The following is a 72,089-nucleotide window of genomic DNA, read 5'->3' as shown; positions in this document are numbered from 1 at the left end:
GAGAACAGCAAAGCACACCCACTCCCACAATCCTTAGAGCATTAGGTACACAGATACTGTGATTGTGTAGGATGCAGCTGGAACATCAGAGGAACAGAAACTGCAGAAACTTAGACTATGTCTTCACTAGAAATGCTGCAGCTGCACCACTGTCTGTCCCAAAAAGCTTGCATTATAAAATGATGTACAATATACTTGGAGTGCAGTGGTTGGAGATAGGGCCTTAGGTTTTTCTTTGATCTAGAAGAGTATTTAGAACTGTAGGTAGATGAGGAATGAAGAATCTATAGTAATTCAATAATCCTAGAAAGGAACTAAATATATTCATAATTTTCAAGAACGGGAACATCCACCATGGTTTTAACCTTTGTGGGTACCTTGTGAAAACCATTAGAATCACCCATATGGCCTACATATTAGGGAATGCTGGAAAACTTTGCATTTGCCATTATGAACTTTCAGACTATAATGCTCAGCAAGATTATGTACAGATTCTTGGCATGTTAACTTTCATTCTGACCAATAACTAGCCAGCTAGTAGTGTATCCCCAACTTTCCTCTCCAAAGCCCTCTGAAACAAAGCTGGTTCCAGAAGATAAACAATAGTGCCAGGGTATCACTGTAAACCCTGAGATTGTCCCATCATTTGCATTTATAAGTAAGTTTGGCACAGGCCAGTTATGCTAAGCTTTTCACCTACTGCAAAAGAAGCAGAGATCAGAGGAAGTGGATTTTAGTCTGAACAAAATACTAGCTTTGTTGTCACAATGGTGTCACCACAGATCGGAATGGTGGCATAGTGGGGAGTTGCCCATTTTCTCAGCGAGTAAAGAATTCATGCCTTGATCAGATGTTTAAGATCTGTTTCAACATTTGGTCTGATGACCTATGGGTCTATTCTCACCTTGCATCACCTGGTTAGTTGTCTGACTTAATGTTCAGCTCTACAGAGATGCCTTTCATGTTTCCCAATTCCCTCTTAAAAATAGCAGATGTTTCTGCAGCACTGTGGTTGGACCTTGTAACTGACTCACTGTCCTGAAGCGCCCCCTTCTGGCATTATGCAGCATTTCCACAACTCTGCCTCAGCTCTCCGTTGAGATTTCAGTTGGCCAGCATTGAGATGACTTGGCCCCCTGGCCATGGCCCACTCTAGTCCCAACCTTCTGGGATACCACTGTCCTTCAAGTCTCAGGTAATGTCCATCATGATACCCTTCACATGTAATCTCTTCCAACATCTTCTGTCCCTCCTGGGTCTCTTTTCAATCCAGGTCTCATTGCCAAATGGTGTCATACAAGAAGTACGCTTAAACCTCACCCCTTCAGGACTTGAAATTTCAGTCACTCTTCCTTTCCCCCCTGAATCCTCTGTCCTGTTCTCGGGATGTTGACTCACTGGGCCTCCTTGCTGAAGTTTGATCCCTTCCCAGGGCCACCACAGTAGCTAATCCTCTCCTACAGCTTTTCCATAGCCCCTTATCCATGGCTCTTGCCCATCCTCTCCTCTCAGGAGGGGATCCAAGACTGCCTCTCCCCTTGGCCTCATGCAACGGCCCTGGGAATCTTCCCTTGAGTCTACTACACTCTCTCCAGGTGTAGCCAGGCTCTCTCACTCTAATTAACCGGTTCTTCTCCTGTAAAAAGAAGAACAGGAGTACTTGTGGCACCTTAGAGACTAACAAATTTATTAGAGCATAAGCTTTCGTGGACTACAGCCCACTTCTTCGGATGCATATCTGAAGAAGTGGGCTGTAGTCCACGAAAGCTTATGCTCTAATAAATGTGTTAGTCTCTAAGGTGCCACAAGTACTCCTGTTCTTCTTTTTGCGGATACAGACTAACACGGCTGCTACTCTGAAACTTCTTCTCCTGTGTGCAGTTTAGCCACCCCGTCACAGACCTGTTTTACCTTTCATCATTTTCATGCAATGTTCTAGCCAATTGGTATGGTTCTTTTGGACCAGGAAGGATGGATCACCCTTCATTACAAAGAATGGCAATCTAGTTGTTTGTGACTGTTGAACATGAGAGGCAATTTGTTTTGCAAATGATGTAGATCACAGAGGAAGGTGATTGACTTTGCTATAACCACTGCATCGGATAATAGAATTACCCACTGCCAGCCCATCAGATCTTTGCATCATGCCAGGTCCCTGATTCTGAGTGACCCATCTTGTCACATCAATAACATTCTGAAGTAGTTATATGTGACGTGAAAATTCTGCTAACTTGTGGACTTTGTTAGATACATTCACCACTTGGGATTCTCTTGCAGGAATGTCCCTGACCTTGTGGCATGACACACCACGCTCACACAATAGGCACTTGTTTCTGTATTGCTTAACTATATAGCCCAGCCTGTCATGAAGGGCATCAGTTAACACTGCATCCACCATGTTTAAGACTGCAATAAACTGTGAAATTTTTCCTTCCTTTTCTTGGTTTCTTTTATGTAACCAGAATCCCTCAGCAATCACCAGTGGCTCCGGAGCTTTATAGGATCTCTGCATGTGCTTTTGTTCCTGATGTGTCTGTCTGCATCAGACTCCATAATAGAGTGAAAGTTTTTATTTCCTATGCTGTTCAGCACAGTGAATACAATCTGGTCCTTCAGTAAAGCATGTGCAGCTACATAATATTCAAAAATATAGGCGTTCCACATTCTCATCAACAGATACCTGCCACTATGGTGACTTATGTTCAAATCAATACACTTTATGGGGCCAAAGAGCATGTACCAAACATCTCTCTGTCTCATGATCTGCTCAGTTGCACCTAAATGAAAGGTTTCCTTCCTTCTGGAAATTTAATCTTTCGCTTTAAATATGCCTCTCTCTCTCTGTCTTTCTCTCTCTGTGCCTCCTTCCCTCTTCTTCAAGTACTTTGTTTTCCATCAAGGAGCACGTCTTATTTCTTACTTGGAGTCTGAGAGGCTGGAGAAACAGAGAGCTTTGCAGTACTAACTCTCCTGCAGGTAGATTTGCCCAGGTAGTGATGTAACAAATTGTTGTTCTCCTTAGTAGAGCTGGGTGAATAATGTATTTTTCAGTTTTCTTGCAATTCTGAAGAATCAAGAACAGTCTCCTTTCAGGTTGTCCTGAAAATGAAAAATTTCCAATTTTTGGCAAACCTAAAAATAAATTCATTTTGGGTTGAACGAAAAGTTTTGTTCAAATCAAAATGAAATGTTTCAGGTTCAATTTTGACCATTTAAAAACAGTTTTGATTTTTTTTTAATAAAATTAAAGAAAATATGAAAATGTCAATGAAATGTTCTTTTTCAGATTATTGTTTAACTAACGGTTCAATGAAACCAGCACAATTCATGAAACAGGTCAGTGTTGCCAAATCTGCATTTTTCAATGAAAAATGTCTCAGCCAAAAAATTTCATCTTCCTTCTTAACACTGTTAACTTTGGAAAGGAAACGTTCTCCAATAAATGAATACACCAGCTGTGAGTTATCAATGCATTCGTCTAATAGTCTATTGAGCAACAGACATTAGATGGTTGCTGCCATCCCACAGTTTTAAGGTAGACTGTTAGGGTGGACTATCCATGTTGTGACTACCAATACATAATGAAACCTCAATCAAAAGTGGGGCTTGGCTATCTACCCCAAGAGATCAGAGTAAGGGTGTGGGTGTAGATGTATGTAACTCTCTGATCAGTGCATATTATGCAGTCTGACCCAGAGTGCCCAGGTGCAGTGCCAGGCTGTTTAGCTCAAGCTGTAGAGATTCATGCTTTTAGCTCTGGATGTTTCTGGTTCAGTCTTCAGTGTGTTGGTCAAAGAGGTTAGAGCCCAGGTGAAGGGGCCATGGCTGCATCTTAAAGCACTATGCCTGATGATTTTCACCCACCCGCCATGTGGCATTCTGAAAAGGTGAAATTCACCTCTGTGCAGAGGGCCATCATAAAGTTTGTGCAGCACTTACATCCATCTCTAACATTGTAATAGGCTATATATGTCTAAACTGCAGCCATCTTGAGATAAAGCTCCTACGTGAGCAATGAGGGGGTCATCATAGTGGACTATGGAAGACAAGAAGCCCAGAGGATTAAAAAATTGTTCCAAAGATTCTTAGTAATGTATTTTTAAAATAATAATCCCAGAGCTTGTTTTTGCTAAAAATTGAAATTGATGGAAAATTTCCATTGAGTTCAGTAGAAGCAAAATCTGGCTACATTTAAGACTTCACAACAGAAAAATAAGTTTTTATGCTAACTTTTTATTTGTGTAACTGCACACGCCATGTTTGTTTAAGACCTTTATGACATGGCCTTGAATTTTAGTCAATTAAGAAAAAAAGAATGAATACTTTAACACTCCCAGTTTAAAAAATGTAACTAATTGTCCTTGATCCGCAGAAGACTTTTTTCTTTTTGTTCTTGTAAAACAAGTTTAAAAAATTACACTTGGCGTTTAGTTTCTGTGCTACCATTTTGTTGCTATTGAGGGAAAGTAGCTAAGTATTAGTTTACATAATAATGTTTCCACATGCCCATATTTAATGTCCAGTTGTAAATCCATGTTCCACTAAATCCCACACTCATGCTGGTACATGTCCTTGTGAAACAGATACAGGGGATATTTCATGTTATAAATTGGGTATAGAATTCCCACCACAGTTGCCCATGAGGAAATTGCAAAAAGGTTTCAACTGCCCTCCCTGAATTTTTGTTTCTAAAGGGGGCCCTGAGTAATGCTCCTCAGACTATATTTAATGTAGTGATTTATTTATAGTAGTTTGCACAGCAAATGCTTTTATTTTAAGTTGCTTTGGTTAAGATAGCATTTGTGGAAATGTATTTTTATAAGGAACAGGTTTGTTTTTTATATAAAAGGGGGTAGAGTGCATATAAATATATATCTAACATTGTACCATGCTACACATTTCAAACAAAGTGACAAACACTTTGACCATTTTCAGTAAGAGCATAACTTAGATATAGTTATATGGATCTTCCTATGCCAAAGAGCCAGCCTTGTTCAATCTTCTCTGATTAAAGTCTTTACACTACTCATTCACAGACAACCTACTAAGCTGATATCTGTTCCAAGAATATAGCCAATGATTTATAAAACTTTGACATTTCCAAGTTTTTCTTTACAGGATATTTTAAAAGGTTTTGGTCACTTTCAACCATGTTTTCTGAATTGACAGTTTATGTTGGTTTCACTACCAATAAAATATTGCAACAAAACTATGGCCACCTAGAACTTTATGGGTACCATTTTGCTGCTCACCATGACCATTCAGAAATTCACATACTAATTTGGTGGTGGTGGTTAGCATTTTAAATGCAGGCAATACCCACCTCTTTGATCTGTTGTCTTGTGCTTTCTCCTGCTTCCTCCTTTGCTCAAAGTGATCTTGACCCTTACCTTCCAGTCTGGAAGGAGAAATGCATGATCTCCTGGCATTAAACAACAAGCCCTATAGTTAAGGATGGGCAGTATTAGAGACTTCTGTGCTTGCCTTCTTCATCTTCAAGCTAATCATGCCTACTTTTCATGAATCCAGGGAGCAGCAGGAGCCCTGAGTTTGCTCCCAAACCCTTGTCTCTCTGAAGGCAGCGCAACAGTGCTACAAAGCTACCAGTCAACTCTAGTAACATTGTGCTTGGTGAATTTGTTAAACACAAAAACCTAAGTTTTTGAAAAATAGGTGTGCAAAGTTAGGCTCCCAAGTGCACATTTTGGCATCTAAATAGGTGGCCTGGTTTTAAAAAATACTGAACAACTAGAAGGTCCCAGTGACAACAGTGCAAGCTGTGGAGTATTCAGGACTTTCAAAAATCAGACCATTTATTTAGATGTCAAGTTGTGTGTCACAGTTGAGGGCAACTGCACCTGTATTGCCCTTGTATAGTCCAGAAAAGGCACCCACCCTTAGGCTTCCAGTTGCCCAGCCATCCCCTCTCTTGGGAGGGGACACATGTCTCTCTCCCTCCTGACCAGGGTATTGCCAGGCTGCACAGCTCCCTGCCTTCATGGTGAATTCTCTAACAAAGTCAGACTGTCTAAAAAGGATTACCTTACTTTTTTCCACAGAAAGGGCACAATAGGCATAGTTTGACTTGTATATTGGGTGGAGGGGCAGCTCCAGCCAAGTCAACAGGGCCACGCATGGGGGACAAATTCCACACCTGCCCAAGGCTGGCAGGGCTGGGCCTGCCATGGGGGTCACCGTTGGCCTATGAGGCTGGGCACCTGCCCTGGTGTTTGTTTGGGTCTCACACAGGTATCCTGGGGGGGATTTAACCAGGACCACAGGGTGGCTAATGTGCAGGAGCCCCAGCCAGGCAGGGGGGGGGATAGGGAAAGGAGGTGCGTGTGTACTGGGAGGAGTATTTGGGGGGTGCTGGAGGGGATACTTGTGGGGTACTGGAGGGGGTACCTGCGGCCTCACACTCAAGGCAAGGTGGCAGTGTTGTGCTCCCTGTTATAGTGGCAGGATGGCTGGTGGAGGCCCCGGATGCAGCACCAGTCCATCAGTCAGCACCTCCCTGCAGGTCTCTCCCCCTCCCCCGGGGGAGGCAGAGACCTAGCCCCGTCATCCCTCCTGGCCAGGCTCTGAGGCCCTGCATTGGTGCAGGCGTCCTGGTCGAGAGGCACTTGCTGTCTCCACTTACCTGGCAGGCTGGGCCAGGCCAAGGTAGGCAGGATCCGACATCTGCGGTTGCGGGAGGTGGGGGTGGGGGAATCAGCTGCGGCTGCAAAGGTGGGACCAATCAGGCAAGGAGACAGCTCTTTCTGAGTTGCAACATCTGCTCTCAAGGAAAAATCCCAGACATTGCCTCTTATTTGAAAAGTTTGGACGCACAGAGAGCGGACTACCAAAAAAGAGGTAATGCTCGGGAAAACCCTAATTGCCACAGTTAAGTTACCACATGGCTCTTTCTAAGTGAGCACATTCTTTAGGGATTATAGAGAAAACATATTGACACATGCTAACAAGCTTCCCAGAGATCACCCCTACTCCAATTAGGGCTCTGGATGGTGAATAGTCCTTCAAACCCCACCAGGGCTTGGCCTGTGGTTAGGCGTTCATAACCCCTTTTGCTCAGAACAAGAACCCTTGTGACTGTGAGTTATCCCTTTATGCTGTTTGGGCCTTTTGATCCTGGGAATAGATTACTGGTGGCCAAAGGTCCCTTCTTAAAGGCAAAGTTTCAAAAAGAGCAGGGCTGGAGGTGGGCATTTGCATTTCCCGCCTCTCAAGGGATCTAGGGGTTATAGTGGACCACAAGCTAAATATGAGCTAACAGTGTGATGCTGTTGCAAAAAAAGCAAACATGATTCTGGGATGCATTAACAGGTGTGTTGTGAGCAAGACACAAGAAGTCATTCTTCCACTCTACTTTGCTGGTTAGGCCTCAACTGGAGTATTGAGTCCAGTTCTGGGCACCGTATTTCAAGAAAGATGTGGAGAAATTGGAGAGGGTCCAGAGAAGAGCAACAAGAATGATTAACCGTCTTGAGAACATGACCTATGAAGGAAGGCTGAAAGAATTGGGTTTGTTTAGTTTGGAAAAGAGAAGACTGAGAGGGGACATGATAGCAGTTTTCAGGTATTTAAAAGGGTGTCATAAGGAGGAGGGAGAAAACTTGTTCACCTTAGCCTCTAAGGATAGAACAAGAAGCAATGAGCTTAAACTGCAGCAAGGGAGGTTTAGGTTGGACATTAGGAAAAAGTTCCTAACCGTCAGGGTGGTTAAACACTGGAATAAATTGCCTCGGGAGGTTGTGGAATCGCCATCTCTGGAGCTATTTTAAGGGTAGGTTAGATAAATGTTTGTCAGGGATGGTCTAGACAGTATTTGGTCCTGCCATGAGGGCAGGGGACTGGACTCGATGACCTCTCGAGGTCCCTTCCAGTCCTAGAATCTATGAATCTATGAAAGTATTTCCTAGGTTACCTACTCAACTAACTGTACATTCTTTTCTTGGCCCACTGTTTAAAAGAGTCATATGAAGCTCATAACACTTCCCAAGGGTTACAGCAATCATGTCTCCTAGACAATTTACATACAATAACACACAAACATTTGCATTTTTAATACAATGCATTCCTACAATACTTAAACTTATTTCAGCAAGGTTTGGCCAGGAAATTGCCTTAGCTGTCACACTACGCACTTAGGAGACTAACTTTAGGCACCTATATTTTAAATATTGGACAAAAAAACTTAACTAAACTATTTTATTTGGGTAATGGCCCTCATCAGCAATCACCTTCATCTCACCAACAACCAGTGGACCAAATTCTGAACCACTGTTTTGCTGCCTCCAGGCTCAGCAGTCATGAAAGGGAAATGTAATCTTGAGGGGGAACCCACAAGGACAATGCAGTCTCTCTGCTCCACAGATTGGGGCATCTATGAATCTGCTTTCCATGGCTATATATGTTGTTCCTCATCTATCATCCCAGCGCAGGGTAAGGGTTATCTCTGGCTGAGTGACATCTGGATAGCTCATGAATGTGCCATATGCACCCCATAATTTACAAACCTACAAACAATTCCTATATGAGGCTGCCAAGTAGGGAGAACAGGATCATTAAGGATGAAGATTCCCTCCCTCAGGGCAACTGGGAAGCGGGGAGGAGATAATACAGCTTCCCTAGACTCCCCAAGTGACTCACACACAAAGCATAATTTCGTCCCATCTTCAGGCTCCTCTCTCACCTCCACAGCAGCTTTGTGAATCCCAGGATTGCAACAGACTTCAGAGAGAAAATGGAAAGATCCATAAGGGCTGATTGGCAGGGGCAGGCAGTTCAAGTGCATGAGCTCCTCACCCGCTTCACCTGCTGTGTGTCCCCCAACTGCAGAATGATATCACACCTGTGGCAGACATTAAGGTCAGAGTGCTCCCTAGCTAATGCAATATATGAGGGGTCTTTTTGAGCTGTAAGTCCCAGCTTCTCAGGAACCAACATTCCCCCCCTTCAGTGTTAAAACTTCTTCTTTATTTACTAAGTGTACAAGGAAAACCTGGTTTCCAGAATCAGCTTCGTCTCTCATACTTTTCTTCATGGCTGATGTGAATATATTAATGCAGTTACTTACCAAGCTATAACTTTCCCCAAGCAAACACAGACAAGCACAGATAACAGAAAAGACAGCAGAAGAGGGAAAAGGACAAAAAGCTCAGCTGTGGTTGAACTAAAATAGTGTTATCATGTCAAAGATGGCACCTGTCTTGGATTGGCAGGAAGTCTGGTCCATGGACATTCGGGTCATCCTGGAGTTGGAGTGAAGTCCTGTTGTCAGGAGAAATTGCCACCTCTCTCCCAATAACAGGAACCAGTGGAGCAGGCAATGACCAAATTCAGGACAGGCTAGGTCATATTGAGAAACAACGTGGTCTGGTGAGTCTCAGGGTCCGTAGGTCCTTCTAGAGCAGGGGTTCTTAGGACAAATTTTTTGGTGGTCTCAGAATACAGCCACCAACTCTTGCTGGTGGCCGCACTCACACTTTTTCATAAAATACTTAAATAGCTTTAGGAAAACCAAATAAATATGCACAAATTACGCTTTGGACATGTATATATTTATTGCTAGCTAGTAGGTCTGTTGTGAAAAGTGATATTAACAAACATACAAGTATCACTTTTAACAGCAGTCTTACTCAGCCCTGGCAAGCCTGGAGACAAATTAAGTCCTGGATGGAGGGTTGGGGGAGGCATTGGGAGCCAGCGGAGATGGGGGTTGGAGGAGGTAGCAGGGGACCGGAGCCTGAAGCCCTGCTACCAGAGCCTGAAGCCTCGCAGCTGGAGGACGGCGCCCAGGGCTGGAGCCCGAAGCCATGTGGCTGGAGCCTGGGACCTGCTGTCGCACAGCCAGAGTCCAGGGCTGGAGCCCAAAGCCCCATGTCCAGAGCCTGCCACCCCACTACCCCAGGGCTGAAGCCCAAAGCCTGAGCCCCACCACCCCTGGGAAGGCAGGGAACTCACTGGCTGCCTGGTCCTCCAGCATTGTGCCCCAGGTGACTCCAGAGGGGGGCAGAACCCAATCCCTGCTAGTAGCCCCAGCAACCAACATCAAGGCAGTGCATCCAGGTGCAACAGGGAGGAGGCCATCCGCCCCCCCCATCACAGCCCAGGAGGCTGTGGCCGCGAGAAAAGCCCCTGGTGGCTGCATGCAGCCACGGTGGCTCATCCGAGAAATGCTGTATAGAGGCCCTCAGGATGCTTCTGGCATATGCCAATCTGCTGCTTCACAACGCCTGGCAGACTTCCTTAATTCCATGGTGTGGAGGGCTACACAATACATATCTTTCTCAATGGACAACAGACAACCAGAAAACATTCAGGGACCCCACAAGATAGCTGACTTTCCATCACAGCAAAGCATGATGGAAGGCACACACATGCCCCTAAATGGTCTTAGTGTGGGACATGCTCCCTAAAAAAGCAGAAAGCACACACTCGTGAATATGGTTTTTGTGTTCAAACATCAGCTGCAGTTTACAGAGGTTGTGGCCATAGTCCCCACTTTATGCTATGACTCCTGGGTGTTAAATAAAGTATCCCTTTCTGCACTGTTTGAGAGTTGAGCCAGCAAGTCTATGGTCATCCTGAATGAGCAAGCAAATACTATGCACACCACACAGACTCCCACGAGAACACACTGATGGAAAAGTCATTGTGTGTGCTACTTTAGCTCCTTCCTTCCCTCAGGAGACTGAGAGTTTTCCTTGAGAACATGGCTCCTGAACCCCATAGTGAATTTCCAACAGGGTCAACACAAAGAAGTGCAGTGTTCCCAGCTCCACCTAAGTGGCCATAGAGAGGTCACTTGACCTTGTCAAAATGAGAACCAGGCATCGGCATCAGACTGGTACCCCATTAAAATAACCCCTTGCAAATGTTAACAGGGTTTTCCTGATCTGTTCTATGATACATAATACTCCTGTGAGACCTGGACTACCCTGGCCTGGGGTGGGGGCAGACATAAATGACTTAATGACCTCTGCTGAACAAGGAACAATACGAGAGAAGCTACAGTACTTACAGCACCCTCACCTTTTGTGGGAGAATATGCAACAGTTGCCCCTAGCCTCATGAACGTGCCATTTCTCCGGCATGTATTCTAGACAGCTATTACTGATGTGAATTTTCCATACACACCTGCCCATTATACACATTTCTGATGTCTTGTATGTTTCCAAGTTCTGTGTTTGTTCTTTTCGTTACCCAGTGCTCACTGCATAGCCCCTGGTTGGCTGCCAGCTGGGGTCCAAGAGTAGACGAGGAACACTTTTGCATTTTGCAGCTTGCAGGCCCAATAGGACAGATGATCCCCTACTGCATACCCTATTATGATAGTGGCATTTTGAAAACCCATTAGGCTGTGAGAGCTCACCTAGATTCAGAGCATCCGGGCAGTGTGGGCAGCCAGAGCAAGGGCTACATTTTCAGAACTTCTGGATCATTCTGGACTACAGCTTTGAAAATTCTTGTTTTTAAAAGCATCCATAACAGAGAGCTCAAGTCCCCTGATGTTTACCCCATGGCTTCTTTTGGAACTCATGCTACATAGGCCTTACTCAAATTCACACAGGAAGGCTGTGATAGACCTGGGAATAGACTCCAGGTCTTCACCTGCAAACCATCTTTCTGCCTCTCAAGATAATGTGCCTTTACCGTAAAGGAAAGAAATGCCCCTAATTTGTGGTTATTTACAGCACTGTAAATCAAGCATTTGCCATGAAGTACCAATAAAAATTGTTTAATATCAGACTTAAATAACTAAACTCTCAACAGCAGCTCATAAAATGAGACTTGGCAGTTCTTATGCAGTTATGGTTAAATTGACAGTCCTTTAGGGAGTTAAGATAGCCAAAAGCAGTAATAGTTAAGAACAAAGTGATAGATAGTGCAGTTTGTTGGTTGGACAGTCTTTATAGCACACTGTTGAGCCCTTCACATGTTGAGAACTGTTAATTAGCACTGGGATGGGAGAATGAAGATATCAGTTAATGGGAGACTTTGTCATTCAGTACTATCCTACTGAACTCATATAGCCTTCACCCATATGGGCCTAGACAGAAGAAGGAGCTTTGCCATAAAGGGTCCAGTTGCCATCTGTATGTAATAGGATACTTTTCAAACAGGAAGAAAGATGAAAGGAGAAGCAAGTCCAAAAGAGCTGAAAGGGAAAGTCAAAATCTGAAGACCCAGAGCACAAATGTAAAAAGAACATCCATTAAGAATCCACATCTCAATTCCCTTTAAAAAGTCAGGTGTGAGAGTTAAATTAGCCTTGAGCAAGGTCCAAGTTCCACTGCCAATAACCACTTCCATTGCCAATAGCCCAAGCTGACATAACAGAAGCATTTGGGGACTTTTCTGTAGCATTAGGCATTCATGTCTCTTTTCCATTTATTTTTAAAAAAATGTATTTGTATTGTGGCCAACTATTTCGCTCTTTGTTAAACAAGGTGAGTTTAGAAATGGGGCCCGAATCAGATCCTACATTTTGGGGGACTTTAAACTCTGTCCCCAGACCTGGATCTGAATTTTGCAATCTCTCATATCCTGGAGCAAAACACGCTGAAACTTTGCATGTTCAAAATCGGGATCCAAATTTTTTGCAGCATGATCCCACCTCTGGGCTACATTTCTGTTACAGTTGTGAAAGCAAGGCAATGCTGCAGTGCAGTACAGGCCTGTGATCCACACCTAGTCACACTCCCCACCCCTACAAGAACGCTGAAGCAACTTTCAAAACTAAATGCCAGAGGGCACTAGGAGTGCTCAGTGTTTTTCAGTCTGTCAGGTGATTAAATCGATTTTCCTGATATTAACTTGTGCAACTCAAGATTGTGTCCTTCATGCCCGTGCATGAGTGTGTCCAGTGGCACAGAATGGCATCAGCCCAGAACAGCTCAGGCTTTATGCCACAAAAAACTGGCATATATGCTGGGGGTGGAAAGTCTGCAATGGTGAAAGTCAGCCACAAACTTCCTTTTGCCACGTGATTCAGAGGCATTCTGGGCAGCCCAAAAAAGTGGCAGCACTGGCTGGGGACGGTGTCTTGTCAGTGTGGCCAAAGAAATGTGCTGATTCAGTACATCTCTGCTACAACCTTCACAAGCTGGACCTCCAGACAGAGTTAGTACTAGCTACCCTCCCACAGGGGGACTCCTCCACCAGGCACAGTTACTTTCACTGACACATAGAGGTTAGAATTGCCTTCCTGTGCCAGCTTTGGAGAATAAGGCCTAGCATCTGTCAGAGCATAAGAAATGGCAGCATCAGAGCCATCAGCATGAGCATGAGACTGTTCAGGGGAAATTCCCATGTGAGACTCTGAAATCAGATTCTGTGTACTCTCCTCTCTCTAGCCCAGCACACTATGCCAGGAGGATCAGTCAGTAGCCATGACCTCGCTAAGCAGCCACTGTCACCTGGGATGCAGTGAGTTGCTACATTCAGTCACTCATCAAGGTGGCTACTAACAGACAGGCTACAATTCCTCTCCTCCCTCTGCTTATCACATGCTGCCCCCATTCTAACAACCCCATAGTACTACATGAAAACAGAGAGAACATGGAAAGAGAAATGACCATTTATTTCAAAAACAGCAAGATGTGGTTTGCAGTTATTTATTTTATTAAAATGGTTACAATATGTTGAAACAAAAAAGAGCAATACTAATAATGTTTGTTTTTCCTACATCATAAATAATTATTGAGTCTCCATTAGCTGTTGGCTCAGCATTGATCATGATCCTTGTTATTTAAAAAAAAAAAACACACACACACATACAACCTATTAGCATTTATGTTTTTAGAAAACATTTAAGCAGCAACAGAAAAAAATAAATTAAAGAAAATTGTAACAAGAAATGATGCAAGTATTTGTTAATTGTAAAACCTACTTGATATGTTTTTTGCAGGCTATTCTTTGTGCTTTGATCGTTTAAAAAAAGACAGACATGTTTCTAAAATGGCTTGTCTTCTCCAGTTTATCCTGGAGAAGTCACTGAAAGTACTTTTCATTTTTAACAATATGACAAATATTGTTGTCATTTACTCAAATAAAACACTGAGAATATATCTAACAGAATAGTTTGACAAGACAATCAATTTATTGTCACAAAATATTTAATACCAGAATAACTTATAATAGTATGAACAAGAGTGAAGTATTTACTTTCTGTTCTTAGTTACAAACTCACATTATTATGACAAAAATCCAAAAATTCAGGTATCAAAAATTATTGTCATGGAATTCTAAACACATAATGATGCAAGTTAATAAGAGGTATACTTCAACTGTTCATACAGTCATGACATATGTTTCCTGCTTGGCACTTTATGTCAATGCAAATCAGCAATTTAGAAAACAAAGTAAAAATATATATGTACAAAATATTTCCATATCAATCATTTCCACTGTACCCTAAATAAACCCAACATAATAGTATGTTACATCAGGAAGTGTCCTAGAAGTCACAAAAAGGATATTTGCTATATATCTTGACTATTTTAGTGCAACTGGAACAGACTATGCTTGTAGGGGAGTTTCATTATTGGCCCAATCCTGCTTCCGCTGAAGTATACGGGAGTTTTGCTGTCAACATCAACATTGCAGGATCAAAGAGCTAGCAATAACCACTGATAGGTTACCCACAGGAAAAAATATCCAAACCCTAGGAACAATCAGCTCTTTTCCAGTTTTCTGTAACTGATTCAGTACAAATTATATTTGGCTTCACCACTGTTTATTCAAGCACTGGTTAGGATATTGTTGTATGATTCAAGAAAACCTAGCACACCAAACACAAATTTCTGCTTTTACATTGATTATATCACTCAATAGCAGTCAAGTTTAGAGACTTAAAATGTTATTTTTAATGCATGATTTAGCATTGACTTTAAACCCTCCTAAGATACATGCTGATATTTTTCAATGTTTCGTGTCCCAGATGTTTTTAATTTGGGGTTTAACTTGGAGTATATATAGTTTTGATTATGTCTTTTTTTCCATTGAAATGTGAATTGTCAATCAACTGTCCTTATTTGATACAGTATGTACAAAATAAAAGCATTTGGACATATTAAAGTAATAAGAGTTTCCATTGTGGAAAGTTATTGAGCTCCAGTACAAATAACAAACTGTACTATAGATTTAGTTTGGTACCAGAAGAGATTGGTTTTGTTTATGTATATAATTACTTCAATAAGTCAATAGCAAAGCTTTAGAAGGATGAAACCCAAATTGACTGAACAGACGGCCTTGTTGCAACCTTCACTATAAATCTCTAATTATCACAATGTCTGTGTGTACGTGTGCATTCAGATTAATTTGAATGACTGAAATATTCCTAAACCTGTATGTTTTCTACAGTATTGCACTTTTCAAAGAAGTTATTTTGGTATTTTAACACACTGCAGATACAGGTAAGAAACATGCACAACAACCTCATGGTCACTTTGACAAAACACACTGTACAATTTTTAATAATACTGTGGATTTTTTAAAAAAAGATTTAACATTTTCATTAAGATTCACCAGTCATCAATTTGTATAAGTCAAATACACAACAAGTCTCTCAAGGGCTTCCAGCATAATATGTTCAGCCCATGACTGCTAGGCTCACTTGAAATAATATACAAAGATTAAGGTTAATGGCATTGTCATCTTGAGGCATAACTGTGTTGTACTATGCCCACGTTATAGCTTATTTTTTGAAAGCAAGGCACTTATTGTTATAGCAATGCAGACATTTTATGCGCACATTGATTAACATAAAATAAGTTAATATTTTGATAAAAATGGACTTTATTTTATAATTTACATGCCTTTTATAGAAGCAATTGAACATTTTATTTAATACAATGAAAAAGTCTGGGTCTGAGAGTGTATTTTAATTTTTTAACTGACCATAGTGTAAAAAGGATCTATTTTCAATATTTGCTTCATACCTGTAGATAGGATTTTAGTGAAAACCAATGCTGTGAGGAATGTCCATTTGACCAAAAAATGTAACAATTTCTCAAAACTGCTGAACTAATGGCACTTTAACAGTCTTTATTTCTGATATATGTGATGACTTTTGAATGATGCAGCTGGTAGTTCCCTGCAGTTTATCTTTTCCTTGGGCAAGGTTTGTTAGGGCCATCGCTGCATTGATCTCCTTCCAGTATGTTTCATCTTTGCTTGTTCCTTTTCTGTTAGCTGCGCTAGATTCAAGCAACAACAAACATTTACATGTACAGATTACATTTCTACCATGACATGTGACCAGGGTACAAATTGCACAGAAAAATTCAAATGGCAAAGACAGCCCCTCACTCACCTTTCACACTTGTTGGGTCCGTTTTCCAAAGTTTCTGAAAGCAGAGAGAAAATCCTATTATTGTCCATTTTGTGCACAGGATTTCCCAAAACATACCCCAGACCCAGCATTAACTTGGCTCAGGTGGAAATAAGACTACTTTTGAAATGGAGATTAGTCTTTGATGAAAGTAGTTGTATAGATATCTAACGAAAGAGCCTGAAATACTGTGGACCAGATTCACTCAAGGGTCTTAGCCAGGAGGAACTAGCATAGACCCTGAGCAAGGCACCAGATGACAAAAAGTCCACCTTGAGAGGCTGTGGCCAGGTAAAGACACAGGGGTATCATAACTAGCAAGTCCCCCAAAGTAGGTAACTTTAATGGGGAGGGATCTGCTCTCGAGGGATGAATTCCTCCTGGAGCACAGTGTACCAGGCTTGGGCGGTAGATGTAATTCTCCCAGCTTCAACAAAGGTGACTCTGGCCCTGGAAACTTACTTATAGGTTCTGGTGGGATGGAGCTAGATGTTAAAAAAAATAATCCGGAGGACATCAGGAATGATAAGAAACATGAAAAAGCAGAATCACAGTCCTGTACGAATCTAAGGGTAAATTTTCTACAAAACAAAATTTCCACTGACAAGACAGTATGTGGTTTTAAATGTGACCCTGACCCAGTCTGCAACTAAACCACAAACAGGGATTTAAGAAGGATACATATTTACATAACTAACAAACACACATGATCAGTAGCATTTAGTGATTTTGTTGCATCACAGGCATTTTCTCCTTCGCCCCATCCAGAGGATTCTTTTCAGAAAAATTCTGAGAGGGGAGGGGAAAGTTGCATCAGCATATTGAACATTATATGTGATTATGCTATATCCTGCAAAATTTCCAGGGTGCAACAAGTGGCACATATAGACCTATGAAACATCTGCCAGGCAAACCAAGCTTTGGGGGGCAACTTGCCCCTTAGCAAATGACACCCTTGCCCACTCAAGAATGATAATTGTTCATTCAAGGAAGTTCTCCACAGTAACAAACAGAGGTGGATTTCCAATTAGGCACAGTAGGCACATGCCTAACAGTGCTGGTGTTCCCTGTCTGTATGTCTGGATTCCACAGAAGACATAATGTGACCCTGACCCAGTCTGCAACTAAACCACAAACAGGGATTTATATATTTGGGAATCAGGCTGATCACTGGTTGCCAGCCACCATGATAATTCCAAGGATGATCTTTTCTTTAAATAGAGCTTCCATCTGAAGGGATCCCAAAACACTTTACAAACTTTACTAGGTAATTGTGCAAACTATATATAAAGGATCACTTCATCCGCCAGTGGAATGCAACCACTTCTGTCATGAAACCTGGCATATGTTTATCAGCATAACACAGCACATAGCAATATTCCATAACAGTTCAGGGTGGGAAGTGAAGAATACGATATCTAGCTGACATTGCAGGAGAAAAGTAAGCTGTCAGGAAATAATTAAATGAGTTAGAATTTGGCTAGTGTGCCAAACTTAACAAATACCCTCTCCTCTTCCAAAGTGCTATGAGTTTCATAAATCTTCCCAAGTGGTCAGGGACCTGAGTTTTCTATGTCTTTTCAAGATGAAATGTCCAAAAGCACAGTGCCCCCTAGCAGTATTTTAGGGTATTGCTTCAGTACTGGACTCAGCAGGGAAAATGTGTGATCTGTACAGAGGGAGGGAGTCACAGAGAGAAGAAGAAACATTTGATTTGGTGGGATGTATTGAATCATCCCAGTATAACAAAGGCAACCTTCTTAACCCTTTTCAGAGTGGTAGCCGTGTTAGTCTGTATCGGCAAAAACAACGAGGAGTCCTTGTGGCACCTTAGAGACTAACAAATTTATTTGGGCATAAGCTTTCGTGGGCTAGAACCCACTTCATCAGATGCATGAAGTGAAAAATACAGGAGCAGGTATAAATACATGAAAGGATGAGGATGCTTTACCAAGTGGGAGGTCAGTCTAATGAGATAAATCAATTAACAGCAGGATACCAAGGGAGAAAAAATAACTTTTGAAGTGGTAAGAGAGTGGCCCATTACAGACAGTTGACAAAAAGGTGTGAGTAACAGTAAGGGGGAATTAGTATTGGGGAAATTAAGTTTAGGTTCTGTAATGACCCAACCACTCCCAGTCTTTATTCAGGCCTAATCTGATGGTGTCCAGTTTGCAAATTAATTCCAGTTCTGCAGCTTCATGTTGGAGTCTGTTTTTGATTTTATTTTTTTTTGAAGAATTGCCACTTTTAGGTCTGTTATTGAGTGACCAGAGAGATTAAAGTGTTCTCCTACTGGTGTTTGAATGTTATGATTCCTGATGTCAGCTTTGTGTCCATTTATTCTTTTGCGTAGAGACTGTCTGGTTTGGCCAATGTGCATGGCAGAGGGGCATTGCTGGCACATGATGGCATATATCACACTGGTAGATGTGCAGGTGACCGAGCCCTGGATTATGTGGCTGATGCGGTTAGATCCTATGATGGTGTCCCTTGAATAGATATGTGGACAGTAATTCTTTTCTTCTTATTCATTTATTTTCTTTCATTTTAAGAGAATAGGATGGGGGTGAATATGCCCCGCCTTGTAATAAAGAAACCTATGTGGGTAGGTGTACAAATAGAAATGGGAAAAAATAATGAATGTCACTGTCATAAGAACACACACTCACTCAAGCATCTGTGAGACTTTTACTTTAGGAAAACATTCTTGTGAACAAAAAAATTGCTTGTACAAACATTTGAGGAACGTGGCCATGAATAGTGATCAGTATTCCAATTCCACTGTTGATTTCAATGAGTATTTGCAAATCTTTTTTAGGAGTGTTCATCTAGATATAAATGAAAGTGAATTGCCCAAGGTCATACCAAAACAGTACCACAGCCAAAAAATATAATCTAAAGGCTTGTCTACATGAGAAGTTTAAATTGCACTAATTTTAGCTAGAATACACTCAAATAACCTGAGTATATACAATGCAATTCTAGTCCTCACTCACCGACACTTACCATTATATGATGCTATTGTTTTAAATAAAAATAACTTTTTAACTCAGTCAGGGTTTGTTTTCAAAAATAAATAGATTTATTTAAAATATTTGCCTCTAAAATTGGACTCTAATAGAAATATCATTGATTATTTTGCAAAGTTCTTGCTAAAAATTGATAAAAGAGAAAGATTGTATAACGAACTCCGAAAGCCTTTAATTTCTAGTGTTGTGGCCCTTTTTACTGCCAAAATTCCTTTGCTTCTACTCCAAGTTTCTACTGCACTTCTTGTCTTGCACTTCTATAGTAGCCAAGAATCTCAAAGCACTTTACAAAAAGTATTAATTAAGCCTCACAACAATCCATTGAGGTTGGTAAACACTGTCTCCATTTTATAGATGGGAACAATGCAGCACCAAAAGGCTAATGAGCCCATTCAGCCAGGTGATGAGTGCATTTACCTCCCTCTGATGTCAAGGGGAATTGAGGGTCTCTAGGACTGCTCAGCACCTTGGAAGATCAAGTCTTTAAAATGACTGGACCAAATTCACAAAGCAAAGTTACATTTTGTTTGTTGTTCACCTCGTAATTTGTCCCACTCTGTCTCTCTGAGTATTGGACATGTCTTTTGACATTCTATGTATCTGAATACCAACTAATCAGAATATTTTAACTGCAAAGACAACACATGGGTGAAAACAACTTCTGAATGTAAAAAAATACCCACAGAACGCTGTATTTCTGAACAACAAAGGAGATGGTGATCTTGAATGCTGAAAGCCAGAATATATAATGTATTCCTGAAACTGGTGCCTTTTCCAAAGAGACAGATCCTTTTCAGTCGCAATGGTAAAAATGGCATGACACTGGCACGGAATACTATCCTTGACAATGGTATTTCAAGGAATGAATTAATAATGCCAAACATACGAAATCCCATTGACCATACTGAGGTGAGCACTTGGTCACCAGCAATGTACAGACTGAGCATTTTAATCTTGACCCATAACTACTATAAAATAGATTTGAACTGCAGATCCCAAATATGACCAGTACTTTATTCAGAATAGCAGGGATACCCCAGATTTACCCTATTTAGTAGCCATAAGCATAGGAGCTATCTTAATTTGCATAAAGTAGATCTGATTGCAGACATCTTTCTCTTTACTATAGAGGCATGACTCTCCTTTTGGTTTGATCAGGATGGAGCAATACATACTGGGATCTTAAGCCTCAATGAGCCAAGCTTATTTACTAAAAAATAATACAACTACAGGCTGCATTGTAAAGGTCTCTGGTCCACATTTGGCTTTGGTATAATATTTTGGTTACCGACCCTGTGTAGCTTGATGAAAGAACAAGCCAATATCATGTCATGCACTATGTACAGTATTACCAAATTATAGGACCTCCATAGCACTTTACATATGAAAAGCACTGTATAAACAACTATGTCTTGAAGAAGAACTCCAAAGTTTGTCTCTCTCACCAACAGAAGTTGGTCCCATAAAAGACATTACCTTACCTATCAGGTCTCTCTAATATCCTGGGACCAACACGGCTATAACAACACTGCATATGTAAAGATAAATGTATAGTAATACATACTACATGACAGGCACCTGCAGTCATTATCAACTGCATAACACTTTCTATTGAATTCCAAATATCACATTTTCTAAATGTCCTCCCATTTCAACTGCATACAATATTCTTCTTCTGTGTGCTACTGAAAAGGTACTGGGTTAAGTCTCAAAGAGTGATACACTTCAGTGATGGGAGGAGTGATTTCTGTGTACACTTTGAAAAATACTTCAGGGTCCTTGGGGTGAAAGACAATTAAACAGCAACAGTCAGAAATGCCTTTTTATTCTGTGTTTGTATTGTGTCTAGTACAGGGTACGCTGACCTACAACTGGGGTCTCTAAGAGCTACCACAACATAAATAATAAATAATTATGAATGTTGTTGTTGTTGTACCTTCCTTTCTGCTGTTCCTGTCTGCTCCCAACTGCATAAGCACTCAAGAGGGTTAGATTCTGATTGGCCAGGAATGCTTCATTGTGTTCCCACCATGTACCCAAAGACACTAGCTAGGCTGAATATTTGTTCCCTGTTGTTTATAGCAGGAAGTACCAATAAATCTCCTACCAATGGGATCCTATATACCTTTCCATTAATAGAAGTGTTCAGTATAGAGTAAGCATTAAAACTCATAGCATTCAGTGCCAAGATTATAGTTACTGGACAATAATAGCTCTGTAATGCAGTATGGTGTTTTTCAGGAGTCACATAATTATCATTATTAATATATCACACATATAGTCTATTCTGTTTTTTATATTAAAAGTTCTGTAAAAGTATTAACTCATTAATAATCCTGACAACACTCTCGTGAGGTAACTGTTATTAACTTCATTTGAACAGATGGGGAAAATGAGACACAACGTACTGAAAGTGACACTATTCACTTGAAACCTCGTCAACTGCAAAAGAAAAGTTAAAAGTCATTTATTTTGGTTACTGTGCCTGTCCTGAGCCCTCCTAACAGTTTTAGTACTTTCATCAGCACAGTTGCCTATTTTAAAAATATTTTTTCTCTCCCTTGCTACAGTGTGAAAGACCTACACAAACTGAATAACTCACTACACAAGAGATACAGGGAAACTGGCTAGACAGAACAGGCTGTCAGGTGCACTAAGTCAAACTGAGGAAAGAGCAAGGTTTTTTTTCTCCAGTGTCTTTCCATTACATTTATCTTAGCTTTTACTTGTAACAATAACAGGCAAAACTTTTACAAACAGAAATGTGGTTTTTTAAGTTGACAGTGTCCCTTTACATGACTTGTCCAATGCCCCAGAAGGAATTGGTGTAAAAGCCAGGACAGGCATACAGGAGCAGTCCGTGCAACTAGGACAGACCCCAGCAAACTAAGGTCTCATTATTTTGACATGCTTGCAGCAGTTTCAGTTATTTTAGAAACACTCATAGGCCTGTCTAGTTATTTCAGTCTAGCCCCAGTATGGAAAGAGGCTGGAATTTAAGAACAATGCTTTCAATAATATAAATTACAGCTACAGCTTAGTCTTCATTTTGATCTGACAATATTATTCTTACAGCACGCACTTGTGAAATTATGAACAGCTTCACCAAAGTTCCCTCTAGTGAGCAACTAAAGAAAAAACTATCAATTATGCTGCGTCCTGCTTAAGAGACGCACATCCACCTTCCATCCTATTTTATGTGCCTTTGTGTGCCAAACCCTGCTTTTTTGTTATCATTTAGAATATGCAGAGCAAATAGAGCTTGCAATTCAAAGGGGAAGGGGCGTGTATTAGAGGATGGAAGAGAGAAAAAGAGAAGGTTACAGATTATTATATAGTGAAAACAAACCAACATGGAAATTGAGACACAGGAAGTCAATCTCATGTGACTGAAACATATTTAGAATGTATAGATTCCTTATGAATTATACATTCTCTATTCCAGAAATAAAGACATCTCTGATCAAAAGGGTCTCTTTGGCCCTAAATCGTGAATACTGTAAAATATTTGCTGGGTTGACAAAAGGCCATGTATAACAATCTTCATTTTAAAATTGGCAGCAGCACTCAACTGTTTCTCTTTCCTCCTCTTGTGCACTGTCTTTTGTTGGTTTGGGAGACCCTGGTTTCACGTGTGTTGACCAGCATTTTCAAAACAAGCAAAAGAAAGAAACAGAAGGAGGAAGAGGGATGAGGAATAATAGGAGTCAGCTGAATGAAAAATAAAGTTGACATGTGTATGTAAATTAGTGGTGATGTGATATAATTCTCTGGGTTACAGACATACCTTGATTGTATAATGCTTTTCAAACCACAGTTTAATGGTACATGACTTAAACAGCAGTGTGAGAAAGCAGAGGGGAAAGCTGGGTTCAGTGGAGTTAATATTATTATATTAATTTACATTGATATAGCTCCTTTCCTCCCAGTGGATCCCAAAGTAAACCATAAACCATTCAACATCACTAAAATTGAGCCACCTTTGGAGCACGAAGGTAGCAAGCAATCAGCGTAGAGCATGCTACGCCACAGAATGGAGAGACAATTGTAATCATGAACACTAGGCCATTCTCCTACTCTTACAAAGAGTGTCATTTAATATCCATGCAGAGCAGGTAGTACCTTCTGAAAGACCCAAACTCAGTAAACAGCAGTTCATCTGGCATGAATGGAGGAAATGTGAGTTGACCCGTCTCTGTACTCAATCAATGGAGACTAGGTGTTACTGTTCTGATCCTTCAGAACAATATACTTTTTTCTGGAGGACTAATTCTGTTCAGCTAATGGGCCATTTTATCAAACTGCTTTGTAGAGCATTTATGATCATCTTCTGACCCCAGAAACTGGTGCAAAGGCTTCAAAAAGCCTTTTCCCTTTGTGCTCCCCTGCTCCATGTCTCGCTGTTCTACAGAAGCCCCATGACAGATAAATTACAGAGGGAGGAGGGTAGAATGGAAATCTCACTCTGAATCTGACTGCTTGTATATAGTTTGTTTTTGTTTTTTGCAGTGAAGAAAGTCCCCCCTCCCCATCTCCCCATCATTAGCATCTGCAAATTTGTAATCAGCAGAACTACAAGGAACAAGGAGTAATGGTCTCAGGTTGCAGTGGGGGAGGTTTAGGTTGGATATTAGGAAAAACTTTTTCACTAGGAGGGTGGTGAAGCACTGGAATGGGTTACCTAGGGATGTGGTGGAATCTCCTTCCTTAGAGGTTTTTAAGGTCAGGCTTGACAAAGCCTTGGCTGGGATGATTAGTTGGGAATTGGTCTTGCTTTGAGCAGGGGATTGGACTAGATGACCTCCTGAGGTCCCTTCTAACCCTGATATTCTATGATTCTATGACTGCTCAAGGCAGTTTACAGCCTAGAGAATCTGGCCTGTCTCCACCTGGAATCAGAATTAAATGTTTCTCCCATGGGGAATTTTCTATCTGCTTTGTGGACAGGGTTGATCAGATTTTGAACAGACCGGCTGCCACTGACAGAATTATTTATGTTAGGTCAGGGGAGAAGCGCTGGTTGATTTACAGCCAATTTGCACTGCCAGAGGAATATCAGGCTATGACCTGTGAACTGGACCCACGTCCATCATACTGGTATAATCTCCTAAGCATATACTGGGTTCACACTTGGCAGAAATTTGTCAATGCCTTATTTTGTGGAGCTGGAGGAGGAAAGATGCCAGAAACTCTCAAATGAATGATCTCTAGCCCCATGCTCAGGAGACCAATTCCTTAAATTGATGTTTTCACTGATGATTACCCTCTCTGTATGCTAGAGAGTTATTGAGAAGGCTGTGATGAAGTAGCTCCAGCAACACCTTGCCTCAACCCCCTTTCAATCTGATTTTAGATCTGGCTACAATATAGAGACTGAACTGGTCTTCCTGGCTAATAATCTCTTTCTGTCACCAGATAAAGATGCAGATATCTGTACTGTCCTTCTTAAATCTGTCAGCTGCTCTCAGATTTATCTTTGGACACGGGCAGGTGGAAGAGAGTTGTGTTTGAATGGCCCCATTACCGCTTTATGGAGAGATTCCAGAGAGTGGTATTGGGACATTTAAACATAGATTTGTATTTATTTATAGAGATTTTTTTGCTGTGAGGAGTTGCTCATCTGCTCTGATGGTTCTCTCATGTAGGGTACCACAGTATCGAAATCTAGCAGTCCCCTTTCTTGATTCAAATGTATATGAGGCCACTGGAAGAGAGTGAGATAGTGTGGGCTGCAGTGCCACCAATATGGTGATGACAGTGGGTATGGAGATTATTGGATATAGGCCTTACTAATTATTCATATATTTGCCAGCTCAAGACTGAATAACTGCAATGTTCTGTGCATGGGAGTACCTTTGTAGACCACTTAAACTTCAGCTAGTGCAGAAACATTTTTTCACATGGATCATATTATACCTATTCTCCACAGACTGCATAAGCTACCAGTTTGTTTCAGGGTGCAAACCCAGGTGTTGGTATTGATCGATTCTATAAAGCCCTATATGGTTCGAGTCTTGCCTGTTTCAGAAATCACCTCCTTTTGTGCACCCAATTGACAGCTGGAAATAGTGCTGCTCTAGATTATCATCCCTAGATTTGAATGGCTGGGACAAGGCATTCTCTGAAACCTTCACCTCTGGAATTCGCTTCCGGCTCTGGAACATCAGACCCAAGTATGTTAACCTTCAGGGACTGGTACAAGGCCTATCTACTCACTCAAGTCTCTGGAGACACAAGAGCACGAAGTTTTCTCTGTCGAGTTTATAACAGAGAATGGGAAGTGTTGATCTTGGTGGGGAGCTGTCAGCAAACTGAGGGTTGTAAGGAGATTTTAAAATGGGGGAGTGGGGAGAGAGTGAGAGTCCATGAGGAGAAAGGGAGTAAGAGGTAAGAAGAGAGGATATTTTCTGGATGTATTTATTTTCTTTATTTTTAATATTAAAATATCCCCTTCCCAGCCAAGATCCTCATAGTACTGCAGACAGACATGTTCAGATTTTCACTCTATTTGAAAACTATAACTAGGAGTTCTTAAAGATTAAAATAAAGCTTTTAAAATAAAAAAGTTAAAGTTAAATGCAGCCAGGGTAAGCTCTATTATATTCCATGGCAAGCCCCAATTGTTTTTCATTAAAAGTGAGGGATAAAGGAGTGGGTTTCAAAGTCATTTTTCAACACTATGTTGACACTACGGCAGTAAAATATGATTTTGTTATGCTAGTTGGCTGTGGGTTTGGGAGCAGACCCTATATACACGGTATAATATTATGATATAAATGCATACACACAGGATGTTTTCAGACTCCTGCCACAGAATTCACAAAAATGTTGCACAGAATTCCAGGGCCCCTGCTCATAACCATTCCCCTGAGCTGTTCAGTTCTCCCACATCCCCAGTCAGCCCTCCCCAACAACAACAAAACATGCTTATACAATGTACAAAAGTCATGTAAGTTGCAAGACACCCTATTATCAGTCCATGCATCAGAATTTCTAACCCAGTGCCAGAACTGATTCCACAGTGTACTTATCCAGCATCACAGAGTGAAACATGCAAGTCAGAAGAGGGAAAGGAGTTAATTGTTTCTCTCTCTTGCATACACCTGATTGAAGAAAAGGTAAAGGAGCACTTGACATGATCTTTCTAAATATAAATCCACAAAAAATGTCCATTTCAAAGGACAATGGATGTCAGTAATAGTTTTTACAGCCAAATGTTCAAAACAGTCACCTAAGTTGTGCCTAGACATATATGCTACCTATGCAATCACATAGGAAAGGCTTAAAATAGGGCTTCAATGGTGCATAAACAGTGCAAGGGCAAATTTCACCCATATACAGAGAACCTTCACATGCACACATTGACCCACTCATCACAGCACTTTTGAACCAGTTTCAAGAGGGGAAAGAGCTTAATGGGGCCCCAACAACTTGTTTCAGATCAGAGAAGGTCAAACAACAGATTTCTCAATTCATTGGGAGTCCCAAAACACAAGAAATAATTGTTTTGAGTTGACCTGAAAGGAAATTTTTTTGAACCAAAAAGTTGGAAAAAATCTGTTTTGCGCTGAACTAAATGGTTCATTTGGTCCAAAACAAAAGGTTTCAGTTTGACAGAAATTCATACATGAAAAGACATTTTGAATTAAAAAAAATCAAAATGCTTCATTGCATACATTTCACAACAAAATGTTTTGATTTTTTCAGAATTTTGTTTTGTTTTGTTTTTAGCAGAGACAATTTGGGAAATTCAAGGAGGTAGTTCGGTGCCTTAGTCCCCCTGGGATCTAACTCAGAGTTGCTTTGTGACGCTGGGCAAGTCACTTAAACCAACATCTCACAGGGGGTCACTGATTGTGTGTTCCTCATTTTCTGAGCACCTGACTTGGGACCCTGGGGTCTGATTTACAGAAGTGCTGAGCACTCACTGCTGCAACTAAAGTCAATGAGAGCTGTGCTTTGAGCATATAAAATGCTATATAATGCTAAGTACTCTGAAAAATCAGGTCCTGGGCATCTCAAACAGGGCACCCAATATTAGGAGATCTCTCTATGCCTCAGATCCCCATCTGTAAAATGGGGATAATACCACACCCATTGCCTCACAGGGGTGTGGTGAAAATAAATTCATTAGTGTTTGTGAAGCACTCAGATACTATAGCAATAGGCACCATAGAAAACCCATGAGGAAACCAATCATTCTGTTTTCAGAGCAGGGTTTGAATAGCATGCAATAAATAAGGCCTAGGGCCACACACGATGAGGAGAAACAAAATATTGAACAGCTCTTCATTAAATGAGCACCATCCATCCTATGCACTAAACGAGGCAGGACTCCTGTGGAAAAAAACGGTATGGTCTAGTCTCTTCCCATCCCAACTTCCAGTCCCAGTTTCCACACACACACATCCCAGCTCCTTGACCCAATCTACTCTTCTCCTCCCCTTGTCTGGCTCTCAGAGAGACAGTCTCTCTGCTCTCAGTTCAGCCGCCTGCACCCCAATCCAACACAGCCCACAGCAGCCTAGAGATGCAATTGCAGGGAAAGTCCTGCTCAGTCCTAGGGTGCACAAAGAATCTTTGGAGTATTTAGCTTCTAAAATCCAGGCAGTCTCTACTTAGAATGTGCAAACCACAATTTTCAAAAGGCTTATAACTTTGCCAAATTTGGATGGATTTTCACAGTGATGGGAAAAGGCACATCCCTGATACAAAGGCTACGCTCATACCAAATTTCAAGTCCTTTCTCCAAAGCATGAGGGCACTAGAACATTTCCAAGAAATATTTTAACATAGGCAAAGCAATGTATTTTCCCTCACCTCATTCTCAGAAATGGCTCAACCATTTTGGCTCAAATTTTCCTAAAGCTTTAAACATGAGGCAGACTCCTAGCACAGGAAATCTCTGGGCAAGTGAAAACAAGGTCTTATGTTGGGAAGTGTCAGGGACCTGTAGGGACCAAGTGTGGCTGCCCTCCGAACCTGAGGGTAAAGGGCCGCTCTCTCAGCCTGAAAGGGCAGGGCCAGGCCAAGCTCACTCCAACACCCGGAAGGGGAGGGGTGGAACAGGAAGTATAAAGGGCGGGGCCCTTAGCTCAGTCAGGGCAGCACCAGGGAGGGAGGCAGACGCAGACTGCTCCTTTCAGACTCTGCTGCCACGCCAGGGGAGGCCCTGGACCAGTGGAAACCTCACCTGGAGGAAGGACTGAGGCTGCCAGGACTGCCCGCTGCCGAGTACCCCGAGGGACTGGAGGAGCCGGAGGGGAAGCTGGAGCTGAGGGGCACCCTACGGACCTTTGCCGGTGCTCCCCTGCCTGAGAGGCGCTACGGACCTTTGCCAGTGCTCCCCTGCCTGAGAGGCGCGCCCCTGACCTTTGCCGGTGCTCCCCTGCCTGAGAGGCGCGCCCCTGACCTTTGCCGGCGCTCCCCTGCCTGAGGGGCGCGCTACGGACCTTTGCCAGCGCTCCCCTGCCTGAGGGGCACGCTACTGACCATTGCCGGCGCTCCCCTGCCTGAGGGGCGCGCTACGGACCTTTGCCGGCGCTCCCCTGCCTGAGGAGCACGCTACGGACCTTTGCCAGCGCTCCCCTGCCTGAGGGGCGCGCTACTGACCATTGCCAGCGCTCCCCTGCCTGAGGGGCATGCTACAGACCTTTGTTGGTGCTCCCCTGCCTGAGGGGCGCGCTATGGACCTTTGCTGGCACTCCCCTGCCTGAGGGGCGCGCTATGGACCTTTGCTGGCACTCCCCTGCCCGAGGGGCGCGTGCCGGACGCTGGCTGGCGCTCTTCCCACCGCTAATTCCCCAGTGGCAGAGGTGTAACCCAGGCCGACCAGTGACATTGTAACTCTCCACCGCACCGACATCAATCACAGGACCCTTACTAACAGGCAGTGCTACCAGCCCCGCCTATAAGTCTCCGGTACATTATATTTTCTGGGTATGTTTTTAACCTAGGAGAGAGCCTAGAATACAATATAACCAGCTAATACAATTTAGAAGATCCTAAGTTGTGTTTTATCTTCTTTGTCTCCTCCGCTCACCACAACTCAGTTTACCTTTATCTTTTCTATTAGACGTTTCTTATCCAAATATTCCCAGACACCTTCCAAATAACAGGTCCTTGGAGACTTCCACAAACTGGAATGTTTGTCGATGTAGATGCTATGCTTTCGGAGGAGCCCATTCTTCCCATTAAATGAGTGAATGAAAAAGAATACAACAAACAAGGTAAACGAGAGAAGGATATTGCAGCAAAAAGGAGTTCACAAATTTTGTCCAGAGTTCACGAGAAGCAGAAATACCTCTGCTCCTCAAGGTCTCCAACCACTTGCTTGTATGCAAAGGAAGGTTTGGGTCTGTCTTTGTACCAGGAGATTCCCTCCCTTCAGATGTGAGAAGATGGAATCCCCATATGGAGTCTAGCATGATGCAATTTCAGTGTGCCATCAAGAAAGTGATCTTTGAAAGAGCTCTCAAACTCAGCTATGGTGGTGGGTGTGGTATCAGGAGATAGATAGCTTAGCTTGTGTTCTTGAGGAGCAGAGGAATCTTTACATTTTAAATGTTAACTTATTGGAAGTTGTAAAACAGATGAGGCCATTTTACTCCAGAATAGTGTCTAATGTGTGGGAGGCCTTAAAACAGTAGTAGATAGATTTGTATATGACACTGTGAAGGCTTTGGATCCGAAGAGCTCTAAGGAGAACTGAATGGTTCTTTCGGCAAAACATTTGAAACTGTCTGTGGTGAGGTGAATGAGAGTAAGGAGGACTAAACAAATATTTGTACTGAATGCCTTGTCAGAACTATGGGAATTCCTTCTGATAGGATCTATACTTCTAATGTTATTGTTTCTGACAGGCTTACAGACTTTGCAGATGTTTGTTGGCTACTAAATCATTCTTTAAGAATGTTGGCACCATTCCTAAGCCTGACTGGTCTAAATGAGAAGAGGTTTGTTTCACAGTAGATACTACTGCTTTGAGAGAAAGTGATCTTGAAGAAACTAGCTTTCAGAGGAGGGTGGAGGGTGTGAGCTAGCAGTAAGAGCACTGGTCTGGGAGTCAGGATTCCTGGGTTCAGGTCTGAATTATGCTACTGACTGTGACCTGGGTAGCCTCCCAGTGGCTCAACTGACCTATTTGTACAACGGGTATAGTAACTGCGGATATTCAAACCCAATGGCATTTGGGGGTTTGCAAGAGACTTGCATTACTTTAAAATGAGTTTGAGGAAAAGTTGCAAAGAGTTTTGTCTGTTAACATTGACATAAGACATGTATGGACAGATTCTCCCTCTGCTAAGATCTGCACAGAACAGGAAAAGGTTGGAAGAGTGGGAAAGGGCCATCAGGCAGCAGCTTCTGCCTTCAGCTGGTCAGAAATTTTTCATCAAAATCTTTTTTCAGTGACAAATGCTGTTTTTATCAAAATTCAAACATTTAAAAATTTGTTGATTTCAATGAAAACTCCCGGAAAAAAATATATTTCAAACTGGACAAAAAAATTGCTTCAGAAAATTTTGCAAAACTTGAATTTTTCAGAAACTCCATTTTATGGGAAATTGTAAAAATATTTCATTCAGTTTTGAACCAAACTGAAAACAAATTATGAAATGTTAAAATTTCCCACCAAACAGAAATTCAGACCAGCTCTGTTATGACTCCTTCATTTTCAAGCTCCCCTGGCCCTGGTCTAGGAACTGCTCTAAGCTATGGTCCCTAAAACGAATTACACACCTCTCATACCCCTCCTCACTCAACTCCTCACTCTCCCCCAGCATGCTCTCAGAAACAAGAAGAGGGGCAGTTGGTACAGGAGCCAGCTCTATCATCCCTACATTATCAGAGAGTCCCCACTACTATCCAGTGCAAAGGGGCTGGCTATCCACTGTACAAATGTAAAATGTCTCTATGGACAATTGTTCACAAGAACAGGACTTTTTACAAAGTCAAACACTGAACAGAACAAAAGAGGCTCCTAACGTGCAAAACTCAAACAAAAACATAAAATCATTTTCAAACAGAGAAATGAAAAAAACACAACATCTAAAACAATAGGGTTATTAATGGGATGTTGTTCTGATTAGCTCTGGGACTGTCTGTGCTCTAAATAAAAATCACTCTCCTGATTGTGTGAGATCACTCAAAAAAAATTTCATTTGAAGAAACTGTATTGCCCATTTGAAATTGAACCTAAATGATGATAATAATTATTATTAATAATTATTACCTAGGTCTTAGATAGCAGGTGATAAAACAATAGTACATAGATTGTACATACATACATAAACGAGGCTGTGCTGGTATATGGAAAACCATAGAAACAAGGTTTTCCATATATCAGCACAGCCTCATCTACCTGACAGGAAGACTGTATCAATCATATTTATTATTAAGTATGGTTCTCAGCAAGCTGCTCATTGCCCTGCCCAGTGCAAACTAGTCCACAACTGAGTCTGAGGAGCGATGCGCATCTGTGATTCTCACTGAAGTCTAGCTCCGTGACTGGGGGTCATCGCCCCTTCGAATCAAGCACCGTGTTATCAAAAGCAGCACCTAACAACAATTTCTTGAAACTAGATCTAAAAACTGGATATGATTTAAAGTCTTTGAAAGAATTGGCCCTTAGTTGCCATAGTGATCAGTGCCTCACAAACATGAGATAGGGAGACTGATGATAATAATAATGTAACATTTCTTATATCTTTGTATTACATTATCACCCAAAGGCTCTATCAAAGGCAACGGGGTTACACATGGGTGCAGGAGTCTGCCAATATGCAACAATTTGGCAGATTGGGGCCTTACACTGCACATGCATTTTTGCTGCAAAATCAGCTAATATTATTTTTAAATGTATGATCTAGGGCAAAACGAAAGCTTTATAGAACCGAAAACACTTAAAAATCATTACAATCACTCCTCCTGTTGTATAAATCAGAAATCTTTGTCTAAGTAATCAGAAATTAGCAGAAATTAGAACATCTATTTATTTTTCAGCTAAGCTTCTACTACTTCATTTTTTTCAAGACTCTTTGAATTGATAAATAATGTGACTTTTAAAATCAGATTTGTAACAGCAATTCTATTTGAGCACTTGATAATATAAAAGTGGCAAATTACCATATGAATACATTTTTAAATTGTGCCACTCTCTCTACGAGAAGATCACACTATATTTTCTTTTTGTACCTTGAGGCAAAACAGGAGTTGCGGAAAATGTTTCTCAAGAAAGGTAGTCTTAGAAACCCAGCCAAAAAATTTTCTTTGAGTTTTCATGTTATTTTAAGAATGCTAAAAAGTGTGTGTGTGCACACACACATCTTAAACATGTTTAAGTTCTACAGAAACAGTAGAAAGTTTTCTTTCACATACATTGAATTTTAAATTAGTGTGTAACTATGTATTTAGCTATGTTATTGTTCCTTGTTTCAGCAGGTTATTCAAGATGCAGTCCACTATGAAACCACTCTGATTCCTAAACAATAGAAAGGATGCCCTCCACCAGGTACATGCATATTGTTCATTTCTGCTGCAAAGAAAAATTTAAACAAACCAAATTTCCAATCAACACTTACTCATTTGAAACAAAAAAAATTCTCTCTCATTGAAAGCAGATTGTAGTGAAGAAGCAGCAGTCTTCAAGGTCGTATGATGTTGGCAAAACTAAAAAATGCTTGTAGTCCAACTTGCCTATGTTCAGCTGTGTTTACTTAGTCTTAACTCGACAAAGTCTGCCTCTAATTATACATAGCAGTCATCGGCCCACAGATAAATAGATATTACACAAACGTTTGGAGGGAATGATATTTGGCCACTATAATTTTTGGAATAATTTACTCTGTATCCTGAACTTAAAGCATCAAAATGATTCATAACGTTTTTGGGATCCAAACATAAATATTTCCACTTAACAAAGTGATTGATCTCTATGACCTTTATGAATTTACATGACATGTTACTCACAAACAATAATTCTATAGTTAGGAATCCTGCATGTTGGTAAAAGGTGATTTTAGGTAGAGGTAGGGGCTGATCCTAACTGAAGTCAATGGCAAGACTCCCATTGGCTTCAACGGGCTGCAGCCCAGAATTTGCAATGCAAACTGAAAAGAATGTCGCAGGAGAGATGACTTTAACTCAGTTTTAAAAGACATCTCTGTAACATAACAACATGCATGCAAGTATATATTGCTCAGTTATCTCCAGAGAATAAACCCCTGATTAAAGCTTATGTTAGTGGTAAGAAGCAAAACCTCATTACAGTGCCTAAGTTACATATGTGTACTGCATATTAAATATATATTATTTACTTTGCTGGCTGTTATTTATACAATGAAAAATTAGCATACATTGCTCACACTCTTGGATGCTATAATCCAAACTAAATTTTCTCTTTAGACCAGGCAGATTTTGGTTTGATGACATTTACATATAATGTTTGTAGTTAAGTAGCCCTGGTTCTTATTTGAAGAAACAGGAATTTTGCAATATTAAAGACATTATTTGGTCCAGGTATTTTGTATTATAAATTAGTTATTTGAATAAATAAATACATTATAATCCTTAGCACTCATTTCCTCACTGATACTCTCTGCTATTGCTAAACCTGTACCAATCCGTACAAACATACCTGAAGAAGAGTTTTGACCTCAAAAAGTGAGACATGCCAGAGACTCCTTGAAGTCCACTAGGGACTTCAATATTGCTATTGATTTTACATGCAAGGGGTTCAGACACTAGGGTGATGGGTAGGAGAATAAACTGTAGATGGGGTGGGGGAGGGGTGGGAAGCGAGAGAGAGAGATTATTGGATTTTATAAAAATTAACATGCTTTTGAAAAATAATCTTTTTGATCAGAATATTAAATAAAGAGACAGCCACTGATGCAATAAAAAGCATATGGTATTGATATAACCAGCTTGTCTACCTCTGACATCTAAAATATTCAGTTTAAAGAAAATTAAGACACTTGTTTACACAGTTCTAGCTCTGTGTTTACAGGACTAAAATGAATGTTTCTAGATGGGACGATTATACCCCAGTCATTTCCTCTCATTATGCCTTGATTCACAAATGAAAATTGTTATAGAAAATGGAATGTGTTTTTGGATGTGGGTAGCTGCAGAGACAGAAAACAGATTTTTATCATGTGGAACAGCACAATGAATTCTTTCTTTTGAGGCTATTTTCTTACAGAGACTTTATATTAAGACCTTATTAGGTTGTGATGCAAATCTGCATGCGTTCAAGAGCGTGCCAATTACTCAGAACTGAAAAAGACTCAAAGACCAACTGAATCCAGGAAAATGAAGCAACATAGAAATCTCATCATCAGCCCAACCACATGACAAAAACAGAGGCATCTCCAAAGCCACTGATAGAAATGCCTGCCAAAAAGAGAATGACTGTTGCAAGAAAAATAACTTTCACAGCTTGATATCTAGGTCTTGTGACTGCTGTCCAAACAAGGAGTAGAAGTGGTACTATATAATGTGGCAGAGTAAACAGAACCACCCACTCACCACCACAGATTGCATTTTTAATTCAGATAATTTATTTCTTTTAAATGTGATATTTTGGGCCAGAGAAGAGGGAAGGGAAAATAAAGGTTTCTGTGGATGTTCCATTTAAGTTTAAAATTATGTAGTCAGGAGGTCCTCCACACTGAACATGTTGTGCAGGTTTCACTCACTGCTGTGCCACGAGAAAGCTCTCTCCAGCAGGATCCATCACTGAAAGAGGGAACAGAAGGCTGCAGAATTGCATATACATGTAAAATGAATTATATGGGAATGTAGGATTTGCCATGCCAAATCCGGCTATTGGACCATCTTGTGTGCCAATAGCCAATACTTGATGTTTCAGAGGAAGGCTAAGATCCTGTAATGCTCCTTACCAACTGTCCAAAGCCTGTGGAATAGGGTAGGTGAATTTTGTTCCTGGGCCTTATAGATGGCGGTCTGAAATGTCTTAAAACAAGACATTCGATTTGCAGAGGTGACAGACAGAAAAGGAAGTATGGGGTAAAGTTCAAAATATTTGGAATATTGGGTCAGAGATGCATCCAAACATGTCCAAACCACCTTACAGTAGGCTGAAAATAAGGCTAAAATCTCTGAGAGAGATTTCCAGTATCTCCAGGTTTGGGTTCGGTTAGGCCAAGAACACTGTGAGTACAGCATTTATCATAGTATTTCAGCACTTACACTTCCTGCCAAAATCAGGAAGTACAGACATACTGGAAAATTAAAAGAAAAAAAAAGAAGTCAACAGAGCCTTTTCCAAACGCCAAATAAGATCAGGTTTGTTTTAAATTTTGAGCAAAGATTTGTATCTATTCTTATTGTATCCTGACCAGGTCATACCATCTTTAGAGAAAAAGTGTGCTTACTTGTAAAAACTTGTAACCCGTGTTACATGTAAAAACAGTGCAAATATGCAGTGAGTGGACTCAGGTTCCTGCTACAGACTGGGTGGTGAAATACATTTCTTAAATGCATGTCCTTTCATGGAAAGTGCTGTGTAAAGAATGAGGCTACCTTTGCATTTACCCCATAGGAAGGTTGACATTTTCTATAACTTGCCTAGATTTCTTGCCTAGATTTGCCCCAGTGAATCCCCAGGCCTTCCCCAACACTTCTACCAGCTCTCTTCCCTCCCCAGCATTTTCTCTTCCTGTCTCCCTCCCCCAACACTTCCCTTTCCTTTTCCTCCTTTTTTTCTCTCCTTCCCAGTGCTTATTTCCCATTCCTTTCTTCCTTTTCCCAGTCTCTATCCTTCCCCACCAGCTTCTCACTATTCTTTATTATCCATTCCTTATCTGCCTCCTGGCCACAATACCTTTTTCTCCCCCTCTGTTCTTTCTTCCTTCTCATGCTTATCCCCCCACTTCATGATATCATAGAGATGAACTGACACAGCAGGAGGCCCAAACAACATGCTACCTGAAGAGTGAGGGTAAATCCTGTAAGTCCACAGTCAGTGCTGGAAGGAAGAGGTAACAGGAAGCTGCTGTTTGCAGGGTCCTTGGGCCAGGGCCCGGAGTAGTGGGCAGGCTTCCCCCCCTCACTAGCTGCTGAAGGAGCGGCCTGGCTGTGGACTGCCAAGCTGCTGTGAGGAGTGGCTGGACTCTTGCTGGAGGAGTCCCCAGAAAGGGGGGGAAACCGGATGGGTGGCATGGCCGGAGGGCTGTGCCACGAAGCAGATGCCGAGCGAAAGGAGCCATAATGGGTCTGCAAGCGGAGGTGAGGACGGGAGAGCCACCATCACCCGAAAGCGCACCCGCTGGGACTGAGCTAATTCACGTAATGCCCACCAGGAGGTGCCAGAGTGGTGAGTGACCCTGTGACACCTTCCCATAACACAAGAACAAGAGGTCACCTAATGAAATAATAGGTAGCAGATTTAAAACAAATAAAAGGAAGTACTTTTTCACCACAATGCCCAGCCAATCTGTGGAACTCGTTGTCATGGGATGTTGTGAAGGCCAATGTACAACTGGGTTTAAAAAAAGAATCAGATAAGTTCATGGAGAACAACTCCATCAATGGCTAGACCAGAGGTGCAACCCAATGCTCTGGATGTCCCTGATCCTCCAACCATCAGAATCTGGGACTGGATCAATCGAAATTGCCCTGTTCTGTTTATTCCCTCTGAAGCAACTGGCACTGTCCACTGTCAGAAGACAGGATATTGAGCTAGATGGATCACTGGTCTAACCCTGTATGGTTATTCTTATATTCTTCCAACAGAAGTAAATGACTACACCATATAGTGCCCTGGACAACTTCCATTGATAGCAATGGGAATTCAGCATGTGAATCAAGTCATTATACACACTTGCTACCAATTCCTCTGCTGGAAAGGGAGTCTTGAATATGTACAGGATTGTAACAAAGATCTATCCTAAATCAATACCCTGGATGACCATGGAATATGGGATTTTCTTGCACTGGCCACAACAAATTAGAGTGGGAAACAGTTCAGATAATATAAGATACAGCCTCAGCCTTCACCCAGGATGGAACCTAACACAACCCAAACCTTTGCTGAGGTCAAAAGTGTTAGACAAAGCTCTCTCTCACTTTTTTTTTTTTAATTAAAAATTGTTGACCTCTATACTCCTTCATTTCTGCTGGGTCTTAAAGCAGAAAAATTAAAATACCATAAGAGAGGTTACTTGTGTGGTGTATATGACCAGGCCAACACCATAAAGTAGTGGAAATCTTGTGAGGCAGCCTTTCTGTCTTAAATTTCAAACAAAGGAGGAATCAGACTCAGTCTTGGCTTAACTTCACTTGAATCAGTAGAATTACACCATGAATTAATTTGGCCCAGGAAGTTCAGAAAAATATAATATGCACTGAACTTCTGAACCTTCTGAGGTCTACCCATCACTACAATAAATATTTAATCTCCATTAGAAACAGGCTGAATAAAAGACATGCATAAAAGAATCATGTTTGTACCCAATACACTGGAAACTACTCTGGAACATTTTTTTCATGGTGAAAATATTACCCCTGTAACACTGCCAAGTCTTAAATTCTGTTCCATCTCCAGCTGGTGCTACTTGGGCAAGTTAAATCAGTCTAAGGACTAGTCCAATGTGCACACCCAATTTTTCAAAATTTTATCTGTTTTCTTTGCCTCACCCCTTTTATTTCACTCGCATGCTTTTTTGCTGCCGCTGGCTTTCCATCCTTTCTGCATCCAAGTGCCTGCAAGGTGAGCATACCAATTCCATGTAAGGAACATAAGGGAGAGAAGCATTGCATGATTTTTCTGTGCACAGTAACTTGCACAACATTTGATAATACACAGGGATTAAGTCATTCATGAATAGGGCCCAAAGGGAGAAATAACTCCAGAAAAACAACCCTCCTTACTGGTAGAACAGCATCCAGAAATTCACAGTCATTACTGCCACAGTTACAATTTGTAGTCTGTCTGGCAAAGTAAGGAATCTAACTGCAGGCTCTGTGGTTTAAATAAAATGTATCTACAGCAGTTTGGATCGATGTTTAAAAATGTTCCATGTTATTTTAGTCCAAGGACAAGCTTTTAAAATTAAAAGAAAACTTTGGCTTTAATTATAGATTAAAAGTGAAAGTTGTTTAAAAAGAATGTGTTTTCTGAGCAGAACAGTTACAGAAACTGAAATTTAAAATTCATTCTCCTCTCCCAAGTGTGAAGCAACATTACCCATAAATATTTAAAGCAAATGTGTGAAAGTAATTAATTTATAAACAATATTGAGGATGCTTTTGCCATTGCTGTCGTGGATCATTGGCGTAATCTTACTTTTTCCAATGTTTAAGTTTTTATGCTGAAATAAATGTAGGATTATTCCAGACTACAACGAAGCCACAGCAGGAAAATTTACCTATTTTCTTGATTCAAAATATTTACTGTTAGGTATATGCAATGTAGCATGTCACCACTACACACATTAATGTAAGGGTCTTATTCCAGATCCAAGTATTGGCAATGTGGTCTCAAAATACTTAGGTGCTACAATGGAGAAGTTGCTACTCTTGGGATAATTTTCAGCAACAATGGCCCATCTGAAAATCATTAGTGCATAGCAGTGGATTTTCCACATGTTCATATGCTGGACAAGCAGGTTGCCCTTGAAGTATTGTTCCCTGGGGGAAGAAGGAAACCTAGCGAAAAGTATTCTATTGTCAGATCACTATTTAACTATAGCCAGACAAAAATATGGTCAAGTATTCAGTTAGCTGTGCCAGACTGCTAATGAAGATGACAAAGGACGGAGATTCAGAACAAAGAAGGCTATAGGGGAATGGGAGGAGATTTCTAAAAAAATAGAAATAGGACTAAATATGTAAATCTCCTGTCTTTCATAGCATTGACCTTTACTGTTATAAGGCCAAAACTTTGGAAAGGGTATTCTCTTTCTTTGTGGAATATCTCGGTATTTGAAGTACCAGCTAGAAATGATTGAAGTAACCCTATATAAAAAGGGTAAGAAAACATCTATGTAGTATTTGAAATTTAATGCCCCATTAATCGATAATTTGGCTTGAAGGAGAAAAATAGTTGGCAAAAAGGAATGGAATTAATTCTTTAGCTCCTTGTTTTTACTTTAAAAATTCCCATCAGGCCTCACTTAAACAAAGAACTTTAGTTTTCCACTGAAAAGACAAAAAGAAAATCTTGCTCTAGTATGTCCTGCCACATGCTTAACTACACAGTAAAATAGTATGTACTTGGATTCCAGTCACATTTCAGAAGTGTAGTATTTATTAGCTACTCTGTTGCCAAATTCCACTATTATCATTTTATTATAACTAAGGTATATTTTTACTAACTAAATTATATTTTAGTTTTATATTTTAGTCTTTAGTTTAAGCACTTGTAGTTTTGAAGTTACTGGAGTGTAACATATAGATGATACACAATATATCACAGGAAGTTGAAGTTTTATTTTTCTTGCTCTCTATAAACAATTACTATGTGTTTGTAGTCCTGGAGCATTTGACTTTCATAAAGCCCTACTGAAGCTCTAAAGACATGTAAGGTTCTGCAGAGCATGTCCCTTAGACTGAGCCAACCTCAGGCTGAGCTTGGCAGGGAGGGAGGGGGGGTGGAATGTGAAACTTGAGGGGGGGGTTCCAGGTGTGGGGGGATGAGGCTGGGGGGGGGAAGGGGGGCAATATGCATGGGGATTGGGCAGACAGGGGGAGCAGCTCCCTGTACAGTGACCCCTCCCCCCACCTGCACACCCAGAACCCTCCCTCCACCGAGCCCCTTCACATCAGGAGCCCGCCGCACCCAACCCCCCCCATGAGTCCCCCAAACTGCCATCCTGCCAAGCCTCACCCCCTGCCTCAGGAACCCCCTGCACCCAGACCTCCCACCCCATTGAGCCCCAACCAACTGCACCTTGACCCCCCTGCCCCATCAAAGTCCATTCCTCCAGCCCCAACGGAGCCCTAACCACCTTCACCTGGACTCCCCTGCAGAGTCTCACTCCTCCGGAACTGTGCACCGAGCCCCTGTGCATCCAGATTCTCCCCCTGCACCCAGACCCCCCCCCCAGATCGATTGCACCACACAGAACCCTGATACTCTTGAGGGAATTCCACACCAAAAAAAAATTAAAATTCTGCAAAGTTCTGCATATTTTAATTGTCAAAATAACACAGAAACACTAACAATATAATTATACCATTTTCAATTATTTTGGTAATTTATTTCAAAATACTTGTCAGCAAATAATTGAAAATGGTGTGATTATATTGTGTTATTTCGACAAAAAATGCAGAATTTTAAAATATTGTGCGCAGAATTTTTTTTTTTTTTATGCAGAATATTTAATTAGAATTCCCTCAGGAGTATACTACACTCTTTACTTAACCCCAACTCTCATTTACTTGAATGGATATTTGGGGTAAGAAAGAAAAGCAGGATTAGGCCTATAATAGGAACACTTCATTGTAATGGTGAAGCATAATAACCTGTGGAGAGGAATAAAACATCAGGCAAGATTTCCTAACCAATAGCATTTCCTTTAGCTTTAGGGATGGGTAACAATTAAACTGATCCTAGCTGAAGTAGTTAAATAAGCAGGCAGACAATGCAACAGACTTTAATATTGCAGGAGGTGTTATCACAATAGAGAGCCAAATAAATAAATCTACAATATAGTGGAGTGCACTAGTTACATGTACAAATTCAATCTCCTGAAATGTCCAGAGTTCCGTAGCATTTATCATATACTTCCCGTTCAAAAGTATTACTAAATATTCAGTACTGTTGAGAGTCAATAATGATGATGGTATGACAATTTAACAAGTAATAAATATTACTCAAGTATGAGGACTTCAAGTTGTCTGACAAATCAATGATATACGTTATTCCCATAAAAGAAACTAAATGAGCTAAACTATGCTTTCATTTACCCCTGTACAACCACATTGAAAACAATGTTTTACTGCTGTCAGGAACTCCACTGAAGTCAATGAATGTTTTGTCAGCAAAAAATAATAAAGGATTAAACTACCTGTACAATGATCTTATCTGACAATCCAAGGAAATTATTAATATTATGTCCTAATCAAATGGAAACATCACCTAAGCAACATAAAAGAGAAAAAAGAAGGAGAGCAGTGAATTTTTGTACATCATTGTAATGCATAATATACCATCAACCAACACTGCATTCACCTGAGATGTGAGAGTCTCTACTCCAAACCAGACAGAGTAGGGATTTGAAAACAGGTCTGCTAAATCTCAGATGAATGCCTGGCCATTGGCTATAACAAGGGAGGAAGATCAATCTCTATCGATCTCTCTCTCTCCCTCCTCTTCCCCCGCCCCATCACAAGAAAAGAATGGCCTGGCTTAGACACCTAACTCCAGAAGAGGGTTCACAGCTGCGAATCCCAAGCTAAGATAGGTTCCTACCACTGGCCTGTCAGTCAGGCACCTAAGTACCTTTGTGGACTTGGGGCTTAAGCCCTACCCCTTCCTCTGCATTTAGATGGCTCCCTGCTTGCTGGCTTCTGAGAAGGTACCTAGCTCTCCAGAGCACCCAATCCAGGACTATGAATTGCACTGGATGGTAGAGCAGCTAGAAGTTAGGCATTGCAATGCCTAAGGGCTTTGTGAATCTAGGCCAGGGTGACTATTTTTGTTCGGGAACCTAGGGTGAAACTCTGACCCCCATTGTCAATGACAAAACTCCCATTGACTTCAGTGGAGCCAGCCTTTTACCGTTTGTCTTTATATCTGTCCAGAAAGTGTCTAGCACAACATTTCTCAAATGCAGCCACCAGGGAATTTTTCTGCAGCCATGACAGCCACCTTGTGGGGGGCAGGGCAAAACAACGGCCCCTCCCTGTAGCACCCAGCTGTGGATTCTGGCTGCTTTGGTGTTTGCTGGCACCACCAGCAGGGGATCAGCATCCTCCACACGCAACCTCCTGGGGGCTCCAGGCAGCGGCTCTTCAGACATGTGGGGCCAGTGTGTGTGATCAGCGGGCTTCAGGTTTCAGCCCCTGGGCTACAGCCCAGGATGGTGGGGCTCGGGCTTGGAAAAATTATCAGAGTGGCCACCAACAAGGGTTGGTGGCCGCACTCTGGGGTCACCAAAAAAATTGTTCTGAGAACCCCTGGTCTAGCACGCTGCTAGCATTAGACAAATAATAATATAACACAGAAATGTCTGCTAACAAAAAGAACTTGAAGCAGTTCACTCTTCCAGTGCTAGTTTATGAAAAACCTTGATTTTTTCAGCAAGCTGGATTTAAGATGACAAATAGTAGCTGAGAGAGAAAGAAGGAAGCAGACAAAATAAAGGGAAATAGAGAAAACAACATTTAACTTTAACTTCAATAGTGTAAATCTGTCAAGAGTCACAAATGACCACAAGACTCTAATATTCCAACTTTAAGCTAGTCTGAGATACCACAGCTCAGGCACTTGGCTAGTAGTTCATGCTGGAAAGAGAGTTTTTACATTTAGAAATGTAAAACACTGTAACATTTAAGGAATTTTGGCTTCAGTCAGCTGGCCGTCTTTCCTCCCAGGTTCAATTGACAGATGATTTTGAATGTTGCTTTGCCTTCTGTGCATCTGTTGTCTAAATCAACTTGGAGGTAGGAGGAAGGGATTGAAACCCGGCTTTTAAAATAATGGTACATTTTAGTGTCATAACTGAGCATCTTGGCAAAGCAGTTCTTTCTAACCTGAAAAGTCAGTGCAATACCAAAAGATTTGGTCATCATAACCTTAGCCACTAGCCATGGGTGAAAGACCTAGACACTGAAAGTCTTTCATATTAAGGTTCAAGGCTTGTGAAGAATTAAGGAGGAGAACACATTTCCTGACTCATTAGAATTTTGCTTTAACCATTTATTTTTGTGTCCCTTTTCAGCTGTTCTAACCCTCAAGCTTTTCATTTCATTCTCTTTTTGATTTAAGTTGTTCTTACTTTTCCAGGTTGTCTGCAATGCAACTTCCTTTTCCAATTTAGTCTCTTGCTTTAAACTTTTGTCTCTCTGGGGTTTTTTGCTTGTTTGTTTAGCTGGTTGGTTTGCTTTGGTTTGCTTTTTGTCTCTCATAAAACTCACTCACATATACCTTGCTGTGAACTGAGTGTATATTTCAGACACCCCCACATTTGGAAATATGCGTGGTTATTTCTGCAACTGCTTCTTCAGAAAAACTCAAAAGACATCAAATAATATCTAGCATTTATTATTCATGGAAGTTTAGAAATCTAGTCTTTCTTGAAGGCCTATATCTTTGTAACGAGAGAAAAGCCAAAACTGGAATCTTAAATCCCACCCTTTTTGAATTTTGTAGAGGAATGGGATGGATAGACTTGAGTCCAACACTGGCTCCCTGTTTCGGTTATGGTTTTTGGTCCAAAATGTAGAAATCTCACTAGAACTGGTTCTCATGAGTTTCCACCTCTCAAGATGGCAGAAATATCACAAGATAAGTTGATCTGATAAGTTTCCCACCATTATGAGGGTGAAGCTAATGAGATTTTGGAGTGAAAGAATATAAATCAATTCCCAGTCTAAACCTAGAGCACACACAGATCAAAGCTCTGCTTCCTCAATCTATCGCTACTTGCCATTGGTGTCAATTCTCTCCTGTAAAAGTCCATTTGTACATGTATGTAAGAGCAGAAGTCTGGTTTCAATAACCTACTTCCATCATTATATTTCAGGTGTTCCCATTATGACCTCAAAATTTCTGTTAAGCACATAAAGCAGTTTTTTAAATTATAGCGTGGCTTTCAAAAGCCACAAACCTACAAAGGGCAATAGGATTTGCTATATCATATAAGATTATTGGTCCATCTACTCTGGCAGTGTCCAATACATGACATTTCAGACCAAAATGGAAAAAAATATAGTGACTAAAACTGATTTTGCAGCGCTGTACTGAAGAGATTTTTTAACTATAATTAATTTCTGCCGTACCATTCAAACTTTAATTTTAAAAAATCAGTTAAAAATTGGCTCCCAAGAAAAGCTATATGAAACTATCAACTATTAATTTCTCATGAATTTGTATATCTAATCAATAAAGAAATTTCACCATTTTCACCAGTGAACACAAGTTTTCACCATGAGAAGTGATCAAATGATATCTTGGGGGCAACAAACTAAGGCGGTTCACACATTTGTCAACCAAGTTAAAATATTTTTACAGCAAATTGACAGTTTTTCTTTTTCTCTGAAAGAAGTATGTGTATGTGAGAGAGAGACAGACAGAAAGAACCCAGAAGAATTAAAGAAAAAACATTTTGGTTTTCCCCAAACCATTGAAAAAACAGTTTTTCTCAGTTTCACAAAGGGAATAAAATGTATTCACACTTCTCTACTCCTGGTAAAATGCCTTGAGTTTTATTGTTCCATCAACACATCAGGGATTTACAAGTATAACTCAGACTGGTATTATTGGGATGTACCTGCTTAAATCCACTACACCCAGATAGGAGAATAAACTCCCATCTATGCCAAGTTTCACTCCAGACTGAATTTTAACAGCTGGGTTATAAAGTCTTAGATTAAAAAGGATTTTAATGGAAACACCAGTACAACCTTAAATATAGCAGCATCAACAGCACCTCGCCAATCCAATAGACCATGGTACAAGTAGAATTTACCAGTATGTCACCAGGAGTTGTTTTATTTCTATCAAACAGTGGAAACAGAATGAAACACACAGAAACACCATCCCAGGTATGAAGTTTCAATTCAGACTTTTTTCCAGAATGAAATGAATTTTTATAGGCTCCCCATTCCTTTCAGTTTGGAATGCTAAAAATACCTCCCTCTTTCATTCCACTCCTGCTAACACACCCATCCTGGAATGGATGTTCAAATGACAGTTCCCCGTATTGTGCATGTTCGTTTGGGCGCATTTGCACACCTGCATATATATTTTGTGCATTAACATATATGCACACAAGATGAGTGGAATGTTTAGGTGTAAAATTCACCAAGCAAAAAGGTGTTTTGCCCAGGACAATTTTATTACCTGTACATGCAGATGTTAATATATGAGTGGAAGCTTCCATGAGTGATGAGCCATTGAAAATCCAGTATGCAAAACAGGAACATTTCAATGTCAGGCACAACAAGAAAGTTGCCAGTTCAAGCTCAGCAAAGCAGCAGTTTAGTCTGTCTCCAGCTACAGATTTGTACTAGAAAGTTGAATCTCTCTTGTCAGTGACAGAGTGAAGCATGTGATTTCAAAGCCAGTCCCCAAGGAGCAGAGTCACATGTTTTTATCTGTGGAAATGTGTTTTGTTTCTTCCCTTCACATTTCACTTGAATTTTCTTTGTCTCATGTCATATTTTTCACTTTCTTTGGCCCAACTTCTCCCTCCTGCCCAAACACCTAGTAAAAGGGCTTTGCATTAGGTCTTCCCAGGAGTCAGAGAAAACAGATTCTCCTCTCCTCCCCCTCCCAGATGGTAAAGCATCAGTGGAATGGCTCTGTGGCCACTGCACATGCCTGCCCCAAACCTCCCCCATAAATACACAGTGGATCTGCAAAGGTGCCATGTCCCAGCTTTATCCCCCAGCCCCTTCCGTGGATCCAAAGGGGAGATTGCTCCAGATCTCTGTTCTGTGCAACCTCAGCGCCATTCCTCCCCAAGCAGCAAAACCATAGCAGGTCACTTATTCTCAGAGCCTTCTGTTGACTTTCTGTGGGCCCAAGAATTTTTCCCTTTGTCTGCTGTATTAGGAGTACCTGCTTTTATTGTTCTGTACATTAAGGAAGACAGACAAGATTTGAGGGATGTAGTTTAATTAGGCTGCAACTTTATTAACTTAACTCATCTGGGGACTACCCAGCAATAACTCATATGGTACAGGTCATCATTCCTTTCTTAATCATTTCCCCCTGTTTGGGGAGGACTGCTGTCAGTCCTCCCCCTTCCCAACCTGGCCCCAACCCATTGCTGGGACCCCATTGCCCTCATCTTGTCTGAGTGCTAAGAGGCTGAGGAAAGCAGGTTGTCTCTCTGCTGTATCAGACATTAGGAGCTGTACATCCTTTCTCCAGCTTCTTTAGGCAATGCCTTGCCCTGAATCTGCTTCCAATTCCAGTTTATTGGGGAACCAGATGCCCAACAGAATGAGTATGTGCACTGGGCACATGCCAAGTTGTGACAACTTGAACCGAACTCCTGACCCTACCCCATCACATCCATGAGCTGCTTTGACATAGACAGAAAACACCACCCCACCCAATCTGGCAATGAGGGAAAAATTCCTTCCCAGTCCCCAAAAAGGTGATTAGTCCAATGCCTAACAGCAAACCAAAACACCTGATCCTACTCTGAGCCCAGGGTGCTGCTGCTGCAACATAAAAGAGGGCTCCGTGTGGAGGGAATGGAATATAAATATTCTCCCCCCCCCCCCAAGGTGTGCATAGTCCAATATCCCACCTGAGCCCCTTCCAGTCAGCTCCTGGCTCAGGTGATGCTCCTCCTTCCTTCCCCTTTTAACCCAAGGGGGGGAGGGGCTCTTAAAGTTGCCACAACTCCTTTTCTTCCCACTGGCCAGACAAAGCCCCCACATTCAAGATTGCAGGGAGTGCATTTTGGTGTGCAACCTACCCCACCCTGTAAACACTGTGAGCAGTCCTTGCTTAAGCAAGTAATTTCCTCTCTTCAGTGGGAATCACTGACATGAGTAAGGGTTTGCAGGACTGGATATAAGGCCTTCTCCACATGAGAAAATTGTACTGACTTAACTAAATCTGTTTCAAAATTAATTTATTTAATTGGTGCAATCATCTGTGTGGACCTTCTCACTCTGGTATATATCAATTTAGCTTCTGAAGTAGATTTTCAAAGGCACAAAGGGGAGTTAAGCACCCAACTCCATATACTTTCAATGGGAGTTGGACATGTACTTTTCCTTTGTGCCTTTGAAACCCCCCTTTAAATTGATAATTTATTGACCTAAGCTTAACCAATAGCCTAAATTGCAACAAGAGTGCCCACATACAGGTGTTAAACTCATTTAACTAAATCAGTTTCTAAAGCACTTTAGTTAAATCAGTACAATTTTCTCATATGAACAAAACCCCAGTTTCCTTGTCAGTTTCTACACGCTCATTGAATATTTCTTATTTAAATGTTAATTGTCTTACTAATTTCCTTATTATAGTAATTATTGGTCATGCTATCCATTGCTGAAGCTGCAAAACAATTTATGACCAATCTAGCCATTGTTTGCACACACTCATAACTTCCTGAAACAGTCATATTTTGGGCTGGCCTCTTTTTAAGGGTAATTCTCATTCTTTTCTTTCTTTCTCTTTCTTTTCTGCAAAATCTCTTCAGTCATTTTGGGCAATGGGAGAATGGGGAAAAGATATCTTTTCCCCTTAGGACACACATTAACCACATGTTTTCAATAAGCCTAGATGGATGAAGTCTGAAACGTGGCAGGGGCATAGTCCTCACTGAGGACTGGAGCATTTGCTAAATTTGAGGGAGGATATAAACATAAAAAGGTTCAAGCAACTGCCAATCACTTTGGGGCATACTCTCTTGGCATTGTCTACCATTTCAGAGGCACCAGCCAAATAGTGCTGTCCCATGATGACAGCACGGTATATTTTTCCCACCTGGCCAGACACAGGTCCTGGGCAGGCACAGGGACTTGCTTTCAACCTAGTGGTAAGAACATTTGTATGAGGGAAGCTGTAATGGTCTCAATTAAACATACTGTTGTAACATCGATGGCAGGAGAAAGCTGTGACCACACAGTCATTGCTTAACCCATGATTTTTAGATCTCTCTGGATTTTTTGTCACAATTTAATATTTTCAAAGTCAAAGTTTTAATTTAAAAATAGATCCTTCTCTGCTATAATGATAAAGCCACCACAAATCATGAAAAACAATGTGCTGCTACCCTGCAACAAAACTGTCTGCAACCAAATAACTGGCTTGATCCTGCTTTTATTAAAGTGCATGGGAATTTTGCCTTGCCATCAATGGAAGCAAGAAGAGAAACTGACTACAAACAACTGTGAAATTGACTTAATTGATTTTCATTGTCAAAACGGAAAGAAATTCAAAAAGTGTGCAAACAGCTAAAGTACTAAAAAGCCAACTTGAGTTTTAAAATTCTCAGTTTGTTTACAACATCAGATATATCTTTAAACTGATACTGCCCATTTTAGCACAGGTAATTTCTTGTTTCTCTTTTCTCTAAAAACAACAATAAAAAAATTAAATGCAATCTCTTCCCAAAGAAAATCTATATTAATGCAATATTGCCCAATCTGATAATGCAAAAAGTAAAGTTCCATTAGCAAAGTTATTTTAACTGTGTAACCTTCAAATTTCAGTTCTATCATTTTGTTCATTAAATGCTATATTTGATATTCCACTTCCCAATTTTGGTTCTTGACTACACTGGGGTCTGTAGCTAGGACCTCCTGCAGTTGGTTTTAAGTGACCATTTATTTTAAAGTATCCCCAAGGATTCCTGTACAATTTAGTTCAAACTTGCAGAAATCATTAATACTAGAATTTTTTGCTGGCCCCTCAAGACAGGTTCCATTGTATTCAGGTTATGCTTCTGATTTTATAGCCCATTTTAAAAGTACATGTTCATTTCTGAACATATTAAATTGAGAGGAAAAGTTGGTAAGGACAACACAGAATCACAGAACTATTTTTTAAGGTACACACACACACAGAGGCATAAATGACATCTGTGATCATAGGCCAGATCTTATAATATGCTGAGTGCCTCCCGCAAGATTGGGGTGCTAAGCACCTTCAGCTCCCAGTGCAACTCAGTGGGAGTTGAGGGTGCTTACAAAGTGCACAGGATCAGGCTGTGTCAATCACAAACTTCCCAGGAATCAGAAGTAGGAAAAGAGGAAGGCGAGAGGGGTGGGGAAAAGGAGAGAAAAAAGCAACAGTAATGAAAACACCAGAAACCAAACATGCTCCTGAGTACAAACATCTAAAAATAAAGATCAAACATCTTCAAAATCAGCCAGTCTCTCACGTTTTTTTTAAGCTACCTTCCTTTCCAGGTCTGCAAGTCTTAATTTCCTCAATGGTACGTATCATTTCAGTCTGTTCTCCTATTTAACAATGTCAATGATATGTGAGAATGGCTTAGGGAAGTGCAAACCAAATACAGAATGTGTAAAAGATTTAAGCTATGCAGCTTTCTGTTTTCTTTTGAAGACTATAGTGGGTATTAAAATGCTAACATTTGGTTCTCGTGACCTCACAATAATTATTTAGAGGTATAACACAAAGACATTCTCTTTACAATAGGTTACACTCTAGTCTTGATCTCAAGATAGGATTCCCCAATTCCATACATGTATCTAGGGTAGCATATGGTCGAGTCTTTATAAGCATATTAATGATTGGAATGGGAAATGGTACGACCCATTTTCCGTATAAATTTTAAACTGCAATTTCTTGTTTTTGTCATTGGACACTGAACTCATATCCGGTTAATTTAGCCAGAACCATTAAGATACACAGAGCCACATTCTGATCTCCATTACACCAGAGTATATTAATGGAGTTATCCCAGATATACTGATATAACTGAAATCAGAATGTGACTTGTAACATAGACCAGCTGCAGTTAGTAAACTTTAAATTCATGATTAGCTACAAGAAATTGCTCTTAAGAAAATTCACAATAAATAGTCTGCTTCAAAACATTTTCTTCTGGCATGTTTTCTACCATTATAAACATATCAACTTTGCTAATATTTTTTCAAAACTAAAGTGTGAATCAATTTTCACTCACAGTTTATTTAAATGCCAAATAAACTGTTGTCATAAACTAAAATGCCAAACAGACAGTTTGAAATTCAATTCTTGTCTCCTAAGAATTATTTATTTTATTAACACAAATGATATGGGTTAATAAATGTATAGTAAGCCTCACTTTTTAAAAAGTCATTCTCTCACTTTCTGCAATCGGAGACTTATGACTGACATCAGAAAATAATAATCGGCTAATCTGGCATCACAAGAATGGATTGTAGCTATTATTGAGAACATACATACATGTCTGCTACATGATTATTCTGGGAACAATGGAGGGGGGAATTCTGAAACACTAAAACTTTCTTATTTTATCTCAAACTGTAGCAATCATTTTGTAATTTCAAATATTTCTAAAATAGCTCTCATAAATGGACTTGAAATAACTTGAAAACACACACATTATTTTTTTCTTATAACAGGCTCTGTTCTTGCATCTCATAACATCACCAGAACCCCTTTAATAGAATTATAAACTTATAGTTTAAAACAGCCTACCTGCATCTACTATTTTATGAGTGGCTCTGTACACATGGGAAAGAGATTGCATGACTTAGCACACACCTGGCAATTTTCTTTCCACAAACTTCTGCTTGTCTGTTTTATAAGTGTAGGTAGAATAAAATATATCCTAAAAGTTGTTCAGTTCTCATCAAAGACTGTAACATTCAAAAAGTTAATAAAGATATTTAAAAAGATCTTACAATGAATTCCATATATGCCATGGTTATTAACTTTATGGGGAAATATGCTGCTATTCGTACATTACAGCCCAGCCTGTTAACACTGCTACAGTTATAGTACGGCTGTCTCAGCCTTTCCATTAAAGACCCTATTTTTCACTCTTGGCTGAAACTTGGCAAGCAAAACTTAGCCCAGTAGCAAATTTATTACATTTAAAAAAATCATTGTGACCATTTTAAAGTTACAATATAAAAGTATAGAAAATCCAAAGTTTACATGTCTAAGCTGCTGTATCTGTTTTTCAATAACTTCTGATTTAAAAACAAAACTTGGCAGGCGATTAGTCCATAATGTGGACCAAATGCTCTTGGTACATTGAAAAATAATGTTGAATGATCAAGCAATTTAATTTTTGAATGTGTTCATTATGCATGCACCGTTCCTGTTCTACATAAGATTTGATATTACCACACACTCTAAACTCATCATCCCCCTAAGATCTGCATGAAAGGGGTGATTGCTGCCTCCTTAGCACTCTATTTGTCCCCTCATATTCAGTGGAGATCTCTTCACAGGGACAGAGATCCTGAGAAATGGGCAAGGGATGAGAGGTAAAGAGCTACAGACAAGTCAAGAGGAACCTGTGTCTTTCCCTCCCAATCAGTCCAGCTGGGAATCCACAGCCTAGAGCCGTATGAACTTTCCCACAGAGCCCCTCCAAGCCATAGAAAAATGACCACTGCTAAAAGGGGCAAAAGCTGGTCCCTGGTAGGCCAGCTTTAGCTGGGGAGACCCAAAGCCAGTGGGAAGGCCCTATGCTGGTGCTGGTGGGATCAAAAGTTTGAGGTTCAAAATTCTACGTTTTTCAGGTACGGAGGGCGCGGGGAGCCACTGCCCTCTTCCCCCATCCCAAAAAAACTGGAGTAAGCTCCAAAGCAGAGCTTTTCTCCCCACCTGTGAGGGGGTGGCAGAACCCAGAGATGGTCCAAATCTTGTCCCGATGTACACCCATTAATGCTAACATTTGGTTCTCATGACCTCACAATAATTATTTAGAGGTATAACACAAAGACATTCTCTTTACAATAGTTACACTCTAGTCTTGATCTCAAGATAGGATTCCCCAATTCCATACATGTATCTAGGGTAGCATATGATCGAGTCTTTATAAGCATATTAATGATTGGAATGGGAAATGGTACGACCCATTTTCCATATAAATTTTAAACTGCAATTTCTTGTTTTTGTCATTGGACACTGAACTCATATCCGGTTAATTTAGCCAGAACCATTAAGATACACAGGGCCACATTCTGATCTCCATTACACCAGAGTATATTAATGGAGTTATCCCAGATATACTGATATAACTGAAATCAGAATGTGAGTTGTAATATAGACCAGCTGCAGTTAGTAAACTTTAAATTCATGATTAGCTACAAGAAATTGCTCTTAAGAAAATTCACAATAAATAGTTTGCTTCAAAACATTTTCTTCTGGCATGTTTTCTACCATTATAAACATATCAACTTTGCTAATATTTTTTCAAAACTAAAGTGTGAATCAATTTTCACTCACAGTTTATTTAAATGCCAAATAAATTGTTGTCATAAACTAAAATGCCAAACAGACAGTTTGAAATTCAATTCTTGTCTCCTAAGAATTATTTATTTTATTAACACAAATGATATGGGTTAACAAATGTATTGTAAGCCTCACTTTTTTAAAGTCATTCTCTCACTTTCTGCAATCGGAGACTTATGACTGACATCAGAAAATAATAATCGGCTAATTTGGCATCACAAGAATGGATTGTAGCTATTATTGAGAACATACATACATGTCTGCTACATGATTATTCTGGGAACAATGGAGGGGGGAATTCTGAAACACTAAAACTTTCGTATTCTAACTCAAACTGTAGCAATCAGGTTTGGTGATTCTCTGACAGACAGACAGTTGGATGACACAAACACATTTTTTTCTTCTATTGTTAAGATTAAAAGAATAAATTAAATGTTAAAAAGATTAAACCAAGAAACTGAGAGCTAAGCCTAAAACTGCATGAGCTCAGTGTGTGGTGCCTAGGTAGGGCAGCAACAACAGGGCCAAGCCACTTGCCAATGTATTCAGCAGTAGGAGGCGATTAACGATTATAAGCTCCAAGAGGTCCTATAACCAGCTGCACACTGGGGCTGACTCATCCTGTATATGGTTGAGCCTGATGTACAAGCGGGGAAGGAAGGGATCCACATGGTCTGCTTGGGAAGCAGGTAACTCACAATGCTCCCCCACTCCAAGGATGCCTAGGTGTATTTAGATCCTGATGAGGCCAGAGTGGTACTTGTACCCTAGCACTGTAGTAATGTTCATGTGACTCCTAATGGAGAGAGAGAGAGAGAGAGAGAGAGAAAGAGAGAGGATGGCTGAGCCCCCTAAACACCTCAGGACTTTCCTTCTGGGCTCCCGCAAACTGGGGCACCCACTTCTGAAAATGTTGGCTACATATATTTTTTTATGCCTACCCTGAGAGGGAAAAGATTAAGGAGTATCTCAAGAGTTCTTTGCCATCCTCCCCCATCTTCAACCCCAACAGATGTCCACCTCAGCCTCTGGGGCAACAGCTCAGTAATATCCTTTTTAAAAATGTTTCCCTGATATCCACTGTAAAATACGGTATTTACACCAGGGTAGCTTAATTTCGTGGACAATCATCACAGAAGTGTAGGACTGGAAAGGACTTCAATAGGTCAGCTAGTCCATTCCCCGGCACTCAGAACAGGACTAAGTAATAACTAGACCATTCCTGACAGTGATTTGACTAACCTGTTTTTACAAACCACCAATGATGGAGATTCCATAACCTCCCTAGGCAATTTCTTCCAGCGCTTAACCAACCTGACAGAAAGTTTTTCCTAATGTCCAACCTAATCCTCCCTTGCTGCAAATTAAGCCCATTGCTTCTTGTCCTATCCTCAGAGGTTAAGGAGAATAATTTTTCACCCTGCTCCTTGTAACAACCTTTTATGTACTTGAAAACTGTTATCATGGCCGCCCCCAATTCAGTCTTCTTTTCTCCAGATTTAAACAAATCCATTTTTTTCAATCTTTCCTCATAGGTCATGTTTTCTAGACCTTTAATCATTTTTGTTGCTTCCTCTGGACTTTCTCCAATTTGTCCACCCCTTTCCTGAAATGTGGCACCCAGAACCGGACTGAGGCCTTATCAGTGCAGAGTAGAGTGGAAGAATTACTTCTCGTGTCTTGCTTATGGAATGATGTTCTGGGATGTATCGGGGAGGATGTTCTGGGATGTTCTGATGATGACAATAATAGATTATAACTATGTGATTGCACATGTATCACTAATGGGAGTTATCCATTCATATGAAGGGCAGAATGGACACCTATATTCATTTCACCTATATGACATTAACAAACAAAGCCAACTGTTTTAAAATGATACATGAAGAATTCCTTACCTGTCCGGTAGACAAAATTGCCTTCTGTCTCCGATGATGATGGGGACACCAATTCCTCCTCAAATTCGTTGGAACTAAATGAACCAGAATGATTCCTTTGTCTCGTTTTTTCCATCATGGCTGCATTAGTAGCCATGACATGTCTCAATGAGTCATTTAGGTAACGATTCAATAAGCTGCTTTTGTATTTGGGAGGTGACACATAATCCTCATTAGCACTTGTCTCTGGTCTCACTCCTGTTTTTATCACCGAATTTTCAGTTTTAATCACAGTGTGGTGAACTGGTTTGTTATATCCCCCTTCATTGATATGGTTTCTTGGAGGATTTTCCCCATCTGAAGAAGAAAGATACATTATGGTTTATATAATATTTATAGAGTATCCTTATCTGTGCATCTTTAAATACATATAACATGATTAAAGCTAGGCAAATAACATAACTAATGATTTCTCAATTAATTTCACTTTTTTCTGTTCACAAATTGTCCATGAGCAGATCATGATCTTCTCAAATGTTTTAGCTATTCTAAATTATTTTCTGAACAATTTTATAAATAATGCTTGGTATGTAACTTTTATATGAACAATCCATTCCACGCATTTGATATTTGAAATCTGAACAGTCAACTAAATCACATGGTATCTTTCAATACCCTGATTTGATTAGCTTAATTTTTAACATTGTGTTTGCTAAGAATTATGAATTTGAAATTCATTTCCCATGAACACTCTGAAATATTTGCTTAAAATTTGCTCTTTAAACAATATTCCTGCAACTAAACTTTTATGGAAAGTGAACACAAAAGAAACACACGTACAAATGAAACAAATTCATTTAAAGGCAAACAAATATTTCCATAAATGTTTTGCAGCATTGACTAATTTCTAATAGGACTACAGTGGATAAATACATATATCATGTTACAAAATTATTGGAAAATTATTGAAATGTATGATTACTATCAACATTCAGGAAACAAAAGTAGAGTGCCATATAAAACTTTTTCACAGCACTGCACTTTCATTTTGCTGAGGAGAGGAAATGTGAAGGAATTTTCCAAGGACTGCTTTTCCTGCTATGATCGCACTACAAACCAAATCCTGTTCACCTTACTATGTGAGAAGTTCAAATGAAGTTAATCAGACTGTTTTTGTTAATAAAGTGACCATGATTTGGCCCTACCGGCATATATCACATAAACATAGGAACATTAAGGCCCTTTGATTTCAATTAGACTAACCAGGTCCTTAAAGCTATGCACATTTTGAAGTGTTTTGCTGTACTAGGACCTAAAGGAATAGATCTGTTATTTAATACCCAAAGAACTAAGCATTATTTTGTCTAATAATAACATACAGCAAGGACAAACAAAGCTAATATATGGCCAGATTCTCCCCCCAAGTTAAACTATGTAATCCTATTAACTATAGGGGAGTTACATGTGTATAACTGCAAACAGAATTTGGCATACAGCTCATGAAAAATAAAGCCTATGGCACTGAAAGCTTTTTGTGAAAGATCGGAATCCTTTCTGAAGAATCTAATATTTTCTAGTTTCACATAGAAACATGGAACAAAGTTAACATAAAAATATCAACAAACCTTCAGAACACGAATCATCACTGCTTACACTAAGTCTTTCAGCATTTCCTTGAACATATTTGTTGTACAACTTTATTCGTAAAGCCCAGCTGAGATCTGGTTGCCGGACTGTATTCTTTAGGCGACGTCTTGCATTGGCAAACCAGTTTGATACCTACATAAAAACAAATGCAATGGTTTTCCTCAAAAAAATTACAAATCTAATCTGCTAATTGTTTTACAAGTTTCAGGTATGCTTTGTGAAAATGTAGTAACTGAAATGTATTCACATGTATCAAGGCCCAAGTGTGTATTAAACTCAATTAATGAGAATGGAGAATTTTTCCTGAGACAGGAATGCAGGATCAGGCCATCAGTTGGCAAATACTCTTTCTGATGAGTTAGCAAGCACTTGTTGTTAATAATAGTCAGTTTTAATTCAACTCTTCCATAATGTCCCTTTTATATTAACTTCAGCATCTTTGTGAAAAGATAATATACTGAAATTTTAATAAGTATCTCCAATATACTATTCATTTTTTTAATTAAAGTAATGTTAGATCATCTACTAGTTGACACTGTAACATCTATTCTTAGACTATAAAGTATGTGCATAATAAAAGAGTAAAGTATAAACCCGTTTCAATATATTGACATAAATGACTAAATTCTGCCCTTTGCTGTGACTGATGACAAGAAGGTAAAGGGACTAGCGTGTAGGGAACATACCACGTTTAGAGTCACTGCAGAAACCTAGACATTGATCTATAGATAATTATCCAAAACAATATTTTTCGAAGAGTAAGATATGACAAAATGGACAAAAAATATTTAACACATGTGCTGTGCCTTCTGATATACACTGGCTCCAAGAAGTGAGGCTAAAAAAGAGAGGGTTGCAATATTGTGTAGTACTTTGTGTGTTAATGAAGTGAAAAAGCATGTTACACATACTATAGACTCTGACAAGTCACCTATGTTGTGCAAACATTCCAAACATGATCCCATGTGTTTACAGTGACTTTGAATAGTAATGTTTGCAGTATTTGGGCAAATGCTGACTTTGATTCCACTTTCACTTAACTGAGTGTAAAACTGGAGAAACTCGATTGATGTCAATGAGCTACACTGGTGTAAGTAAAGAGAGTCAAGCTGCCTACATTCTAGAAATTTGGAAATCTCGATAGAAACTAATCATGTAGAAGGACTTTAGAGTGCAGGTTACTTCTGCCAGGGTTAATTGTATTTTGACTGGCTCTCTTCAGAAAGGATGCAAAGCATCATTACTGGAAAAGCAGAATGTGAGGGATCTCTGGATTGTCCACAAAGCCCTCCCCCATTTTTATGCTGTGAGAGTCCTAACACAGAGAGCGGTAGAATAGGTAATTCACACTGATTTCAGCATGATAGCACGGCCTATTACCCTGCAAAGCCAGCTAATGCATGTTCAGTCACCTGTAGCCATGTAGTAATTGTATCAGCAATCATAAGATAAAGGGGTAAAGAATGGATAGCAGAAATGCAAGAGACCTACAGGCCTAGACCTATAACAATAGCTTAAGCAGTTAGCATAAGTATAAGGTCTTTCAGCCTGATAGGAGTAGTTACTCAATAAGTTAGCATAAGAAAGTAAACTAACAATGACCTTAAATCAGAAGATGGTATAAAGAACAGGAGTACTTGTGGCACCTTAGAGACTAACAAATTTATTTGAGCATAAGCTTTTGTGGGCTACAGCCCACTTCTGCAGATGCATAGAAAGGAACATTTATTGAGGAGATATATGTTCCCTTCTATGCATCCGAAGAAGTGGGCTGTAGCCCACGAAAGCTTATGCTCAAATAAATTTGTTAGTCTCTAAGGTGACACAAGTACTCCTGTTCTTTTTGCGGATATAGACTAACATGGCTGCTACTCTGAAAGATGGTATAGGACTTTGTTTATTGTTTTGTAATAGTCACAAGTGTTTCAAACTGCTGGTAAGTGACCACAAGAAGGCAGTTTGTATCAGATTAGAATATTTTTGGAGGGAACATTATCAGATGCTCAGATGCAGATAACCATAGTAATCCAATTGATGTATATGTTAATAAGCATTGCTTAATTAATATATTCACCTATAGAATAAGGGCACCCCAATATCATGAGGGGGAATAAGTTAAGATATGGTAAACGAGGGAACAGCTATGCATACATATGCATGAGGACCATCAAGGGCTATAAAACATTTGGTCTCAGGTACAGCCTTTGGAGTTCATCATCGGCATGCCAGAGTCAGACTAAAATATGTCTCAACTTCTAGAAGCTCTCCCCAAGTATATTCCCGTGATGGTGCCAGCCACCTTGACAATATTATATTACATCACTTTACTTGTTGGGATTGGTTTACTTATTGGACTAATTATTTTAATAATAAAACTTTTACAGTTACAGAAAGTCTTCCCTGACTGGGAATGTTGTTGTCACTGCCATGGCCCATGGGGCTCCAAAAGCAGCAATTCTGATACTACTGAGCCTGATCTTGGGACAAGAACCTACCAAATTTCAGAGTGTTCATTGGGGATTCTAAATCAATAACCTAGTCAATTATAGATTCATAGATTCATCGATTCTAGGACTGGAAGGGACCTCAAGAGGTCATCGAGTCCAGTGCCCTGCCCTCATGGCAGGACCAAATACTGTCTAGACCATCCCTGATAGACATTTATCTAACCTACTCTTAAATATCTCCAGAGATAGGCAATTTCCCTAGGAAATTTATTCCAGTGTTTAACCACCCTGACATCTAACCACCCAATAACTAATCAACAGATCAGGCAACACACCAGATAGCAGCCTATTATCAGAAAGCCGCAGTGTGGATCACAAAGATGGATTTGGCCTAGTTTTGTAATCCAGCTATTGCGGTAAAGTATATAAACATCATACAAGTAGTTAGCTAATTATTTTGATCACTAATCCATTTCAGGGTGATTATGAGGAAAATAAACACTACCTGCTTAATTACAAGTAAAATTTTGGTTCAGCTTCCTACCTAGAACTTAGTAGAGACTCGTTAAGCCTGTCACTTTGCTTTTACTTAAATCCTATTTTACACAAAACAGGGCTCCACAGCAAGTGCCGTGAGCTCTGGATCAGCCCTCTAATGCCACATTCATTGCTTTACAAGCCCTGTCATTTGCTGTTAGGAGTTAGGAGACCGAAACTGTAGCTGGCAGAGAAGACTAAGTAATCTTTGTTCTGCTCCAAGGCTGCTTGTTTACATTCATCATATTGACACAGCAATCATTATAGTAAACCAGAAGGGATGTACTGGAATCCATCCACCTTCTAATGCAGTTAACAAACTCATTCCAGACCATTCAGATAAAATGTTGGTCACCTGACTTCCACAAGATTTAGTATAATTCTAGATTCATATGTGCAATAATAGAGACTGATTGATTTGGGGTCCAGTTGAATATTTTAACAGTTTGTGCAATGCCTAAGAAAACTGACTATTTTCTCAGCATCCTACGAGAAACATATTGTTGTCAAGCCAGGCCTACACAGATCACCTTGGTGCTATCAGAGTGCCCCGTACAGCAATGGTGTGACTCTTGCATAACAACAATTAGATTTAACTAAAGTGATTTACACTATCAATTTATTGAAAACCTGACAGCAAACACTGTGGATACGTTCTTTCCAACTTTAAACATTTTTCATATTAATATGAATGAACTGTATATTCATATTTTAAGCCTTCTGGTATGAGAGGATTAAATAATAATATACAACTATTAAGAAATAATCTTAACTCAGCATTTACAAAAGAGTCTTTTCCCAAACGTCTAGTATTACAGATCCTGCCTCAGAAATACACCCCAGCTACTGACTCCCCCTCAGATGACTATACATATACATTCTGAATGGAACGACAAGAATGCTCACAAATGCTGAATCCTAAAATACGGTGGGTGAAATCCTGGCCCTGTTAAAGTCAAAGAGAGTTTTGACACTAACTTTAACTGGGGCAGGAATTCATCGTATATCCGTATGTGTTCATTCAAATGTTGCATGTCATGTGTCCCAACAAGTCTGTTATCCTATGGCCTGTGTTATACAGGAGGTCAAGCTAGATAATCAGAGTGGTTCCTTCTGACTTTATAATCCAGGGGTAGGCAACCTATGGCATGCGTGCCGAAGGCGGCACGCGAGCTGATTTTCAGTGGCACTCACACTGCCCGGGTCCTGTCCACCGGTCTGGGGGCTCTGCATTTTAATTTAATTTTAAATGAAGCTTCTTAAACATTTTAAAAACCTTATTTACTTTACATACAACAATAGTTTAGTTATATATTATAGACTTATAGAAAGAGACCTTCTAAAAACTTTAAAATGTATTACTGGCATGCGAAACCTTAAATTAGAGTGAATAAATTAAGACTCAGCACACCACTTCTGAAAGGTTGCCGACCCCTGTTATAATCTATTAATCTGTCTGCACATATCATTACCACTATTATTTAGGATTTATTATAAAAGAAAGTACCCTAAACTAACAACACTCAAACACTCATTAAGATGGTTATGAATTATATTACTCTGTGTAAATGAAAAATCTTAGCAAACAAAAAAAAAATGATTTGTTTACAAGGCACCGTGAGAAGAAATTTGCATTAGAATTCAACCAATGACTAAGTATTGTTACTACTGTCTCCCTAATTATGCATAATAATAATAATCATCATCATAGTATTAAAACAAGAGCCTCATGTATAAACAAGAAAAAGCAGGTGGAATTACCATAAATATGTTTCTCAGCCTTGTAGAAATTCCCCATAATGGTCAAAAGTATTTACACAGGCACCCAAGAAATACTGACCCTTTGGCTTTACCTCTGAAAATATTATTCTAATTTATTGTGCTTTTCTACTTAAGAAGAGCCAAGGATTTAGAAGAGGGATAATAGCCAAATGATCCCTTTCCCCCAAATAAATTATGTCATAGATATGCTTGTGTAAACGGTAATATTATTAAATCCTCAGCAGCACATGACCAGTATATTAATCTTGCTATGGCAAATAACTTCTTATTAAACAATAAAGCCATTCATATTTCCTTTTGGAAAGAATATGCAGTCATTTTTCTTTTTTATTTCACAAGAATATTTAAACCAAAATTTAAAATAAAATAAATCAAATGCTGTGGTAATAGTGCAAATGAAAACATAACATATTCATGGCAAATTAACAGAACAAATTGCTGGATTCCAAACTGGAGTCTAATCTGTGGGGTAAAATGTAAGATGGCTTTTAGAAGTATGATGCTTTCTAGACTTCTGCCTTCACAATTTTGGGAGTATAATGTTTTGAACTGCTAGGCCAAATACAACCAATGAAATCCTATTGACTTTACTGGGGTTGTTTAGGTATAAATCAGCACAGAATTTTGCCCAATGTATTTTTTTTATTAGTGATTAGAAATAAAGGAACTTCATAATACCTTCCAAACCCCAGCTCTTCATACAAGTCTGCCTTTATTTCCTAAGTTTCTAGGGACCAGGAAATAGAACAAACCTCCTTTTAGTTTCATAGCACCAACAGACAAAGAATTACTAAAATGATGGAAATTAATTTAAAAAAAACGGGGAGGCAGTGGAGGGAATTAAAATAGCAGGACACTCGAAAATGGCCCAAAATCTGGCCAGAAAGATATTATCCTAATAATACCCCCTTTTCTGCTTCATATTATCCTGCAGAAGCCCTATTGTGCAAATTCTGCGTTTTGGAGGTTTGCATATTTGGAGAGAGTGGGCGAGATGTAGACTGGGCATAGCCTGGGGACAGTCACGCTACTGTATTCAGCATCATCTGCCAGCCAACTGTGGAGGAAATATATGCAGGCATGAATGCTGATCCTGTAAAGTTAAGTAGTAAATTCTTACAGGTTTCTTCTCCATGCTTGCAAACACTATGTGTGGGAGCAGACAGGTGCAGGCAGGGAGACACTGGCAACACAATTCCACCTGTAATATTCTGGAGTCCAGAATATAGCGTAGAGGGGCTGGACTTCAGTGCAGATGCACCTACATGTATGGGAATTATTTGTCATTCTTGGAATCTCTGCAGGGTTGTTGCAAGGTAATCATTCAGGAAAACACTAAATACCACCCAATAAAACCAATTGGATGATTCCCTAGATACACTGTTGGTGGAAACTCAAGGGTTTTCAAAGTATCTTTTGACCTCCCATAGGATTGTCAGTACAGGGTGTGAACTAAGCCTGTCTGCAACTGAAGGTGAAACAGCTTCAGTAGACAATAAGCTTGAAAGACTAGTGAGAACATGACTACTATGAACATAGGCTGATATTCTAGGTGATAACAAAGGATGCTGTAAAACACTGAGAAACTGAATTGATGAACTGGAAAAAAAGCTAAGATGAAATGTAAGACTGTTTAGAAAATTTGAAGGAATGCAGTCAGGAGAAAACATTACGTAATGGTTCATGGTTCTTCTACATGTCTTGGCATTTAGTATTACTAGATTAGAAGGGCACTTATACAACACCCTGTTTGATACATCTGGAATGTGCAACTCTCGGAATGAGAAACAAAATTTTCAAACAGATACAAATATATGGCTCAGAATCTGCGCTTTGTTATTCCACTCTCAATTCAAAGTAACTCCACTGACTTCAGTGGAGTTATTTCAGATTTACACCAGTGTGTCTGAGATCACAACCTGGTTCTGTGTGTTTAATGCTCAAGGTTCAACTATTTTGATCTGGATTACAGTCTTGTTCTTTTTTGGCATTTGAAAAGCATATATGAGATACTGTTGTTTTATTCTTCCAGGTGCAGGAATTACTGTGGATGCCAGACATATATATTTATCTCTCATATAGATGCTATGGTGCTTCTGGATTAAAAGAATACTGCACCTGAATTATGGGAAAAACAGATGGAGTTTCTCTTTGATCGTGTGCTTCTGTATATTAAGATAATAACTGGTTTGCATGATTCTTTAAAATGTGATTTCACATAAAATGCCTAGGTCAAATTCAACCCCAGTGTAACTCTGGTGAAGTCAATGGCCAGGGATTAATTTAGCTCAATATTATTCTTTTACTCTGCATCCTACTTAGAATATAAATTCTGTGGAACAGGGGCCATGTCTCACTCCATGTTTGTACAGCATCTATCACAACAAGCCAGAGCCTGATTAGGGCTTGTGATTGCTACTATCATGTAAATATTAAACAATAGCAATCCAATACAGTTTGCTTTATACAGTTAATTTGTGGCACTTCTAAAGAAAAACAGAAATTTCTCTAATATACCAGCTACGTGAAATGCTATTTTCTCCACACATGTATTCTGAAAATATTTTAAGTCTCATGTAAAAATATAGAAATGTTCTAAAAGGTGCAGACCAATAATAGTCATATTAAGCTGTTGTAAGTTATAGTGTTATGTAATCATATTTAAAAATTCAGAGTGATCCTTTCATACCTATTTTTTAAAAAATGAGATATGTTGTTTTAACTATATTTTCCAGTTATGGCATTTTCCAGGATGTTAATATTATTTTGGACAAAGATATGTTTCATTCACTGGTGCATGCATTTCACACACATACTAAAGAGGTACCCTCTTCCAATCATGGTTCATAGAACAGTCTTCTTTGAGGGAACATGCAAACTAATATTGGATACCTATCTCCTTCCTACTTTTCTAATATTTTATGATATTTTGCTACACGATGTAATCTGCTAAATGGCACCTAATGCACACAGTGGAGTACTGAGGGTCACTACAGAGACATACACACATGCTTATCTTTATGCACCATGATGAATAGTTTCACTACAGACAAGAAAATCATTCAGAGTGTATAAGTCTTCGCAGGATTAGAGCCTGAGATAGCACCACCCCACAGTTGATACCACCCCACAGTTGATACCATGTAACTCCATCATCTAACAGATGGTGCCAGATGGAAAAAGAAAATAAAAGGAAGTAAGATTTACAAATCCTTGGGAGCCAAGCCTATACTCCTTTCTCTTGACACAACCATCATGAATTTCAGTGGGAGTTTTGCCCAGGTAAGTAAAACCAGATAGGCTCCCATATCTTGCTAGATCTTATAAAGATAATTTGTATATGCAGTCTTGTGAAAATGGGGAAGTCAGAATCATTAGATGCAGGTACCCTTTGTGTGTAATGGGTGTAATACCTAGTAGTAGTGATCTCCGTAATTAGGACTGGATAGCTCTTTCCATTCTATCCCATTTTCATATGGGAAATGAACATCTACTTGTCACTTTCTGAAACATTTGTTTTTTGTGCTAAAAATCTTCCATGCTTAATCGCTGCCTTAAGATGATTTTTAAAGACTAAGCAAAATTGCTTTTATGAATGAGATGATTAAAAAATATACCCCTTTCTCACAAAAAAGGGAATCTCTTGCAACTTGTGTTTTAAGAGTTCTACCATCAGAATGAATGAAGTTAGAAAGTTCAGGCCTGGTAGGGAAATAGTCCTGTTTGAGAGGAAGTATTAATGGTTTGGTTCTGAATGAGTTAAAGAACTGCTCGGGAGTCCTTGCCTCATTCTTTGTTCCTGAGACCTCTCCTGCCCACAGCTAGACCTTTCAAGGTGTGAGTGGGCTGAGCCACGGACTTTGCAAGAGACACTTGTCTCAGTCACTAAGGTGAGCACTGGTGTTACAGAGGGGGTAGCCAATTAGTTGCATAGTGCGGAGGGGGTTTTCTTATTATATATATTCCCACAATATTGGAGAGAGACACTCCATACTATGGAAATTCTATTTAAAAAGGTGTTATGAGTATGTGACCCCTTTGTTCAGTGCACAAAATTCAAGAAATGCAGCTGAGGTGACACGTGCGTGTACCGCGTGTGTACACCTTACAACGGAGTCTTTAATTAGGTGATCACTTCGCATTTTCAAATAGTCCAATATAAACCGCGCCCAAACTAGAGTACTTAGTCACGCCTCCTTAGGTTTGGGGTACCTGCCTGTATTGCTTCCGGTGTGTTAAATATTTCGGATACTGTCCGAATACTAAGGATCCTGTCACACCCAAGCGGTGTCAGGACTCCAGCTCCCTGTCAGCACCTGGGGGGAGGGATACGTGGCCCTACATTTACACCCCACCACACGAGGGAGGCTGGCCGCCCGGCGGCTATACAGAGCCAGGGGATGGAGGACGCCGGTCCCTGAGTCTGGCTGCTTTCCCTGCCAGTGCGCGGGGAGGGAGGGGCGGGGTTACCTGCACCAGGGTCATCTGGGAGCCGAGGGCCAGCAGGATCTTCTCGGTCTTGGTGGGGTAGGGGTTGTCGCGGTGCTTGTACAGCCACTGCTTGAGCGGCCGGGCCATGTCCTGCAGCGCCTGCCGCTTGTGCCGCACCTTCCCGCCGCTCTGCCGGGCCCTGCACAGGGAGAGAGCGGCCCGGCCGGTTAGTAACTCGTGGGGGTCCTCTGCCAGCCGCCCTCCGCGCCCTCCCGGCTCGGCTGACCAGATAGCAAGTGTGAAAAATCGGGACGGGGTGGGGAGTAATAGGTGCCTATATAAGGAAAAGCCCCAAATATCGGGACTGTCCCTATAGAATCGGGACATCTGATCACCCTACTCCCGGCTCCACAGCGATCGCTGCTGCGCAGGGGCCCCGGAGCCGGAGTTGGAGTTCACTGCCCGAGAGCGGAGGACACGGTGTGTGTGCACACGTGCGTATCACACCGCACCACTGATCTGTAGCTCTAGACACCTGTGTGTACACACACCGCACTATGCAGTACAACCAGCGACAGGGGCCGGGGCAGCTACAAAATCTATAAACCCACCCCCGCGCGATGGCTTATTTGTGTGTGAACATTAACATACTGTACAAGTATGTATGCTTGTGTGGGTGTAACACACAGGGACACATGCACGCCACTGCACGTGCAAGCCATATATTTGTAGCAAAGGTTCTACAGCACATTCTGGCAAAACAAACAAGCAAAAAACTCCCATCCCACTTCATCATGGTTTTCTAACATGAGTGAAATTAATCCCAAAGAATGATGACAAAACGCTACGTAACAATACTTATACTGATTGTCACCTAAAAAGTAATGTATTCAGCAACCTCCGTGTCTGTGCATTAAGACATGGGGCCAATTGCCTACAAGAAAATAGAAATTGCACTCTACTACACCCACTACTGTGCTCTGCATATTGCAGTTTGAATGTTTCCTCCACGTCGTCCGAAGAAACAAACTCCTCAGATTTCCACGACGAAGTAGGAAAACTGTGGAAACGTTTCAGTGAGACGCACAAGCAGACGGCTGACCTTGGGACAGCGAAGAGGGGAGGGAGGAATGTAAAACAGACAAAACAGAGATTGCAATATAAAAATATTTAGTGCCTGCCATAAAAACCCAATGTCCTCCTAGCACACAAAAGAAAGGAGGTGGCAAAGGGCTACATATAGCCACGCTGAAGTATTAGATTGCTGAGTAACGTGAATTTCCACAAAGTGTTTGGTACAACTTTAGCGTCCGTTATCAGGAGATGTATGGTATTCGGCATCTGCAAATAATATTTTTGGTAGGTTTGTAATCGGCCTTTCCAGCAGGTTTGCGAGATCTAAGGAAGCCTGTCTTGAGCACATTTAGCGTTTGAAAATATTGCAGCACCCCTTCCCTGCCTGGCTTACATCTGTTCTATCGCCACCCGAAATGTGTTCTTCTGTCCAACACGTCGGGAATGTACACTTACAAATCTGGCTAATCTCACTGAGTTAATTTGCCAGTGATAGACAATCCATTTACGCTACAACTTTAAGATGTTAAGCAGGTCCTGGTTCATTGGTGCACAAACCCTTGTTAAATCAAGAGGTCAGACAATCACTCTCTTGAAAACACACGTGTCATTTCCCAAATTTGCAGGCAAATATTAACATCTCGGATTTGAAAACAACTAAAACAGGAAAAAGTGAAACGCTAGTTTAAAAGATTAAAAATGCTTAAGGAAATAAAGAGAGGAAACCATAAACCAAATTCAGAAGAACAAAAATTCAATCGGATTAAAAACAGTCCAGGATATATTCCCAATGAAATGCCTGCTACATCGTTAGCGGCTGCTACAGGAAATAGGAAGAAATGTGATTTTGGTGTTGTAGTTCCAGACTTTGTCAGAAGGTGTCGCTGTCTGGCCTCGCCAGCTACCTCCCATATTTTCCGGATTCTCTCGCCTGTTTCCTGGTCTTTTAAAATACTTTATTTAAAATCTATGTCTGAATCGGCTGGTAATAACATTTTGATGAAACATAATCTCTGCCCTACCAACCAGCAATGCAGTTAGAAGTATGAGCTGATGCAATCTTTAAGGTGGAAATTCAGCAATAAAAATAGCTCTTCGGCAGTTTTCATTTTCCTTATCTCTTTTAATGCCTTAATCCTTAATTTGTAAATTTAACCAAAGATTAATCACATCAACACTACAAAGTATATTTTATTAGACTTTTAAACTAACAAAATTTATTACTTTCCCTCCTCCTACACCACCTCCCTTTTCACCTGTTCCAGAACAAACATTAACATCTGATGTTTTATCGTCAGGTGGATTTTTAGCACAACTCTGTGTCTAATACCAATATTCCCGGTCTTTGGTGGGCTTTAATGAAAGAGTAATTATTTGTAAATCCTCTTGCAAACACTGTAACAAAAAATTAAGTTTATTTTCTTTAGCTCAGCCAGTAAATTTAAAACAAAAACAAATTTGAAGATAGTTTGGTTTACACTGTTAGACTTTCTCAAGGCTCCATTTGCTAAAAAGATCTCAAGATGTCATTTCCTAGAGCTTGTGTTTTATAGCTGCCCTATCTGGCTGATTTAATACAATGCCACGAGAAAGGATTGTTTATAGAGCGGCTTTCCTTATTGCTGGTCTGTTATTGCAGAGTTAATATTTGAAAACAAACAAACAAACAAACAAACAGGATTAAGACTTATTTTACCCCTTTTTGTATTTGTATTTTTAAAAAGTAGGAGATCAGTAATCCAAAACCAGAAGTACTGTACACTCTTTCACCCATTCCAGTAAAATAAGACTGACACTGCATTATCTACTACCGGAATTTCCACTATCCATAGCTGTGGAATTGGAATCTCAAGAGATTAAGGCTTAAAAAACATATTCACAATAACCAGTCAAACAATCGTTTGACACCGCTAGATTCAACACACACAGCGCCTGCTTCGCTAGCTTCTGTTGTTATGTAGCGCTGCAAGAGTAACACAAATTACAGTGATCAGAAAGAGGGCCATACCCTGTCCGCCTGTTCCGAAGACTGAGGTTGTCTTTAATTGAAGGGCTGTCGGGAATGTGCACTTCGGGGTGGTGTGGGCTGTCAATGACCCCCAGGTAAGGTCGGCTGTTACTTTCCCTTTCTTTGGCGTTTTCCTCAAAAAGCACTTGGCTGTTGAATTTGTTAAAGACTACGGTGTTCATGGTGGGGGGGCTGGTGGTCGGCTGCAGTCTGCCTGGTTCTTCAGTTGCAGCAGACTCTAGTAAGTGGGAAACTTGCAGCTTGGATGTCCAGATGACTCGGATTGTGCTGGAAAGAAGAAGCATCGGGTTACTCGAGGAAATCACTCATATCATAGTAATTATTTAAACACGAAAAACATCGAGGCGAACTTGGCAGGGAAGGAGCTGTCTGCTGCTGCTTTTGCTGCACACGGTTCGTTATAGGTCTCCATGTCCAGTCTGAATTGTTGCCCAGGTTGTGAAGCTGCTCTTTGTGTGTGAGAGCGAGTGTGTGCGGTGGGTGTGTGCACAACTACGTTCTGTGTCCCTGATTATCGTTGGAATTCCTGCCCCATCATCCCTTCTCCTGCTGTAAAATCTCCCCCACAGGGTTATCTAAAAGCCTTCACCATCCGCGGGGCTCCCCAGGGTGTCGCAACAGCCTGGCGCTTCCCCTCTCCTCCTCCCCCCAAGGGAATAAGGACATACATTGTTTTAATTACCGTAAAGCCTGGAGGCTCGCTTTTAGACAGAGGTTACTCGCGAGGAAGAACTAGAGCGCACGGCTCGTTGCTAACTAATCTCCGGAGCCATAAACTCATCTCTCGGGAGCTCTGCGGTGTGTCCCGCTATCTGGAGCTCACAAAGGCTGGATTGTGGGGCCCTCCTTCCAGAGGGTGGGAAATGGCCCTTGCAAACGGGACCCGAGATCCTCAAAACACAAACGCAGCCCGGGGGACAGAGCGCTCCGATCGCCCGGACACACACAGCGCGGGAGCCTCACGCTGTCGGGACACGAGTGTTTCCCGATTCACGGTGTGAGTGTGGGTAAAACACGGGCAATCGCGTCCAGCGAACTCCCCGGGCGAGGGCGGGGCGAGGATTTAGGATAAGAGGAGATCAGGTGGAGAGGCAGCTGAAGCCATAGAGCCAGCATGGCCCCGGGAAGGCAGCATGGGCATGGCACCCATGGGTGCTGGAACTAGGGGTGCTGCTGCACCCCCTGGCTTGAAGTGGTTTCCATCATATACCGGGGTTACAGTTTGGTTGAATAGCTCTGGCCACCCCCACTATACACATTGTTCCAGCGCCCCAGATGGCAGTGCCCAGAGGACAAGGGCGGGAAAGGGAACGGGTTACAAGCTTTGGTGTGTGGCCCAGTCTCTGGCTAATTACACCCCCCCTCTGGCACTAAGGCCAGCCTGGGCTGTTTAAGGAGCTGGAAGAGCTGCGGCAGGTAGCGCCGCTGGGCGCCCTTTTCTTGCAAATCCCAAGGCTTATCCATCAGCTCGCGGGCCAGGCAGGCAGGCGGACCGGTCCACTTAGCGCCATGAACTCGAACGACACGTTCTCGGAGAAGGGCGATGTTTTGTCTGGTGTCAAAGCCTATTTGACCGACCACTGAGACGATGTTTGGGAGAGTCCCGCGTGCCTTGGGGTTTGTTTTCAAAGCTGTCCCCAGCCCATTGACTTCCTCCGCGACCCGCTCACTGTACCGCTCTTGTGTTGCAAAGAACAGCCCCCTTCCCGCTGCTGCTCCTGCCTCCCCTGCACCCGCCCCGGGAACCTGCAGCCCAGCCAGCCCGCCCTCGCCAGCTGCTCCCGGAGCTGCTGCGCGGAGAAAGGTTGAAGTTACTGTACACAGAAATTAAAACGGCCACTGTCAATATTTGCAAGGATGCCATTCAGACATTATTTGGCTGCTGCGTGTGAAATATGACTAGATGTCTGAATCCACTGGCCTGGGACGTGCACACTGCTCTGAGTGTGTGTTTGCACACAGATACACAGATCACAATTACACCGCTTCGGATTTTCCACAGCTCCTCCTTGCTTCTTCTTTAGGAGCTGCTCTGCCCCGCCATCCATAACTGTCCTTTAAACGCGGTAAAAGGATCCATCATCTGTTCTACCCCCACAGGGTGTATTTGCCGACGTGCTTATTGTGCCGGCCCCACGATGAATCACATTTGCTTTCCTGTCCTAACCCCCAACAGAAAGCAAAGGCGTTTCCATGATCCAGCCGAGGTGTTTTCAGACATTGAGGGAGCAAACAACACAACTGAATCGAACAAGCCAACTCTCCTGACACGGATTTTAAACACAAACTATTGGCCAGGGGGTTAACGGCACAAAATTACTTGCTAACATAATCCACTGGTGCCCCAGGCACAGCTCCCAGGTGTATGTATCCAGCACAGCTAGGTCCATCCCGAGCTACAACCGTCTCCCCAGCACACACGGATTTTGCTTTACTTCCCCAATAGACAAGTCACATTCCAGAGCAAACTATCCTGCGGTTGTCAGCCCCATCAGACAACACACACACACACACACACACACACACACACACACACACACACACACACACACACACACACACACACACACACGTGACTGACAACACCGGAGAACCGAAACCCGGGAAACCGCCACCTCTCCCTTTCCAGCAGCCCGGGAAGCGCTCAGCTCAGCCCGGCTGTGCGCGCGGCGCTAGCCCGAGAGACGTGCTCGCTAGGCAGGCGCCAGGAGGCCGGTTCAGCCGGGGGAAGGTCCCTCCCGCGGGGGATCCTGCTCACACGGCAGCTAAGCTGCGGGTCAGGGCCGAGCTGCTGAGCCGCGCCTGGCCCGCCAGCCGCCGGGCGGCGAGGACACAATACCTGGTGCGCGCGGGCCCGCGGAGTCCGCTCGGTGGGGAATAATCCAGCTGGGTCCCTACTCCCCTTCCCACTCCCGCCACATGTTTGCTACACACACCGCCCGAGCTATGACCACACCGACCGCGGCGGCAGCTCCTCTTTATTTACCAAGCGGCAGGCACGGCCAGGCCCCGGAACATGAATCCCGAAGCCTTCTCATGTTTCCTAGCTGCGGAGCTCAGCCTGCGAACATCCTCCCATTGCGCTATCCACCTTCCGGGGCCGTGCAGAGGGGAGGCTACCGGGCTCCTCGGCGATTCTCCGCGGCGTCAGGCTGCAGAAAGACCTGCCCGGCGGCAGCCTCTTGCGCCTTATTTTCTTCTGGTTTTGCTCCTAAAATCCCCGGAAAACCCGCCCTTTCCCCCGTCGCTTGCAAAGGAGCGAAGCCCCGCCGCGCTGCACGCCTGGCTCCCGGGCCCGGGGGGCCTCTGGGCCACAGGGGTCCTAGTTCTGACAGCCCGTCCGGGGACACGGTAGCTGCTGTGGTAGGGGTCGGGCAGAGATTAAGCGGGGAAAGCCGGCACATTCATCCCAGCCTGTGCTTGCTACCATCCAAACACCTTCAATACACAAGGTAACCCAGCAAGGTTTACCTGGCTGTTTGCTACGCAGGTGGAATCTGAACTCCTTCGGAGCAGAGGTGGGAAACCCACTTACAACTGCCCGGGTGAGCGCCGGGCTGGTTAACCTGTTATTTTAGACAGACAGGCCGAGTGATAGCCAAGGAGACATCAGATTTCTTCCTCTGCTTCTGTCCGCACAGGAAATGTTTTGCAGCTCCAGCTGGCTAACAGCTGCCCTACTGAGTGACATCACTTGGTGTCACTGTGATGTCACAATATAATGTACAGGTAAGGCAGTCACCGCTACCTGCTTAACAAGTAATACAAGCACATGAAAATGACCGCAAAATATGGAT

General features: G+C 41.1%; 1 protein-coding gene across 3 annotated transcripts; it reads right to left on the bottom strand.

Moving 5' to 3' along the window:
- Positions 1-13,623: 13,623 nt before the first annotated feature.
- Positions 13,624-71,201, bottom strand: MKX (mohawk homeobox). 3 transcript variants are annotated; one of them, XM_034760184.1, is made up of 7 exons: positions 71,132-71,201; positions 68,272-68,559; positions 65,229-65,388; positions 55,971-56,124; positions 54,367-54,702; positions 16,322-16,355; positions 13,624-16,205 (listed from the first exon to the last, which is right to left on the bottom strand). In XM_034760184.1, the coding sequence occupies exons 2-7, from the start codon at positions 68,451-68,453 to the stop codon at positions 16,019-16,021; spliced, it is 1,053 nt and encodes a 350-aa protein (XP_034616075.1). In that variant the 5' UTR covers positions 68,454-68,559; positions 71,132-71,201; the 3' UTR covers positions 13,624-16,018. The 3 variants fall into 3 exon arrangements, with proteins under 3 accessions (XP_034616075.1, XP_034616073.1, XP_034616074.1); XM_034760182.1 differs by lacking the exon at positions 71,132-71,201 and having other exon boundaries at positions 68,272-68,765; XM_034760183.1 differs by lacking the exon at positions 71,132-71,201 and having other exon boundaries at positions 16,119-16,200; positions 68,272-68,765.
- Positions 71,202-72,089: the final 888 nt, after the last annotated feature.

Source organism: Trachemys scripta, chromosome 2, assembly GCF_013100865.1.
Source record: "Trachemys scripta elegans isolate TJP31775 chromosome 2, CAS_Tse_1.0, whole genome shotgun sequence".
NCBI classification, from domain to species: domain Eukaryota; kingdom Metazoa; phylum Chordata; order Testudines; family Emydidae; genus Trachemys; species Trachemys scripta.
This window is presented reverse-complemented; position numbering and strand designations above follow the sequence as displayed.

Bases quoted from the DNA above. Each gene is read 5' to 3' on its own strand.
- MKX (XM_034760182.1), bottom strand. From the start codon at position 68,576: ATGCTTCTTCTTTCCAGCACAATCCGAGTCATCTGGACATCCAAGCTG. The intron at 54,703-55,970 runs GTTTGTTGATAT...TTTCTTCTTCAG, and splicing joins TGATGATTCGTGTTCTGAAG to ATGGGGAAAATCCTCCAAGA. The intron at 16,206-16,321 runs GTGAGTGAGGGG...GCTTGAATCTAG, and splicing joins GGACCCAACAAGTGTGAAAG to CGCAGCTAACAGAAAAGGAA.